At 41.0% G+C, this 72,089-nt stretch overlaps 1 protein-coding gene across 1 annotated transcript; it reads left to right on the top strand.

The window, feature by feature from the left end:
* Positions 1 to 35,167: 35,167 nt before the first annotated feature.
* On the top strand, positions 35,168 to 62,872 carry LOC149297777 (hepatic triacylglycerol lipase-like). The gene is made up of 10 exons (XM_089488219.1): positions 35,168 to 35,494; positions 39,406 to 39,487; positions 41,380 to 41,570; positions 42,171 to 42,350; positions 47,103 to 47,220; positions 48,145 to 48,378; positions 48,848 to 49,090; positions 60,920 to 61,040; positions 61,636 to 61,854; positions 62,755 to 62,872. The coding sequence occupies exons 1-10, from the start codon at positions 35,168 to 35,170 to the stop codon at positions 62,870 to 62,872; spliced, it is 1,833 nt and encodes a 610-aa protein (XP_089344345.1).
* Positions 62,873 to 72,089: the final 9,217 nt, after the last annotated feature.

Here is a 72,089-nt window from a genome sequence, read left to right as displayed (position 1 = left end):
CTGGCTGGCTGGGCCTGAAGCCTTCCTTCATGCAGTTGGATGGAGCATCGGAGTAGGGAGGAAAGTTTAGTTTGTTTCGCCGCTGTATATGGCTTGAATGCACGCCCACCCATGGGGGGGGCTCTTATAGCAGGTAGTTTGTTATGTGCAGGAAAGCTACACAAGGATAAATAATAGCATTGCTTTGCTAGAACAACCATATAAACCAACAATAAAAATATTTACAAATGTTTTAAGGTAAATTAGACACAAAAACAGTGTATGTGCAGGCAAATTACTACTCTTTAGCTATTAACAATTTAAACAACAAATTTATTTGAGTTATGGGAGCTGCCATTTTCCTTTGGGTCTATACGTTTACTAAGAAACCTACAGCAGTAACCAATTAATATTTTGGTTACTACCAGGTACCTCCACAGCTATATTTAGCCAACATGCCCTTAGTCACAAACACACCCAGTGTTCCATATAGGTGGGAAGCTGTGATAGATCTGACCCAGAGCAGAAGCTCCTCATGACCTAAATATCAGTGTGTACTCTCCCTCATGCCATGTGTCTTGCGTGCTAGGTGTCAGGAACTACCACTGACCACATCAGGCTAAAGAAGATCATGCTAAAAAATGACAACTGGAAGAGGACATCATCGAAAGCGGCAAGTGAGGCCAATATGGTGGTGTTTGCAGTGACATCACCACAATCCCTCTCATTTTGCCCTCAAGTTAACTGAGGGCAATATGGGCCCTTGCGGTGCTCTCCCCAATACTCCAATTGTGGGGGGGGGGCATCACCGTAAGTGTCGCCATTTTGTCGGGAGTTCCCCCCCAGAGATGCAGGTGAAGAAAGAAGATAGCAGATTAAGGAATGAAGACTGAAGATAGAATAGAGAAGATAGAGGATGAAGAACGAGAATGAGAGTGCGAGAGAGTAAGAGTGCAAGTGAATGTATACCCAAATTTTTGCTTTGTTTTCGTCTGCGTTGTGGGGGTTTGCAGGAATTGCTGAATTGATCAACATTCCGGTAAATTTGTACAAATCTGAATAAACAAGTCTAGTATGAATAGTTGCCTCGCTGCCTTCAAAAAATACAGTGCCATCATATGGGGCCAAGAAGGAGGAAGCATCAATGCAACAGTCTGTGCTGGAAGTTGTACAGACCTCCAGCTCCAGATTAAAGCCACTGTTAGGTCTCGAAAAGGAAAGCTGTTGTTAGCCCCTAAGGTAAGCATGGGTGCAGGTAGCAGCCCATTTTGCCCAGTATTAAAGAAAGTCCTGACCAAATTTGATAGTTCCTTTAAAGTTTGTTGGAAATTGTTACTTGTGGCACCTATACATATACTAATACTAACAATATATATACTAATGTGTGTTTCTATGACTAAATGTTTACAACTACTAATGTAGCAGTTAAAGTTATGAAGTACACAGGAACATAGCCCAAAAACAGAAGCAGGTTTCACGTTTTTTGTACAATAGTTCAATAAACAAATGAGATCTATATGTTGTTACAAACATAACATTCTCACATTATATATGTATCATACTACTCTCTTATGTCCTGACGAAAGGAATAGTATTCTGGCTTTAATTTTAAATCTGTTGTCAACATACACCAATTTCCCCTTTCCCTTTGTTTGGGTGCAGCTGGGTGTGTTAAATGGCTCTTTGGAAAGTTAAATAACGAAGTCCATGCAAATCAAACAAAATATAGCCATCCTAAAGCCATGGTAATGACTGTTCTTTCCACTAAACAATGATACATTCTTTATGCATATTTGGCATTCAGATTTATGGAACTAGAGGAAGCCAACTGATAAAACAAATTAGCTGAAAGGGTAAAATATAGTACAAGCATTCTGAAATTAAGTGACTAAAATGTTAACTTTAATTACTAGAAGAAGTAAAAACATTTATATAAATGTATATAGGTATATTCAGTAGGTCTTCATTATAACAGACTGTTTCAGACAATATTAAGATGGGGGCAATTTAAATTAGTAAATTGGTTTGAATGGAGAAGAGTTGCATTGTTTAGCTTTATTTAGAAAATTACAAGCATCTACCTACACTGTCTGTCAATGTGATATAATAATCATAATCATATACAAGTCACAGGTGTTGATGATATCGAGTCCTGGTTAACTTTTTCCAGTATAGAGACAGGATCACAGTTATACATGGCTCAGTAATTGTGCATATGCATAATCGTATTGCAACTTGATGGAAAATCTAATTAAGCCATTCAATTCAGCTTACCTTAAAAACTAATTGCATCTGTTGTAACATGAAATTTGGCTATAATTTTGAGTAAAAAAAAAACAAACAAACATAAAACCCTCTAAGAGAATACCTTCTCCCCTCCATTTAATGTTAAAAAGTTATACCTTGTTGTACAAGAATGAAGTCAAATTGCCACATCCTATATGCCATGGGAGAGAAAAATTCAAGAGGGTTAGACACAACCAAATTGTGCTTTGGTGACAATTAAGAATATAAAAACACATAATGTACATCTGAATGCATATTGTCATCAGTAATTCAAGCAGGGTATGTTTTAGATCTCTTGGAATTTCAAGGGTTTATTGTTATGGGTTTGGGCCCTGGCTGACAATAAGGCACATACAATAAAAAAAACAATGGCAAATGTAACAGTCAAGGCTCAGGTCAAGGTTAACATTTCTTACCTGAGTCTCATCATCGAGTGTGCCTGTTGTTGGATGACCGCAGTACAGTTCTCCAGAGGTATATCCACACAGTAAGCAGAGATTAAATGGCCCAAATCATTGCCAAATCATCACCACCACATTGTGAGCTCTACTCCCCAGTCCAAGTGAGCACGGACAATGAGGGTTCGCAACACCTCCACCCACTCTGACAGTTGCCGAGTGATTGGTCTGTTCGGCAGTGGACACCATCTGGGGTTGGACCAAAGTGATTGTGGCCACGGTGTCCCAAAATCCTTGTGCTGGTTGGCCATTGACCCAAACAGCCTGGAGGTGGTGATGGTGGTTATCCTGTGCTGTTTGCATTGGGTCAACGGGGAGAATCCTGTAGTCTTCTCCGACCCATTCCCTGGCTATCAGGGGGTTTGGCAGCCTCCAGGCAATGGACAAATGTTTGGGACATTCCAGGACACTCGGTAGAATTGTAGCGACAATCCCTCTGTATCTCATTTGTTCTCCAGGAAAGTAGGAGCCCACGGCCGGGCTTGGGGGCAGTATGCTGGGCGAGCTGCTGGAGCGGCTCAGGGACGGAGTGTAGCAGTTAGGTTGTCAGAACTCTGGACGTGGTGCAGCCTGGCCAGGGGGGCACATAGCTGCCAGGGCATTGGGATCAGTACAGCTGCCAGTCTTGTACTGCTGCGGTCGCCCAATCATAAAACTGTGCCAACAAGATGAGCTGTAGATTAGCCATCCTTCAGCTGCCGGAGTCATGCGGTTCACCCACTCATTAAAATGTTGTCCATCTTGCCAGTACACGCCACGGAACTTTAACCAGTGTGCCTCCAGTGTGGTGCCATCACGCCAGCAGGGATTCATTCACCCTCCCATAGTCTGCACTGTTCTTGTCAGGGATGGCCTCATTTGCTTCCAACATCCGCCCCGAAAGCCGACTCACCAGGAGTGTTACCCAGCTAGCCTCCTTGACTCATTGTAGACTGCACTTTCTCTCAAGATTTGCAAATAGGGATCAATCTCATCCCTGTTTTCATTGAACTTCACGATGACATCATAGGGCAGTTTCTTACCGGCAAAAGCAGGTGCTCATCCACTGTGTGCACTCTAACTTTGTCCTGTTGTAACTCCGCAACCTTTAGCTGGGTGGCATCCCTAAGCATCTGGGTGATGATCACTTGTGGTGGACCTCCAAAACATCAGTGCCTTCAGACGGGGCAAAGGCACTACTATGATCTCCCTCCATTAGCTCGAAGATCAAGGTCACTTTGGATTTGTTGCTGGTCGTTTGTCCTCTAGTTTCCAGCAAATCCTTGAAGGTACTCCTCTTTAGGCCACTGTATCGCTTGTCCATTCACTGTAATGAGGTACCAGTGGTTGTTTAGATGTCCCCGCAACAAGGAAGCATCCCACTGCTGCCGCCAAGTGTGACAGGACGACCTGTACCCCAACTGGGTACACACGCCAAATCATGCTTCCTAAGATCCAAGACCTTGCGGTTAACTTCAGAGTTGGAAGAGCCTAGTGCTAGCCAGATGAATTGAGACCGCAATTTAATGGAGCTGTGCTGGCGCTGTGGCTAACTGGAGCTTAACTACCCTGTGCTTATATTTTCGTAAAAAGGACAATAAGTTATCATAGCAGCCCAGCCTAAGCATGAGACAGAACTAATGTTGAGGTGAAAACAGGAGGTGAGTTTATTGGAAGTAGTACAGATATTTATGCACACAACATAAAGTCATCAACTATTAGACTGCCCGGGACCTCCATACAGTTCTATGGCCAGCAATACCCACCCGACAAAGGGTCACTATTTCCAGGGGATCCCCAGGGAGCGACGTCAATCCCGGGTTACTGTTGAAGAGCTCAAAGTCCAAGGATGTTGTTTTCCAAAAAGTGACTTGATCTGTCATCAGGACCCCATAGCATCGGAAACGTGCCTGGGAATAGTGAGTGTGGTAGCCGGGCCAGAGTAGACCCCGGTCCTAAAGATGAGTGATAAAACCAGGGTTCCTAATTTATCTCCTCAAAGTGTTGCCCGCCACGAACATAGTATAAAACCAAAAGAGCGACGCGGTGGGACAACGAATGTCTGTACCAACGAAGTTTCGATTGTCGGTGGGCATCGTCTGGATTTGTGGCTAGGTCCCGGTTAGGTGCAGGGCAAGGGAAATGGTGATTCATAACAGAAGGGTGTGATTATACTCTTGTGGAAACAGAGAAAAACAACTCCAAACAATGTAAACATATCCTCTACAGCCCTAGTTTTGTGACATACATACATACATTCTCACTCTAAAAACGGCGCCTCAGAGGGGATATGATAGCATTATATAAAGATATTCGGGGCCAATACAAACCATTGTGTGGAAATCTGTTCATAAACAGGACTATGCATAGGACACGTGGTCATGCGTTCAGACTGGAAGAAAGGAGATTTAGTCTAAGGCAGAGGAAAGGGTTTTTTATAGTAAGGACAATAAGGATGTGGAATTCTCTGCCTGCAGAGGTAGTTTTATCTGTACAGACGTTTAAACCGCAGCTGGATGGATACTTGGAAAAACATAATATTCAGGGATATAATCTTTAATTATGGGGAAACGGCTTATTGATCCAAGGAGAAATCTGAGTGCCATTTTGGGGTCAAGAAGGATTTTTTTTGCTGGTTAGTACAAAATTGGAAAGAGCCAAACTGGGGTTTTTTGCCTTCTTTTGGATCAACAGCAACAAATTAACAGATATAGGAAAGGCTAAACTTGATGGACACATGTCTTTTTTCAGCCTATGTAACTATGTAACATACAGTTGTGTGAAAAAAGAAAGTACACCTTCTTTGAGTTCTATGGCTTTACATCAGGACATAATAGCAGTCATCTGTTACTAACCAGGTCTAAAAAATAGGTAAATACAACCTCAGATGAACAACAACACATGGCATATTACCTTGTGTCATGAGTTATTCATAAAAATAAAGCCAAAATGGAGAAGCCATGTGTAGAAAACTAAGTAAACCCTTACTGCTTCCATAGGAAGGAATTTAGATATGCAATTGTTGCTGCCCATTAATCTGAGAAGTGTTATTTGTGCTATTTCCGAACAAAGTTCATCATGTTACAGTGGGAAATATTTTTTCAAAAGTGGAGAACATTCAAGACTGTTGCCAATCTTTCCAGGAGTGGATGTCCTGGCAAATTCACCCCAAGGTCAGACCATGTGATGCTCAGAGAAATTGAAAAAAAACTCAAGTTACATCTCAGACGCTAAAGTATTTAGTTGGCATTTTAAATGTTAAAGTTCATGACAGTGTTTTTAATTTTTTTAGAAACAGTGGTCCTTTAGTACAAACTGGGTGAAAGTGTAATTTCTCTATAGCACACACAAACATGTTTATGAACCAGTTAAAATAAGTATGTTACAAAAACTATAGCAAAATGAGACTTAGTTTTGGTGTTTCATAACTCTTTCAGACTGAACCATTAGTCACCACACCCTAATGTTAATATGACCATGTGACTAAAGTGAATCTTTTAAAAAGCAATGACACATGTTAGCATTTCTCTGTAACGAAGTTTGCATCCCTCAATATTGTTTAAGGTAGTTAGAGTTTTTAGTTAAATAAAACATTTACATTTATTTATATGATAAATTTATTGTAGAGAAGAAATGGCATTTTCACAAAATCAGAGGCTATTTATTTAAAGGTTAATTGTTAACATGGATTCAGTGTCCTAGCCTATGCAGTTTTCTCTTTTGTAGGTAGATGCAAGTATCTCGTTCTTATTATCAGGCCTGGCTCAACATGGGAAGAATTCAACTGCTCTCACTTTGGTTGATTTTACTGTTTGCTGGACAATTATGGGCACAAAAAACAAAGCAAATATGTAAGTAACCAAATAACTTGTGTATGAATGATATTTTAGGGATCTTGGAGATGTTGGTAGTTCATTTAAAAAATTCCCTTTTTTGTGTTTAAACAAATATGGCATATCATTCTTTATATAATTCTTTATCTATATAAGTGTAGCCTTATTCCAATTAGCTTTCTGAATATAATTAGAATACATGAACATCTTTAATGCTTCATCTTTAACAAGAATGTCTTCAAAGTTTTACATAGCTATAATTTCCATAGGTATATTTCCCACTTATCACTTATAATTATTTTTAGGTTTACATAATGATATATTTTTGCAAGGTTAAATGTACTATGAAGATCTGTCCATTTTGAATATATACTGTGAGAGGCATTCATGTATGGAAGAAATCAGTTTAAACAATGTGTATGCATGATATTTGAACTGCAGATGGTATTCAAAAAGGAATTTTATTTGTGATTATTCTTAAATAAGGATCACAGTTCAACAATTAACCATCATGTATTTAACATTTAGTAGTGTAAGCAAAGAGAATTTAGATTTTCCTGTATCTTTGTAGAAGCAAAGCTGTGGCAATGCCTACTAGAATTTAGAGTAAAAAAGTGCATTCATTATATGTAATCAGCTTGTGTTTACCCATTTTAAATCATTAAAAAAAACTACAATGTTACCCATTCTGGAAACCATACATCTATATATATATATATATAATTTTCCAATGCAACCATCCAAGTACCAGCTTTTCTCCTTCGTACTGATGGCATCAGCTAAGGAAGGATTCCCTTGGCTAATTACATCTCAGAAGTCCAAGAGGCAGGTCACACACCTTATCACTGAACATAGTTAGAGGAGGAACAGGTGCAAGTCAAAATTAAGGAGTGGTATCCGTTTATTTAGAAAATCACCACCAAAAAAGCTGGGTCCTTAAAATCACTTGTATTTATTTTTGAGTAATGTTTTCCAGTGTTTCAAAGTTTAAATAGTATTATTCAGAAACCAATGTGGCCATCCTATTTAGGTTTTTAATATAATACTTATCAGACCTCATTTTATTTTTAAAGTGAAAGAGTGCAATTTCCTCATAATAGCAGATTGATTGGGCAAACATCAATATATATAGTCTGCATCTTCTGACTATTATTTTGCATTTGTGGTCCATAAGTTATTTTAAGAGCTAAAGGCTGGGTCTTGGCAATGTCTAGTCTGCGTACAATATTTACCAGGAATAAGCACAACATATGCATTTTTCTTTAATAATTTTGGCAGCTCTGCTGCTTATCTTACAGTGAGATTATAATAGCATGGGGAAATATATGAAAAGATGAAGACACCTTAATTCCAATCATAAGGGTAAAATATTAGACTTTGACCAACGGTACTAGAGTATAGCTGAAAGATGAGAACAACAAACAAAGAATTTTGCTTACATTATACCCTTGCATAATATAGCGTTATCAGGTTTGCAGAATAAATCCCAGGAATTTAGAAGACTTTAACACATAACAAATGTTTTCTGATATTATGTTTTTTGTTAATTTCACATTTGTTATCTTTCAGTGTTACATTAATGTACATATTTGTAATTTTTTGCAAACTAAAAGTACATATTGGAAATAAAGCACAATTGTGCAAATTACTTACCACTCCTGTAATGATACAGGAAAAACATTTGATTTTATTTAAATGGGAATGTCCACCTTAACAAATTTAGCAAAAATGTATTAAAAGTATGCTTTTCATTTTTGAAATATCAAATAGTAAGGAGTTATTTTACCAGTTAGGAGCTGAGATCCATTGCAAAAGGTAGCAAGATTGGTATAATAGATATCTGTACTGGTATTCATTCACCTGCAGGACAGTTTTTAATGATAATGACATTTTGGGAAAACTTCCTCAATGGGCTTCCCACTGCCCCGATAACACATTAGTTGGATATTTACACAGACTGCCATGGCTGCATCTAGTGAGAGTTGCAGTGTGTGTGCAGAGAACTGCGACCATTGTCTACTCCATGCTGCCCAGGGCTTGATCTCCTAGATTCTAGACCCTCCTTGCTGCCCTCTGAAACCTGTGCTCTGTAAAAACCTAACTTACACTATACATGGCCAGGCTGATCATTACTAGGGATATTTGATTGAGAACAATGAACTGCTGCTGAGTGCCTCTAAAGTAAGAATAACCCCAGGACACAGGGGCTGGCTGGGCCGGGGGGCAATTGCCCCCCAGGCCGCCCTAAATCCGGGCCGGTGGGCCGGACGGACGACCGGCAGATGAGCATTCAATGCGGCTGCGGCCGCAAAGTTAAAACCCCACCTGGCGGGCGGGGGAGGGGGGCGGTCCGCCTCGGCTGCCGCTCATCTGAGGGGTGCCACCATGCCGGCACGCCTTCAGAAACGATGCGCGCGGCAACTGTGGCTGTGCGCCGGGACTTGATGTGAAATCCCGGCGCACAACACTGAAGCCACGCCCACCGTCTTCCGCGCTCAGTACACCGGAAGAACAGGAAGAAGAAGAAGTAGAAGAAGAAGAAGAAGAAGAAGAGGAGGAGGAGGAGGAAAAGTGAGAGTGAAAGAAGAAAAGGTAGGAGAGAGTGGATTAGTAAGTGTGTGAGAGTGATGGGTGTTATGCTGAATGTAAGTGTGTGAGAGTGATGGGTGTTATGCTGAATGTAAGTGTGTGAGAGTGATGGGTGTTATGCTGAATGTAAGTGTGTGAGAGTGATGGGTGTTATGCTGAATGTAAGTGTGTGAGAGTGATGGGTGTTATGCTGAATGTTTGTGAATGAGGGTTCCAGATAGCATGGATGTGTACGTGTTGGGGGATAGCTTGGCATAGGGAGTCCGTAATCACATTCCTTTCATGCCCAGATTCCAGCATGTAGTGGCTGCCTAGGCATGATAGGAGTGTGATTGCTGTTATAAATTATTTTTTGGTCCAACTTCGGTGTGTTAACACTTTTATTGGACAGAATAATTCAATGACAGTATTAATATATATATATATATATAATTGCAAACAGCAATCACACTCCTATCATGCTAAGTCAGCCAGCACATGCTAGAACCTGGGCATGATAGGATTGTGATTGTTGTTATATATGTGTGTATATATATATATATATATATATATATATATATATGTTAATATTGTTGTTGATTTTTTTGTCTAATTTTGGTGTTACTTTTAATAAAGTATTTTAAAGTTTTTTTTTTCAGTTTTGGCCAAGTGAATGCTGAATTTTTAGTTTCAGTCCAGAATTTTCATTTCGGTGCATCCCTACTATATACTATGCCAGTCACTAAAGTGGTAAGCCTACACCACATCAATGTTTGGCTTAGTAAGCCTACACCACATCAATGTTTGGCTTAGTATATAGTGATAGGGGTTGTCAGTGTCTGGCTCAATGTATAGGCACACATTGACGGTGGTACCGCGTAATCCCTAAGCATATAATGATAACAAATATGCTGTACCCCTGTCAATGTTTGCCTAACCATAGAAACTATGCAGTTTTAAAGTGTGTGTGGGGGGTGCCACATACAGGGTCTGCCACAGGTGCCAAATACTCTAGGTACGCCCCTGCATCATGCGGCAGTCAGACCCAACGGCCATGCCTCAGCTCCTCTTCCCACGTCTTAAAAGGGGTGTGATGAAGAGCTGAGGCATGCGGTGTGTGCACACCGGCCACTTTAATTTCATTAGGCGCTGGTGGTGTGACTGCAGCACGACGGCCGCTTTCAATGTCGCTCGCAGCCGCTTTGATGGTGCAATGGGCCAGTTGACTAGACTTGCCCCCCAGGCCTTAGGCTGCCAGCCCTCCCCTGCCAGGACAGCTGTCCACTTTTTTTAAAAAAAGTTTCTAACAGTGGAAAACATATTTAATTGTCTACCTGTCAGTGTTACTTTTATATTTTAACAGTGCATTAATTAAGTTTAGGTTTTAAAATAAATACATTTTACCCATGCTAACATTCCTACAGACCCATTGTCTTGCTGATGTTACTTCTCCTCAAGATTATAAGCTTGCGAGCAGGGCCCTCTCCACCTAATGTATCGGTTTGTCTTAGTCAATTCTCGTCTTGTCATACCCCATGATTATATGTATTGTATGAAGCGCTGTGCAAATTGTTTGCACTATATAAACAAAAATAATAATAAATACTAGACATCAATGTACTATTGCATATAAACGTATCTAAGACTAGATACATTTTTTAAGTAAAGAATTTGTTCTATCAATTATCCATCTAAATGTATCTTATGTTTCTTTAAATGCTTCCAGTCTTTTTGAGAAGGCATACCAAATAGGGTTTATAGATTGTGACAAAGAATATGTATACCAAATTATGTATGTGGTCTCTTTTTGATGATACAATCATATAATATATAATTAAAAAATGTGAACTCTTGCAGGATTTTTAATGTAAAGAAAAAATATTTATAACACACAAAGCATAACTGAACTTTCAGTGCATATATAAGTGTATGTATTTATATATATATATATAGCCCCAAATCTAGTAATTGCTACATGAAACAACCCTTGACATATATTGCCATTACGCTATAATCAAACAGAGTTAAGTGCCAGACTTAAAAGCAAACAATGAAACAGCAGCGATCCCTGGGTCTCAAAAAGTTGGAGAGTTACATGCATAACCATGAAGTGTCATTGTACTGTGCACTCTATGAATAAATGCCAGACACAGCCCCTGTAACCTGAGGTGACAGGTCAAAGGTTCAATACCATGCACTTTCTAGTAAATACATTTGATTTTGCAGGTGCTTTAGTGTGTTACAAAATGTATAGTGTGTGGCCACTTGTATCCAGCAGTCGGCCAGTTCCTGTTATTTACCAGCCCTGGCCTTAAAGTACCAGGGCCATTCTTCATCCCCAGTCCTTTCCTGCTTGCACTGCAGTACCACTGCAAAGCTTAATGAGAATGTTCCTGCTTGTAATTTACATCTTGTGTGGCTGTCTGCATGCAAATCTGACATCATGTTTCTTCTTTTAATTTATGAATGTGACATCATGCCTCCACCATCTCAGAGGTAATTATCATTAAGCACATGCTGCCAGGCATAATAAAGTTTAATGTTATGTATCTCAATAAATTGTTGTTAGCTTTGTGGTAAAACATTTTGCAAATGCTATTAAAATTGCAAGTGCAGTACAAATGAAAGGTATCATATTTTGCTACATGCTTTTGATAAATTATAGACATGTTCTATTATAGGATTTCATTTAACATCTAGATTTGCTCCAGAAATCACACAATAAATAAATGATGACAACAATCAGTCTATAATATGTTGATAAGCACAAACAGTCAGGGCCGGCCCGACAATGGAGCCAAGTGGGGCAACCGCTCCAGGCGGCACTTTTGAAGGGGCGGCACTTTGCCGCCCCAAGCCCCTTTTTTTTAAAAAAAAAGCGAAAGAGAGAAAGGGGCGCCGAGTGGTTTTCGCAGTACCCGCTCGGCGCCCCTCTCTCTCTCCTCTGCAGCGAGTCTCCCTGTTCGGTCTCAGTGCCGGCTTGTAATGCTGAGTTCACTGGTGATGTTCTTTAAGGTAAAGGTGTGCAAGCCGGGTGTATAGTGGCAGATACAGAGCTGGAGCACCGGTCCTGCTCACCAAGACCATGCTCAAGATGAGCTGGCTGTCCTCCAGTGACACAGCATACAATAATCGATGGGGAGGTATTACTTTCAGCCACCTTTCTTGTCCAGCCCTCCAAATGGGGTTACCCAGGGTGAAATCTAAAATAACAGGACTTAAAACTAATTGTACATTATCACAGACACATCACACAAAATAAAGAACTGCTTAGAAATCTTCAAACAGCCTAAATTGTTACTTTTAACAATAATAATAATAAGCCCAGGGTTGAATTTATACTCCAGGCACCCCTAAGCTCCAACTTGCTGTCTGAAAGAAATGAAATGGCTTTCTAGGAAAGACATAGGTCTAACACAGGAAGAGAATGGCTACAAAGTAGACATGGGTAGGTCAAAGTGGATTGAAGCCATCCCTCTTTAGTCTCCAGTGATTCTCCTAAAAAAAATGGTGCTTTGGATAAAGGCCTCGTCTACTTAAAATGGAAACTGGCCGTGACTGAAACATTACGTATGAAAATTCATATGTAGGCAAAATCAGTCAAAGTTGCCTTTTTATTATATTTGCTTATAATTAAGTAATTAAAATGTACCATATAAAATAAGAGGGTGTGTTCTGCTGATACATATGGAATAAACAATATTATCCAGCCTACATATATACATTGATCAGCCATAACATTATTACCACCTGCCTAATATGGTGTTAGTCCCCCTTTTGCAGCCAAAACAGCCATGATCCATTGAGGCATGGACTCAATAGACCACTAGAAGACTGCAGGTGTGTTGTGGTATCTGGTACTTTAGCAGCAGATCCTTTAAGTCCTGTAAGTTGCGAGGTTTGGCCTCCATGGATGGATCTTGGTGCCATGAGTTCTCCATGTGCTCACGTGTACATTGTAGGCGATTTCGGCAGTGAAAAGGGGTCAGAATGGATACCTTGACTGGTCTGCGGCTACACAGCCCCATATGCAATAAACGCTGATGCACTGTGTGTTCTGACACATTTCTATCAGAACCAGCATTAACATTTTCAGCAATGGGCCAGCCTTCGCCCCTCCCCCTCACAAATGAGGCTTGGCTGCCCATGATCCTGTTGCTGGTTTACCAATTTTCCACTTGGACCACTTTACTGACCGCTGCAGACCAGGAACACCCTCAAGAGCTGCAGTTTTGGAGATGCTTTGACCCAGTCGTCTAGCTATCACAATTTTTCCCTTGTCAAAGTCACTCCTTAAGTCAGATCCTGACTTAACAAGATTATCAGTGTTATTCACTTCACCTGTCAGTGGTCATAATGTTATGGCTGATCGGTGTATAGTCATTATGTTCCCTGGAAAACACTGCAAGCATTTTGTGACAAGAATTAACAAGTGCAATGTGAACCACTGACCCCTCATTCACTGGACAATTATGGTAATGATTTTATTGGTAATAAAACATGGGTACAAACTGCTATGGCAATTAAAGTAACAATATTCTGTCTTGATAGGTGTCTGACTCACACTGATAAAATATACTTAGCAAATGGAGGACTACTTGCAAACAAATTGCTTCACTTAAAAATACATTTGTGAAATTCCTATGTATTTGGAAAGGCTGAGCCCCCTTTGGGATATAATTAAAGAAACATTAAGAATTAACACTTACTTAACTTTTTGCAAAAGTAACATTATCCAGATTTCAATTTATACATTCACTGTAATTATTCACATTTCTTAAATTTCTAGTGGTGCTTCAGCACCACGCATAATGCAGCACACCAAAAATATACTATTGTTTTTCTACAATCCCTATATGCATTTATGTATGTGGTTATATAGAATTATTTCATAAACTTGTGTATCAAAATACAGTTAATGTAAAAGTAATTACTCAAATTATCACACATACATAAAATGTCCTGTCCAATGACTGATCACATATATTATTCTGCATGAACATATAGACCAGGGACATCCAACCTGCGGCCCTCCAGCTGCTGCAGGACTACATCTCCCATCCTCCTCAGCCAACCCCTTAGCTGAAAGAGCATTATGTAGTTGATGTAGTCCTGCAGCAGCTGGAGCGACGCAGGTTGGACGCCCCTGATATAGACTGTTTCATGAAGATAGATGTATACATTATATACACTGCACAGTATAGATATAAAGTGTGATCATTATACCTCAGAACTTTATGGCTCCGCCTGCCATGGAGCCCTCTCTTGCGGGCTGTAGACAGGAGGTCCTTCTAACGCCAGTAGGAGGTCCTGCTGATGCCACAGTGGGAGGTCCCGCTGACATCAGTGGGCAGTCTGGTGATGTTGGTGGACAGTCCTGCTGACGTTGGTGGGCAAGTCCCCTGATGTTGAGGGGCACACAGTTGTTTAACTGGGAAATGGGAGGGGAGAGAGGCACTGCTCCAGCGACCTGGAGTTTTCTGGTGGTGACCCAGAGAAGTGACGCTGATCATATTGTCCATACCAGACAGCCACTGCCAGCAGTAGTCCCGTGATCTGTGAGACTGTAGCTGGCACAGATCAGCAGGATTAGCACCCTTGGCCTCTAAGCCTGCTAAGCAGGGACACTGGCATCAAATGTCATATTCTAGATTTCTGGATCACATATAACTTAATCAGATAAAACACAGAAACATTTACTATGCTTTGTCTGTTAAACACAGAAACAGTAAATAGCCGTTGTCTGTTGGTATGGCAGTAAGCTGTCAGTGTCACAGCTGTCAGTGTCACATGACATGAATAGTTTGAGCATTGAACATAACATTGAACATAACAGATATATCATATTCTACAGGCTAGGTGCAGTTGTGTGAAAACGAAAGTACACCCTCTTTGAATTCTTTGGTTTTACATATCAGGACATAATAACAATCATCTGTTCCTTAGCAGGTCTAAAAGTTAGGTAAATACAACGTCAGATGACACATGACATATGTCACCGTGTCATGCTTTAGTCAACAAAAATAAATTAAAAATGGAGAAGCCATGAGTGAAAAACTAAATACACCCTTACTGTTTCCATAGGAATTAGGATGCCAAGTAGCAGACAATTTAAAGCCAAAGTTTTATCATTTTGCTGGTCTCGAGCATTCAGGTGTGTGTTAACACAATGCCAAGGAGGAATGACAACAGCAATGATGTGAGAGAAGCAATTGTAGCAGCCCATCAGTCTGGGAAGTTATAAGGTCATTTCCAAACAATTTAAAGTCCATCATTCTACAGAGAGAAAGATTATTCAAAAGTGGAAAGCATTCAAGACATTTACCAATTTTTCCGGGAGTGCACGTGCCATTGCCTTGCAGTCATTGAGTTGACCATGAACTCCTCAAGGAAGCAATGTAAAAAGTGTGGCCAAAATTTCTCCACAACAATATGAGAGATTGATAAAGTCATATAGAAAGTTATTACTTCAAGTTATTGCTGGTAATGGTGGTTCCACAAGCCATTGAATCATAAGGTGTTTTCCATTTTGGCATTATTTTTGTTGACACAGTGTCATATGTCATCTGACATTGTATTTACCTATTACCTATGTTTGAGTTTGGGAAGGGGGCACTGGTGGATTCCTGGGGAGACTCTTTTCCTGCCTGCCCAGTCCCTTCTTATGTCTAAGTAACCCTGTGCTCATAGGGGAAACAGCGTCTGAGCCGTCCCATGAGCTAGCCTAACTCGGTGGTAGTTACAGAGAGGGAGATCATTTTGGTTTTATTACCAATCTTTAGGACTGGGGTTTACCCAGCCGCTGCTATGGAACTCTTGCCCTGCTACCACGCTGTTGCTCAGGGTCCCGACGTTGGATAATGTCGCTTTTTAGACCATAACATCATCGGGACCTGAGCTATCCATTGATACCCCAGGATTGGTGCCGCTCCCTCGAGATCACCCCAAAATAGTAACTCTTTTTCGGGTGGGCATTGCTGGACATAGAACTGCATGGAGGTGGCAGGCTGTCTGGTAGTTAATGGGATTAAACCCCTAATCCTATAATGTTTGGTTTATAAATATCTGCTCTGTCTTCAAACAGGGGTGACCTGTTTTCCCCCTACAAAGACTCGGCTAGTTCTTGGGGGACTATGAAGGGTTAATCCCGTGAGCAATTGAGCATTCACGGCAAGGAGGGTTTCTACAGCGGAACTACTCTGAGTACAGGTCTCTGTCACAGTCATCTTATTGATAATTAAAAGATGAGCTTGGGCCTAAAAGGGGAGATATGTTATCTTTCTATAGTCTATTTGCCCCTTAGCCAGTGTCTCCACACCTTAATGTACTAGATACCTTTAAATAAAATAAAAAAGCTGTTAATAATTAAAAAAGACAAGATCAGATGGTGTCAGTAGAATAGCTCAGGATGTTACTTTAAATGTAACTTCAAGCCTATATTTCAAAGATGGATGTTCATGTTCTGCCTCTTTCATTAAACTGTAACTGCATCACCTTGTGTGTAAAAGGATTTACATCAGGATTTTATATAGTCTAACAGGAGTTTTATGTGTTTTCTGCTGCATCCCCTTCAGGTAATTATAAAGCTGAGGAAAAGGCCCGCAGCATGTGTTGTTTGCTACATATGAAGGTAGTGGAGCGTTTAATTGGATATTATAAATGCACATTAAGTATGCCCTTTCCTTTAAGACATGCCACAATCAAAGATTTCAAAAGTACAATATCCCCCTCATATTAACCATGGGCTTAATCAGAATTTGCAAAAAGGCTATGAAGTTATGTTAGATTTCTATTAGGCTTATTTCCACGTGCTGTACTATGGTTATTGAAGAAATTATTGTAACAAATCACTTCTGTATTTCCAATTAATTTTCTACCATGTGTGTATTTTTTCATTATTTAGGGACATTTGAATTTTACTGAAAAAATGTTTGGGCAGAAAGTGGATTTAAAGCAGAAGCCACTTCAAGAAACATAATTTGAATTTTATTATTTATGTATTTATTTTCTGATAGAGAAAAGCATATAAACTCTATCTGCAAAATATATTTTTTTTTTAAATGTTCACTCTAATAACATGCCCTGTTTGCAAGACAAGGTGGTTACTTTTGCTTAAAGTATGATCTAGCTTACTTTTTAAGTATGCTATTCAATGTGGCCATTAATCAACAAAGCTTCTTGTATGCAATGCAGCTTCATTACAAACTCAGAAGTAAAAGAAACAATGACCAAATAACATATACATGATAGAAAGCAGCGCTCTTCCCTTGCAAGTCAAGGTGAGTCTCCCCTTGTGTTTCCTAAATCAGTAACCACAACTGTGTTGCACATCAAACATCTTCTGTGCCAGTAGATCTGATTTCTTTATCATTCAAGCATAGCAGGTTGCAGATGGATATTTAGCTTTAATAAATTAAATCATTAAAATTATTCCTTGCTCTGTGTGGGTGTAAATTCTGAAATAACACAATGCTCAGAGAAACCGTTGATCACATATGCAGTTAAGAGCCTATATAAATATTATCACGCTAAAAAGAAGAAATAAATGGTATCTGCACAAGACCCCTCACATTTTTGTAAATGTTTCATTATATCTTTTCATGTGACAACACTCTGCTACAATGTAACGTAGTGAGTGTACAGCCTGTATAACAATGTAAATTGGGTTTTCCCATCAAAATAACTCAAAACACAGCCATTAATGTCTAAACCTTGGTGTCATGCAGAGGGTGTGTTGGGCTAACGCCAGGGTTTGGCATTGGAAGGGTTAACCTAGCCAGATGCGTTTTACAGCCAACAACTTGCCCTCCAAAGCCACTCAGACTGACTGACACCTTTTACATACCAGAGCTCTGCCATAAATTAATTCAGATTCAGCCTCAGTGACCATTGGTGATGCCTCCCCTATGATATGGAATTTGGGGTGATGGTCTTCTATGCTGGGTTTGGGTCATCTTGAGGACACAATGAGATCTGTCAATCTTAACAGATGTTTGTTAAGAGTATATGTGTGTGTGATACTAAGGGGTAGGCCTGTGAGCTCTCTCTGTGATACTGGAGGGGTGGAACATCTCACCAGGGGATACAATTGACAGTTTTTTGGGAAAATCAGCAAACCTCTCCGAGGTTCCCACAGATGACCTATATGGGTCAATTATATGGTAATTAGTTTTTTTCTGTGTTTCTCCTTGTTTTATTTTTACAATCTGTATCATATACTGTGTGTCTAAATTGTTATCACCTTTGTTCATATTTTTTGTACATAAGCACTGTGACATTCGTCAGATTAAACTATATATTAATCCAGTTTCCGCCTGTAAACAAACTCTATCTTCTGAGGAAGCCGGAATAAATCATGTTACTTAATTGTTTTACTTGAATTGGGTTTTATAAATTTTTGATCGGTTCGGTGTGGTACTGGGTATTACCGAAGCGTCCATAAACTGTAGTCAGCTTAAAACATAACTTGGTGGTGGCAGGGTATTAATAGTCTGGTGTGGGTTTTTGTGCTGTGTTTAAGGGTTAAGTGAGTGACCAGAGGGCTGGTATCATTAACCCTTGCACGCCCACACCCTATGTGTCTGGTTATCCGATAGCTAGCCATGACAACAAGTGGAAATGTCCAAATTGGGCCCTAAGTGTCAATATTTTGTGTGGCCACCATCATTTTCCAGCACTGTGTTAACCCTCTTGGGCGTGGAGTTCACCAGAGCTTCACAGGTTGCCACTGGAGTCCTCTTCCACTCCTCCATGATGACATCACAGAGCTGATGAGACCTTGCTCTCCCCCACCTCCCGTTTGAGGATGCCCCACAGATGCTCAATAGGGTTTAGGTCTGGAGACATGCTTGGCCAGTCCATCACCTTTACCCTGAGCTTCTTTAGCAAGGTTGTGGTCATCTTGGAGGTGTGTTTGGGGTCATTGTCATGTTTGTGCCCCTTCCCTGCGGCCCAGTCTCCAAAGGGAGGGGATCATGCTCTGCTTCAGTATGTCACAATACATGTTGGCATTCATAGTTCCCTCAATGAACTGTAGCTCCCCAGTGCCGGCAGCACTCATGCAGGGCCAGACCATGACACTCCCACCACCATTCTTGACTGTAGGCAAGACACACTTGTCTTTGTACTCCACACCTGGTGGCCGCCATACACACTTGACACCATCTGAACCAAATAAGTTTATCTTGGTCTCATAGGACCACAGGACATGGTTCCAGTAATCCATGTCCTCATTCTGCTTGTCCACAGTAAACTGCAGGCTTTCTTGTGCATCATCTATAGAAAAGGCTTCCTTTTGGGACGACAGCCATGCAGACCCCTCCCCAGTGAGGGCAAATGGCTAATTGGGCCCACGACATTAATGCCTGTGTTTTGAGTTATTTTGATGGGAAACCCAAATATACACTCTCATACAGGTTGTACACTCACTACTTTACATTGTAGCAGAGTGTCATTTCTTTAGTGTTGTCACATGAAAATATATAATAAAATATTGACAAAAATGTGAGGGGTGTACTTACTTTTGTGAGATACTGTATTTATGTTAAAAGCAGGGGTGCACAATTTCAACCATTAGGGCCACATGTAAATATCCTAGCTTGAGGGCAGACAACACTAGTCATCAGTTTTTGTTTTCAGGAAAGGGTACACAAGATTCCTGGTCCGTTTGTGTCCCACAAAGGCTGGAGATGTGCAGTCCTGCTTTAAAGTAAGTTTTTTTTAAGCTTGGCTGCTTAGCCATGTCATTTTTCATGATTGCTTACGCCTATAGCATCCATACAGATATCAGTGAAATAGCTGTACTCTTCCACAATAAGACAAATATGTGGGCAAGGGCTTGACTTAAATTAGGAATTAAGAGGATGCGGTAAGAGTAAAACGTCCCTGGAAATAATTGAACCCGATCCACAAATGCAATTATTGTGTACCGCATATTGGTGGGGATCTAGCCCCATATTTGGAATATGTTTAACCAGATTTAATAAATTCCCACAATACCACAATCACATTTCCACCACAAACTCAAGCACAGAGGTGACCATGCAAAATCAGCCTAATGCAGACAGTATTATCAGAAAATTACTCAAAATGAAATATAGTCATCCCATATTTTAGCCACATACATCACACACACAAATGAAAAATCACAAATCTGAATATATACACATCTATTAGCACAACATTTGATAAAACTAGTGTGTATTCAAGTGAGCATGCATTTTAGAGGGATGGGTGTCCAGAAGGGGGGAATTCAAAGAGGCCCAATGGAGCAGAAGCATGGGAGGGAGAAACAGTCGATTGGAGTAGGTTTGCTAGGCATGGAGGTAGAAAAAACACCTGGCAGTCAGCAAAAAAGCTTTGCAACTTTAAAATGTTACTCTGTACACACCTCTGCTGTCAGAGTGGTTTTGTTTGCTCTCCTCTGCTCCCTTTAGCTGGTCTTTTCCTCCTCACTTTGATAGCTGCTTCTTCATAGACACAATTTGCAAGCTGTATACACAATGTAGTTTTATTTCAGTGTATTGCAGCTAGGGATAGTTAATAGTCCCCATGACTCTCAGTCAGTCTGGTATGTTAAGCACCATGAGAAAGTGATTGTCAAAGGTTAGGTTTTTAGTAATACCTCAGTATGTACGTAGCACAACATTAACTTTTTTTTTACTGCAACTCCCAAGATGTTGAGCCAGTAATAGTAGCTGGTAAAATTATCTAAAATCACATGCAATAACAAACTGGTACAAAAGAAGAAGAGGACCCTGCTCTTGCAAGCTTACAATCTAAACTGGGGTATTTGTGGCTAATCTTTACCACCCCAGGTATTATAAACTAAAGTTCTCATATTGTACAGGTACATGCTGGTTAGTTAGCTACTACGATGGCCGTATCATTTTTCCTATTAATGGGTAACTCCAAAATAAAGAAGCAAAGGCTCAGCACTCAAATAATAAGGTGAGTTTATTTCACACAGGCAACGTTTCGACGCACAGGTCTTTCTCAAGCCTTGAGAACCTTAAACCTGTGCGTCGAAACGTTGCCTGTGTGAAATAAACTCACCTTATTATTTGAGTGCTGAGTCTTTGCTTCTTTATTTTGGATTTATTGAGGGACTTGGTGGTACCCTGGCTTGTGCACCATTTTACTGCTGAGTGCTGCATTCCAACCTTTCTTTTTGTGTATTAATGGGTAACTAACATCTGCCATTTAATGACAAAAGTATTTTATTAATTCACTTGGATCTCATAAAAGGCCACGACTTTTAAGAATCTCTCAGTATTTTATCAAGTAAAGCAGGTAAATTTTTCTCAGATATTTCTGTAATTCAATTATTCACCTTTTACTTTTAACCAAAATTATTCACCACGATCTCTGTATTTAATTGAATAAGCACTACACTGGTTTTAAAGGTATTACTACCATCCATGACGGCTTTGGTGTGTTGATAAAAGTGGATATTCATCTTCTGGGAGAAGTTATGATTGAATAATTAGCATACTCATCTACTTATCAGAAAGCCCTTAGTCCTTAATTTAGGAAATATTTAAGGCAGACATGAATGCATGTTAATACAAACATATTTATAAATTCAATGTATAGATTTGCAGGGTATGGGGACGATGGCAACTATTGAATCCTTGATAAATCATTAATAAATCAATGGTTTGTCCACAACTTCACGTAAGGGTGTTGTGAAACATTGTAAAAATAAAAGATCTCAGAAATGGGAAGATGATCAATTTGAACATGAGTATATGAAGGTCACTTGAGAATCATGAGCCAATAGGGTCTGTGTGCATCAGAGCTTGGAGAGAACAAAACACCATATATCATTGGAGTAGGATATTTTTGCCTGAGAAACTGAGGAATGGGAGAAAATTGGTTATGTTCTAGCTTTTGCTTATCTTTATATCACAAGGGTTGTACACATTCCCACGCTGGAGATCTATCAAACATTTTGTATTCTCAGGAGCAGGAATGCAGAGTTGAAAAAAAAATGATGAATGACAAAAAAAACCTGATAAGGAAAAAATATTACCAAGGAAAATATCCTGTTAATGAATAAGACTAAGACCATTGAATTTATTCCAACTGACCCATTAAACAGGATTATTTCTGTGGGTAGCACCTGTGACTCCATAGCATAAAGTGTAACATTATAGAGCAATGTGCTCTCTGTCTGAACTACCACTGGTAACAGATTCATTTTTTAACACTTAGCGAAAATACTGTATATATTTAATTACAAACTAGACATGCAAAATTTGGTTCTTTTTCTGTTATTGCATCTATGTTTCTGTTTTACAGCCAAGTAGCAACATTGAACAGATCTTCTGCAGCTCACAATTTTCAAATGACTCTTGGAGATATTGAATCACAGCAGAATAGTGTTACACCCTGGATGAATTGTTATATATTATAGATACAGTCTTTAGTGGAAGCTCATGTTGTCTATTGGGTCAACAGTGAAAAAATATGTAGAGTCAAATAAACTTTTAGGATCTCATGTGCCTCTTATTTAGATTTGCTTTTATACCAAGCAGCACAGATTATTAAAACAGCTTACCATGTAAGGCCACCAGTCACTCCGCTCCCTCCCAATTAATTCAAGTGGCTCTTTAACATGAAAAAAACATAAACAGCATAACAATATCATCTGTAAATTCTTTATTTTCTGCCCAGAGACAGACATGTTGGTAACACACTGAGCCAGATTTCTTTCTTGGCCAACTACTTCAAAGGTCAACAAAAACATGTATACTAAATATGTATATACTAACATAGTGTTTGTAACGTATGTGTTAACTATCCCAAAAGCTTAAATATCCTGTAAAATAATGGAATATTGTTCAACCGGCTTATGGACAAATGTTTTTCTACTTCCTAAAAATATTGATTCTTTCTTATATAAAATATTATAGATCAAACTAAATATTTCAATATCTGAGCCAATGAAATATAGAAACAGGATTTGATGTCACATAAGAACTGTCATCATGTCTGCTAATTTTTCCTGATGTATAGACTAGGACCTTATTAAATCCTTGGTCTTGTCTCAGATTCCATGCATGTTTACATTTTCTCACTTTATTTGCCACCATGACTTCTGATGGGACACTGTTTAACTTCATTACCTTACATCTAAACCTCTGACCCTCCAGTTTTACACTATTCCTCCAAAATAAAGTACCCTCCTGTACTTTGTTAAATCCTTAAAATAAAAGTTTCTATCACATCTCATTTTTCTTTTGTTACCTCCAAGGTATACATATTAACATCTACTAGTCTTTCCCGGCCTTTTTGTATCCTGCAAACCATTTACTCAGAGCCTAGCTCCTTTTGCACCCGAGGCAAGAATGGAAAATTGTGCCCCCCTAGCTATTTTTTTACAGACGTTATTTTATTGGCACTGCCCTTACACACACCTGTCCATAAACACACATACACATACACACTGCCTTTACACGCACCTGCCCATTAACACACATATATGCATACACTGCCCTTACACACGACTGCCCATAAACACACACATACACTGCCCTTACGTACTGCCTTTACACACCCCTGCTCATAAACACACATATACACTTACACTGCCCTTACACAACCCTGCCTATACACACACCAGCTTACAAACACATACATATATACACATACACTGTCCTTACACACAACTGCTCTTACATACTGCCTTTAAACACACCTGTCCACTAACATGCATATACACATACACTGCCCTTACACACACCTGCCCATACACACTGCCATTACACACATGTGCCCATAAACACACATATACACACACATGCCAGCTTACAAACACACAAATTCCTACACCGCTCTTACACATACACTGCCCATACACACACCATCTTACAAACACACAAATACCTACACTGCTCTTACACACACACTGCCCCCACACACACATATACACAGCCCTTACACCCCTTTCTCTCCATCTCTTACTTTTCTCATCTTCCATCACCCATCCTCTTCTATCTTCCATCATGACGTCATATCCCGGCACTCTGCATCATTTGCCGGCGCGTAGTGATTAGGGAATTGACAGACCTCGTGCTCCCTAATGTTGGGCCAGTTAGAGGGGGATTGTAATCTCCGGAACCAGCCCTGCTCATTGGACACCTCATCCCCAGACCAGCGGTGATGGTGCCTGGGTGCACACTGCCCACGGGGCACCTGATGAGCAGGGTTGGTTGGGGAGAGCACAGTCGTGCAGCTGCCTCTGCAGTCCCCTGAAGACCGGCCCAGGGGAGGTGGTCTCTCTGCTCACCCCCTCCTTTATAGATACGCTACTGTTTTTTTAGGGTCTTCGTGGTCAATCACATTGCTGCTGGCAGCAATGTGATTCACCATGAGGCCCTTTTGAGCTGGTTTGAGAAATCGGTGTTCTTCCCAACTAAGTCTGGAGGCTGCAGCTGCTGATCGGGCAGACTGTGCGCCTGCTTGCAGCTGCGCCCAAGGCGAGTGCCTCTATCACCTCACCCTTCCTACGGCCCTGCATTTACTATTTTAGTAGTAGTCTGCTTACCCAGGGCCGGCCCGACAATGGAGCCAAGTGGGGCAACCGCTCCAGGCGGCACTTTTGAAGGGGCGGCACTTTGCCGCCCCAAGCCCTTTTTTTTTTTTTTAAAAAGCGAAAGAGAGAAAGGGGCGCCGAGTGGTTTTCGCTTACCAAGCTGTCAGTACCCGCTCGGCGCCCCTCTCTCTCTCCTGTGCGGCGAGTCTCCCTGTTCGGTCTCGGTGCCGGCTTGTAATGCTGAGTGCCGGAAGATTTCCGGCGCTCAGCATTACAAGCCGGCACCGAGACCGAACAGGGAGACTCGCCGCAGGACTGCTGAAAGGTAAGTACAAGGGGGGGGACACGGAGGGAGAGGAAGGGTAGATAATGGGGAGGGACGGAGGGAGAGGAAGGGTAGCTAAAGGGGGGGGTGGCATTTTAAAATTTGCCCCAGGCGGCATTTTGCCTTGGGCCGGCCCTGTGCTTACCTTTAAGTTCTCAAAAACTTTTACTCTCAAGTCCCTCACTTCTGCTGTCTCTGACAGAACAGTGCCCCAATGCTATAATCTGCCTTAGGAGTTGAATGCCCCAAGTAAATTACTTTACATTTGCCAATATTAAACTGCAGCTGCCACACTCTTCTAATTGGTTTAAGTTACTTGCCATTTGGCTTGTTCTACCAGAAATGTCTACCTTTTTTCAGGTCTTTGAATTGGTCTAGACTACTATCCAGTACAGTGTTTTCTGAATAATACATTTCTCAATAAATTTTTTAAATTGCGATTAACATGCAAAGTAGGGGCCTATTTTATTACTTCAATCAGCCAGTCAGTGGTGAGAATCATTGGACCACGGAGGAGCAGTGGATTTATTTATTACTCATTACATTACATTATTTATTTATAAAGCACCTATAGATTCCACAACACTGTTACAATCAGTAGAACAATTTATAAACACATACAATAACAAACTGGTGCAAAGGAGAAGATATGCATTTCTTGGTGTTGCTGTCTGAGATATTATATTGTCCCTTTGACACCAACATATACTGAGCCGCCTAACCATCCTAATTTAAATATATTAAGAAGTTTCTGTTAGTGTTTATTAAACCATCGGCATTAAAAGCAGCAAAGCTGATCTTTGTGAGCAAGGCATTTTGTAAATTTTTTACATCTTCCATCCTGCCATTCTGGCAAGTCATGTGTTTATAATTCTGGATAAATCACGTATCAGATGCTAATCCCTGAATGAAGGTAACAAGAGCTTAACTGTAAGAAGCAATTAGCAGGCTGTCAGTAATGAGTCTAAGTAGAAAAACATTTATTTCCAGGTCACTGGAACTATTTGCGTGTGCAACATGAATAAATGTCAAAGCATAATATGTAAAATTTAGTTCAATGACTGCAACTCTTAGACTAATATCAACAAACTATATATATATATATATATATATATATATATATATAAAGAGATAGAGAGATAATTTTGCACAAGGATGCTTACAGCATACCAAATGGAAAAAACACCCCTCACAGACTGCAACAATAAATCTAAAAATAATAATAATAATAATAATAATAATAATAATAATAATATAGATACAAGACATACCGTATTTGCTCGATTATAAGACAAGGTTTTTTTCAGAGCAAATGCTCTGAAAAATACCCCTCTTCTTATAATCAGGGTCGTCTTATAATCAGACCTCAAATAGAGGTCTCACTATGAGACTAAGATCCAGATCCCCCGCTGCAGGGGACCTGGATCCTCCTGTCTTATGCCCCCATTTAACACCCCCCCAAAACTTACTGGTGCTTCTGACTCCCTGGTATGTAGTCGGGGCAGCAGGTACGCGATTTGCGTAGGCAACTTCCGCTGCAGCCGGAAGGAGATGCCGTTAGAAGCGGGGGTTGTCTGCCTCCATCGCACAGACCTTCCCCGTCTGTCAGAGAGGAGAGTTCCCTGCATCGGCTGCAGCGGAAGTTGCCTACGCAAATCGCGTAGACGTCTACCTGCTTCCCCGACTACACACTAGTGCAGGGGTGGGCAATTAATTTTCCCATGGGGCCACATGAGAAATTGGAATGGTTTTAGAGGGCCAGACCTCTACAAACTACAAACTCCGAAGCCTTGTCCATTTTGTTAACTTATGTGCTGTTTAATAAAGTTATTCAAGCCTACGTCATTGGTAGAGGTGCTTGAATAAGTAAGGCCTGAATAACTATTAGCACAGCACAGAAGTGAACAAAATGAACAAGGCTTCGGAGTGCATACCGTATTTTTCGCTCTATAAGACGCACCTGCTGATAAGACGCACCTAGATTTTAGAGGAGAAAAAAAAGGAAAAAATATTTTGAGCTAAAAAATGGGCTAAAATATTTATTACAATAACTGAATAAGCTATGAACACAGTAAGACACACGCAGTAAGACACACACAGACACAGTAAGACACACACAGACACAGTGAGACACACACAGACACAGTAAGACACACACAGACACAGTAAGACACACACAGACACAGTGAGACACACACAGACACAGTGAGACACACACAGACACAGTGAGACACACACAGACACAGTAAGATACACACAGACACAGTGAGACACACACAGACACAGTAAGACACACACAGACACAGTAAGACACACACAGACACAGTGAGACACACACAGACACAGTAAGACACACACAGACACAGTAAGACACACACAGACACAGTAAGACACACAGACACAGTGAGACACACACAGACACAGTGAGACACACACAGACACAGTGAGACACACACAGACACAGTGAGACACACACAGACACAGTAAGACACACACAGACACAGTAAGACACACACAGACACAGTGAGACACACACAGACACAGTAAGATACACACAAACACAGTAAGACACACACACACAGTAAGACCTCCCTCCCTAACCCCCCTTCTCAGTATCTCCCCTCTAACTCCCTAACCCCCCCTTCTCAGTATCTCCCCTCTAACTCCCTAACCCCCCCTTCTCAGGATCTCCCCCCCCGCCCCGGTCACTTACCTTAAACTCCTGTGTTGGAAGCGTGAGGCGTTTGTCTCGGGTGCCGGCGCTTCACTGCTGATCGCCGGCGTCTGACGTCATATGCCGGCGCCCAGCGTAAAGCGCCGGCACCCGAGACAAACGCTTCCAACACAGGAGTTTAAGGTAAGTGACCGGGGCGGGGGGGGACACCGGACTCATTGGTGAGTCACCAGGACACTCTTTGCGGGCCGGTCCGAGCTATTCAGCGGGCCGGATGTGGCCCGCGGGCCGTGCTTTGCCCAGGTCTGCACTAGTGAGTCAGAGTCACCAGTAAGTTTGGGGGGGAGTGTTAAATTAGGGGCATAAGGCATTTCTGTAGGCAGAGTGCTCTATGATATGCCTTTTAAGCCCCTTAATGCCACTCTGCCTCCAGATATGCGTTTTAACCCCCTTAACGCCACTCTGCCTCCTGAAATGCCTTATACCTCACTGTAGGCCACTCTGCCCCACAATATGCCCTTTAACCCCCTAAATGCCAGAGTGGCATGTAGGAGTATAATGCATTTCTGGAGGCAGAGTGGCACATAGGGGGTATAAGGCATTTCTAGGGCAGAGTGGCAAGCCTGGGGGCAGATGTGCATAACTGGGGGGCAGGTTGGAAAATAACATGAATAACATGAATTAACATTTACTAGTTAAACTTTTTTCCTATAGAGTTGTCTTATATTCAGGCCTTTTCTTTTTTTCCTAAATTAATATTCAGATTTTGGGGGGGTCGTCTTATAATTGAGCAAATACGGTACTTTGGGGGGGAAAAAACTGTAGTCTACTTTGGAAGGCAACCCTATAAAATAAAGAAAATGTGAAATTATAGGTACTTTGTTTGACACTATTAACTGTAATTATAATTGAGCTCTTTACTATCATTATAATTACATTTAACATTTTGCTTTGTTTTAGAATGTTCTCTTTACTTTCATTACAACTGTTAGCACGTAACATATAAAATAAAAGTTTTATTAATCACAAAACAGTTCCATTAAAGATTAATTTAAAAAAAAAAGATATGGTGCCTACTTCAAAGTTCCTTTTTTCTCAATTTTTGTTTTCTTTAAAAGTGTGCATAATATTGATTGGAAGTGCCTATTGTGTAAATTGGAATAAATATCAATAGCTGTATTTCATAAGCTGGCACATTTAAGGGATAAGTGTGACTTATTGTAAGTTGATTCCACCTCAAAGCTAAACTACTGATGTAACAACATCACACCAGCATGCAAATTAAAATCGTATAATAGCATTATATTATCAGTACAATGCCAAATATGCATAGTGGGTAGACTATATTGTGTAAACCATTAATGATCATTCTGTGAATTGTGAACAGTATAGTTCTACTATGTATTTAAAGGGGAAGATCAAAACCACTTCTAATATAGACTGCTTTAAGAGGAAGCAACGTTAGTAGTAGGGAAAGTTGAGATATATTTTAAGTTAACCGGCAGGTTATTACAATATTATAATAATATGGTTTGCAACAGGCATCTATAGATATTTGAATGTGCCAAACTTGGTGAACAAACAATTCTGACAAACAGATCTCTAGGGAGCTGGGGCCTCTTATTCTTATGAATATCTACCAGTTGAACCCCCATTATTTTTGTATTATTACCGAATTCATTGCATCTCCCCTTTTATTGTACTGCAAACTGTAAAGTACTACATTCATCTATTGGCTCTATATTAATAAAATTACGTACACTTGTTTATAAACATTTGGGGTCTAAAAACTGGGTATGCCTTATACAGTGGGACCTGCTGCTTACCTCTGTGTTGCTCAGAAGCGTTTCTTGTTCCATCGAGGTGACACAGGAACCCAGTGGAGTCACGTGAATGTACCTCACATGACTCCGCTCCGTTCCTGTTCCTGTTCCTGTTCAAGCAACGCATAGGGAAACAGCTAGCGGCACCAGAAGATCTGCAGTTCAGGTAAGGGTGGGGGAGAAAATGAATGAATATTTGTGTGTGTGATAGCGTGGATGCGTGTGTAAGGGGCACAGGGAGGCTGAAAGTGATGTGCATGTACTGGCTGTCTGAGCATGATAGGAGTGTGATTGCTAACAATTGCTAGCAGCTAACATCACACTCATATCATGCCCAGGCAGCCAGTACAATAACTTTATGTAATATATATATTTTTTAATTTAGGGCCCCAAAATTAAGGAGCATCTTATACATGGGGAAATACGGTATTTACATGTAGTTAATTTTCACTGCCTGTCCTAACATTAACAGGGTTTTCAGAGAAGCAAAACAGACATCATCAACAGGCTAGAATACATTATGGAAAAGGTAGAAGTGGGTGTTACTGCCCCAAATTAGACCTTTAGACACATAGAGATGGTTTTGATCCATAATAGAGAATATAGCCCCCCAATGAGGGTGCTTTGGCCTAATATAGCCTATATGCTATGGCTCAGTGGAAGTTAGTATATAAAGTAGGTGGGAGGTCATGCCGCTATGCAACATCTCCAAAAGCAGTGAATACCTAAAGAGAATGTTAACTGTACAGATCAAATGATACTAGGAATATATCCGTAAACTCGGTCTTATATCCTCCAAGGTGGTTACAATCTTAATTTTATTTATCATGGTTATATATCATTTGACTGGATATGGTGGATATATCTCTCCCATCTGCTAATTTGATGTGATTTCTGTGATCTCCTTTTTCATCTGTTCAGTGTTCCCAGGAGTTCTAATTTACATCTGTTGTCACATATAATCTACTACATTTACTTCTAACGTCTTTGTCTGCCACATGCAAGCTATATGAGGAAGTGATAAAAGTATGCTACTGTTACCTGGATTTGCTATCATTTATATGAGAAGCTTAGGGCTACAACAGCTGTTTCTTAAGTGGCATAACGTCCTTGTTGCCTTTCCTACCAAAACATGTATTTCTCTTTGGACTTCTTGTCTATTACAATTTGGCAGTGACGATGCAAATTACATTTAAATCTTCTGATTTTTACAGATGCCACATACCCTAGTTTGATGCACATGTTGCACACAGAGAAGAGTAGATAATTAAACAAGAGTTGTACCTGATTGTGAAAAGACTTATGTACTAATCCTTCTATAATTGTTACCAGGAGATAAAGGGGTATGCTGATATGAAAGTAGCTTTTCATTTATTTTTAGCTGAAAAGCTTCACGTCTAGGGAAGATGACAAATATGTATTTCCGGTATGATCTGTCATAACAAGTTTTATATGTACTATATGTAAGAGGAAATTTTTATTGCTTGTTTGAACTATAAACATGTCCTCTCCTAACATGTGCATATTTTCGTACTATTAAAATGTGTGTGTGCGTGTGATCACTATCAAATCCGCTTGTATAATATTAGATTTTATATCTTTCACGTCCATTGTTTCAAGGATTAGTGAAGCCATGATTGCTTCATGACCTCTAAGCAGAATTTCAGCACTACTCCTCTGGTGGTAGGTACATGATAGTTAGCAAGTCAAGAGCTGCAGATCTTCTTTGCTCAGAATTTAATCCAATGGCAGCACTTTCTGAAATTTGCTTGGTATAAAGGGCAGACTTGGGTGTCAGGAATGGCAAATGGGAGGGCTATAACACATTTGCAGAACATAACAATCAGCAAAATAATATGCTAACATTTTTTGCTATATATCCTAATCACTTATTATAGTAAATTGCTGGGGGGGGGGTTTGTTGTTTTTTTTTATGTGGGGGGGGGGTCATATTTTCACATCAAAGAAATAATTTTCTTAAGACCTTAAGGAGTTTTTCCAGTCCTAATACAAAATTATTGAAATACAGCCACTGTGGCTTCTAAACCAACGAAGCATGCCCGCTTCTGAAAAGATAACATTTCTAGCATACTTATAATTAATTGATAAAACTTGGAAGGTTTCTCAGAACATATCTTCCTTGGAACAAAAGATAAGAGAGATCTAGTATAATGAGTTACCATGAGAAAAAAAGAAGTAAAATCACATTAAAAGAAACACTATAGAAGTTAATTTTTCAGCAGCATTTCCATTTATTAACATCTGATTCAAAAATTCTGCATAGCTTTTATGTTATTATAATATACACATTCAAATGGATCAATATTGTGAAGATCTGCGATCCAGGCCTTTTCATTCAACATCAGTGCCTAACTTTACAAATGCTCTTTTGGCTAAATGAGTGTAACGTACCTGGCTGCCGGTTCCTCCGGGTCCGCGGATCTTCAGCCGCTACGGAGAAGGGGGAGACCGCCGGCTTCACCACAGCGGCATCAGCCGCCACGGAGGAGAGGGAGACCCCCCTCCTTGCCACTACAGCCGCCGAGGAGAAGGGGGAGACCCCCCGCCCTGCCACAGCAGCTTCAACCGCTGCGGAGGAGAGGAAGACCTCCCTCCTCCGCGAGACAGCCTCTGCAGCCGCGTGGTCGGGGAAGACCCCGCAACTCCACACGGCAGCCGCCGCCTACTGGAACCTGGTCCGGTCCTGCCGCGTGTACACGTTCCGCATGCCACCTAGTGGCGCCTGGCGGTACTACCGGTTCTTTTATGAATCTGAGATCTCGCCAATCCCAAAATGGCCGCGGACCGGAAGTGACGTAACGGCAGTTTGGAAATTTTGGCGGGAAAACGCTGATTGATGTCTGCACTTCCTCTTCCTATTTAAGAGCCTCAGAACGGCAACTTTATTGACTCCAAATTCTGTAACCGGTTCCTGGTTCCCACCCTTCCCCTACCCAACCCGTTATCTGTGGAGGCTATCGACAGGAGACCGCTCCTTCAGGAGCACATCATTCTTCACACGTCGCCTCTTACCCTCTCGGTGGGAGTGGTCCACAGCGAATCAGTACAGTTGTTGGTCATCCGCTCTCCCTCTGTTCCGATCATTTTGGGGTTTCCATGGGTGCGCAATCACAACCCTACGATTGATTGGTTTACAAACCAAATTACGGCTTGGAGCAGCGCTTGTATGGACCACTGCCTCTCACCTGTTAAGACTGTTCCTGTGACTCTAAGCTCCATCGGAACCTCACTGCTGCCAGATCAGTATCATTGTTTCGCGGACGTCTTCAACAAGAAGGAGGCGGAGAAACTACCTCCACATCGATCGTATGACTGTCTTATTGACCTACTCCCTGGTACCATGCCACCCAGGGGTCGGACCTATCCGCTTTCGGTTCCAGAGACTAAAGCTATGGAGGCGTATATTGAGGAGAACCTTCGTCGGGGATTTATTCGCCACTCCACGTCACCCGCTGGAGCGGGGTGTTTTTTTTTTGTTAAGAAGAAGGATGGGGAACTTCGCCCTTGCATTGATTATAAAGGGTTGAACAAGATCACCAGACGCAACACGTACCCCATTCCATTGATTTCCGAGCTCTTCGACAGACTGCGCGGAGCTACAATCTATACTAAGCTGGATCTTCGGGGTGCTTACAACCTTGTTCGAATTCGCGAGGATGATGAATGGAAGACTGCATTAAACACACGATCGGGACATTACGAATATACGGTTATGCCGTTCGGGCTATGCAATGCCCCAGCTGTCTTCCAGGAGTTCATTAACGATTGCCTCAGGGATTTTCTTCAGCAGTTCGTCGTAGTATACCTGGATGACATCTTGATCTACTCCTCAGACCTTTCCACCCATCGCACACAGGTCGCTCAAGTACTAGATGACGGCAACACGGGCTCTACGCCAAGCTGGAGAAGTGTGAGTTCGAGGTTTGCAAGGTGCTATTCTTAGGGTATGTCATCACCCCGGAGGGGTTTGAGATGGACCCTTCTAAAGTACGTGCTATCAGAGACTGGCCGCAACCTGTGGGTCTGAAACCACTACAACGCTTTTTGGGGTTTGCCAATTACTACAGACGTTTTATCAGAGACTATTCTAAGATCGCGGCGCCCTTAACGGCTCTCACTAAGAAGGGGGCCGACACGATTGTATGGCCGTCGGCCGCTGTTTCCGCTTTTGATCAGTTGAGGGAGAGGTTTACCACAGCTCCGGTGCGCCGACATCCGGATCCCCTACTACCTTTTGTCCTGGAGGTAGATGCATCTGAGACTGGGGTGGGGGCTATTCTCTCTCAACGAGCCTCTTACAGTGGGCCACTACACCCGTGTGGTTACTTTTCTAGAAGATTTTCTCCGGCGGAGAGAAATTATGATATCGGCAACAAGGAACTTTTGGCTGTCATTTTGGCCTTAGAGGAGTGGCGACATCTTCTGGAGGGTGTACAAGTTCCAACCTTGATCCTGACTGACCATAAGAACTTACAATATATAGAATCCGCGAAATGTCTCAATCCTCGACAAGCCAGGTGGTCCCTGTTCCTGTTCCGGTTTCCCTTTGTGTTGACCTACCGTCCGGGGTCCAAGAATGCCAAAGCTGACGCTCTCTCACGGATGCACACCTTTCCTGACGAGGAGAATCACGAACCCGAGAATATTGTACCGGCAACAAAGGTCTTAGCTGCTACCCACCTTACCTGTCTTACTCCTCTCGTGGATCGTATTGCTAGGTTGCAGTCACAAGCTCCGGGGACCTCTACCTACGGGCAAGCTGTTCGTTCCGCTTCGTTTCAGGCCTCGAGTTCTCCGTTTATCCCATGGCTCCAGAACGGCAGGACACCCGGGGGTTACACGCACAAGGGATCTCGTTTCCAGAACTTTTTGGTGGCCAGGTTGGGCCAAGGACATTGTTTCGTTTGTCCAATCCTGTACTAGGTGCGCGGCTAACAAGTCCTCCAGGAGGGCGCCCGCCGGGTTGCTCCACCCTCTGCCGCTTCCCTCAGCACCATGGACACACATAGCTATGGATTTCATTGTTGACTTACCTAACTCCAGAGGGCATACAGTCATACTCATGGTGGTGGATCGTTTTTCCAAGATGGCTCACATGATTCCGTTAAGGAAATTACCTTCTGCTGCTACACTGGCTGATGTCTTCATACGCGAGATCGTCCAGCTCCACGGAATACCTACCGAGATTGTGTCCGACCGAGGCTCACAGTTCATAGCACGCTTCTGGCGTGAATTCACCAAAGCCTTGGGCATTACTCTGGCCTTCTCGTCCACGTATCATCCCCAATCAAACGGGGCAGCTGAAAGGGCTAACCAGCATTTGGAGCAATATCTACGCCTGTTCATTAACAACCACCAGGACAACTGGGTTGATCTACTACCCTTTGCTGAATTTTCCCGTAACAACTCCGTGCAGGAGTCTACAGGGGTATCTTCCTTCTACTGCCTATACGGTTTACATCCTCAGCCTTTCCCTGGGGCATTTCCCGTCTCTACGGTTCTGGCCTTACAAGAAAGGCTGGTTGCCATCCGGGCTACTTGGTCGTCTGTACAGGAGACACTACGACTCCCGGGCAGGTGACAAGAACGTCAAGCTAATAAGAAACGTTCTCACGCCCCTGCTTATCTGCCAGGAGAAAGGGTTTGGTTATCCACCAGATACCTCAAGCTAAGGGTACCATCTATGAAGTTGGCTCCACGTTTCATTGGTCCCTTCGCTATAATTCGCCGGGTCAACCCGGTAGCCTATGAACTCTCGTTACCCCGAACCCTCCGGATTCCTCAAGTTTTCCACGTCTCCCTTCTGAAACCTCTGGTGTGCAATCGCTTTACTACCACAAGACCACCTCCGGCGGGCACCTCTGGCGCAGATTCCCTTCGGCGTTGTCCTCAAATGATTTTGGCTACTCGCAAACAACAAGGGAGTGTGCAGTATCTGATTCACTGGAGAGGACTTGGTCCAGAGAGTCCTTCCTGGGTTCCCGCTGCTCGTCTCAACGCCCCCTGTCTGGTACGTGCCTTCCTCGCCAGGAGACGTGTGGGTCTTGCCAGGGGTCGCCCGGTGGTCGCCCCTTCGAGGGGGGGTACTGTAACGTACCTGACTGCCGGTTCCTCCGGGTCCGTGGATCTTCAGCCGCCACGGAGAAGGGGGAGACCGCCGGCTTCACCACAGCGGCATCAGCCGCCATGGAGGAGAGGGAGACCCCCCACCTTGTCACAGCAGCCTCTACCGCCACGGAGAAGGGGGAGACCCCCCGCCTTGCCGCTACAGCCGCAGCCGCCGAGGAGAAGGGGGGGACCCCCCGCCCTGCCACAGCAGCTTCAACCGCTGCGGAGGAGAGGAAGACCTCCCTCCTCCGCGAGACAGCCTCTGCAGCCGCGTGGTCGGGGAAGACCCCGCAACTCCACACGGCAGCCGCCGCCTACTGGAACCTGGTCCGGTCCTGCCGCGTGTACACGTTCCGCACCTAGTGGCGCCTGGCGGTACTACCGGTTCTTTTATGAATCTGAGATCTCGCCAATCCCAAAGTGGCCGCGGACCGGAAGTGACGTAACGGCAGTTTGGAAATTTTGGCGGGAAAACGCTGATTGATGTCTGCACTTCCTCTTCCTATTTAAGAGCCTCAGAAACCTTCCAGCTTTGCCTCCTGATGGTTGTACCTATCTTGCATAGTGTCTTCTCAGTACGCGTTCCTGTTGATTTCCCGTTACCGACCCGGCTTGTTCCTGTTACCGATTTCCTGGCGTTTGACTCTGGCTTTCCTCACGACGATTCTGACTTCCAGCTTCCTGACCTCGGCTTACCCTGCAACGATCCTGACTTCTGGCTTCCTGACCTTGGCTTGCTCATCGGCTATTCTGTAGTGGACTCTGGTGTTCTGTCTATTGGACTTGCACACGCTGTTCTACCTGATTACAGGTTCTACTATACGCTGTGCGTGACAATGAGTACATATTCCCACAGACACACTCCAAAATGTGTGGACGTTGTATAGCCGCAAAAGGAGCCCATTCTTTATTAATGCCCATGATTTGGGATCGGGATGTCAAGCAGGGTCATACAGGTGTGATGGTCTACATACTTTTGGTCATATAGAGTATTTACCAAAGTGTTTGTTTTCCCTAAACAAATTTATAGCATTTTTTGGAGTTCTAGGTGTATTTTTGTTTCTTGCACCAACCAGGGTTAAAATGCCTGGATTTCCCTGTTCATTCTACTAGTTTATTCAATTTATCTGCATAAGGAGTAAACAGCTGTTCAGCTATAGTGTGTGACTGGCTGTTTGTTCATGTGGGAAGGAAAGAATTTTAGACACAGACCAGGTTGTTTTATGTTTTAAACTTGCAATATGCGGCATAGCAATTAAACAAGCAGTCTCATGAAGTGTTTAATGCATGGTTAATCATTTGAAATTAATGAAAATTAACGTAGGACTACACTACTAAGGAGCTGGGTTTGTGTTTATGATGGAAAGCCACATGTGCTATATATTTGCAATATAGGTTGTATTAGTGGGAGACAGAATTTAAATCACTAACACTCTTATGTCCCTAATCAATAAGAACACCAGACAGAAGACTGGACAATAAAATACATTTTACTTAATATTATACATTTCAAACATTTTGGTTGAATTTCTTCCACCATACAACATGGCCTCTATTCTTACCGGATTCTTCATTTTATTCAATAAGTAATGTAATATCTGTTTTGTAATAAATGTAATAGTGTATAATTTTAGTTGTAGCATTTCATATTAAGGTATTAAGATTTATGGTAGGTAGAATACCATAATTCACTATTCTCTGACTAATTATGACTGTCCCTGTAACACCCTGATATTGACAAACGATGATTACCTTATATTGGTGAGATATTTTGGTTACTGATGGGCATAAAAATTTCACCAGTTTGTCCTAATCATCTAGTTTACTACTCAGACAAGGAGGTCTGTGTTTTTTTCTTGCTTATTTCATTTCTCCATATATACATCTCATGTGTGTTTTGATTGTGTTAGAGGGGCTTTGGATGCAACCTAAAGATTGCATCCAAAGCAGACATTCTTCTGTCCCATACAATAGGTGCTCTGGCCAGGAGCTGGGATAGATCACTTTGGATCAAATTGGGTGGCTTTTCTTCAAGAAACTACTGGGAAAATCTGCTATTGCTGTTAAGATCACTAATGTTATTCAAGAAACTACTGGGAAAATCTGCTATTGCTGTTAAGATCACTAATGTTATTTCTGCTTAGCAATTAACTTAACAGAAAAATTATTATTTGTATTTTCTAACTTCTGAAGAAACAATGAAATCTCCTAAACAATGGGTTTTTATTGACATGAATAATTGAATACTATCAGTTAAAAAACTGAGAATTAAGCAAAAAAAAACTTTTTTATTTTCTTACCATGCACCTATTGAACGGATGATCCAAATATGCACACAATATTATTATACTAAGCACTAGATTAGTCTTATAGGCCAATTATATGAATGACAGTAAACAAAATTACAATTTCATTATCACCCAAGTAGTATCTGGGGGGGTTTTCAGAAGCGTAAATTACTGCAAAAATAGTTCTTTACCTTTGCTGAGTAGAATCTATGTATTTAAATTGATCTACTTTCCATTATCCATTACAGATCGTACCCCTACTTATTCACTGTATGATGAAAGTTGGTCAAATGCTCAGCTGAGGGTATTTTTTATTGAGTTTTCAAATAGAAACAAGTAAACCAAGGTACAGCGGAATAAAGAACAGATTGCATTTCATATTGACCTTTTTCCCCAGTAACATCTCCCTAGATACAACAATCATAGGAAAAACACTGTGATACAAGCGGGCAAGTAGGACAATGCAAAACTTCACATTCCCCCTATACATACCCCCAAACAAACTGCAGTAACATTGTTATGCAATAAAAATAAAATCAGTCATACAGCAACTGATGGTATTTTTAAGAAATAAAACAAAACGCTTGGGTAGGACGCCCCTAATATTTGGATTATAACTTGGATTACCTATATTATATAAAAAAAATAATGGAATGGATCTTGATATGGGAACCCTATGTTAGACTAACAATTCTTCCCCACTATTCTCTTCCAAACCTGTTTCAGAAATAGCCTGTATTCCACTGTATTCCACTAAACGTGCCTGGAAAATACTCTAATTAAGAATGGGCCTTTAGTTGCAGTTTTCAATATATCTCAATATATGAAGGAAATTTTAATAAGGACACATTCAGGTCAAGCATGTCAGAAGATAGAATCTGTTAAAAAATGGGTAATAATAGTGTTGTAAGAGCATACATACTTTTTGATTAAAGAACAAGAATAGAATTTTAAGATTAGTACAATAACTCAATAAAACAAGCTAAGATCAGTATGTGTGTCTGGAATGTGAAAATCATTTTCTTTTCAGTTGTAATCCTTGAAGTGTAGTCAAACAAGCCTTTAATTATATCAGGCATTGAAACTACATATACAGTGGAAATTGGAAAACTTTTTGATTATAGGAAAGGTGAGTTATTAGCAAAATACAAGTTATATGAATTGAATATGAGTATATAGATTGTATTTAAAAGCATGAATTAAACAAAAGCACATAGTCTACTGACAATTGAGATCCTTTTCCAGGAAACTTCAATTAAAAATTAATAAAGATTTCAAGTACACGGTTTTCTGGGAAGAAACAGGGAAGCATTTTCATTAACTATTCATTAGTAAAATGAAATTTCTAGTTTTAGCACAATTACAGCAACTACTCGAAAAAAAACCCCATTGTTTTGTTAACATTAACTATTTGATTTCAAAGGAAAATGGTGTGAACATGTTCTATGGCAGGATGTACTTTGGTCTGATGACCATCAACTTTTCAGCTTAATGAATATAGGGAGACATTTTTACTGTTTTTAAGTTGAATGGCATAGTCATTGATTACACAAGATGTGCTTCTTCTGGTATTGTTATATTCTTAACACCTCCACCAGCTGTAAACTGTGAGTTTGTTACTTTAGATTGAAATTCAGAATGAAGGGTTTTTCGCTTCATTTTTATTAATTAAACACCAACATTCACCATATACACCTCCTCCCACAGCACTCACACAGGATAGAGTATATAAATAGAATAACATTAATATTTCAGAGCTTCTTGATCCAAGGAGAAATCCGATTGCCTCTTGGAGTCAAGAAGGAATTTTTTTCCCCTGATGGCAGAATTCGAAGTAGCTTAATTAGGAGTTTTTGCCTTCTTTTGGATCAATAATAGGAAGGTTAGGTAGAAGGGTTGAACTTGATGGACTTAGGTCTTTTTTCAACCTTATGAACTATGAACTATGTAAGTACAACTTTGCTGCGGACTCTATGTTACAAATATCTACCCTTAAAACAATCCATAGGTATTTGAGGTAGGGGGCTGCAATAGTATAACAGTGTTAGACTGAGGGGTGACAAGGGCATCACGGGGAGTCTGGATACCATGCAGCTATTCTGGCTGTATGCCCTGATATATGCCCCTTGCATGAAATGCCCAAACTGTGTTGGGAGCATATGCAGCATAAGTGTTATAAAATATAAATTAACCTTTTGAGGGTTATTTGGTTATGCCTTGGTTTTGTCCAAAGGAAGCAGCACTTTGCTTGGAGAGTCTACGTCAAACCTGGAAAGTTTCAGTGAATAAATTGTGTAATATATAGTAAAAATAGCGAATGGACTGAAGTTTATATATGTATCAGCCAAAGTAAATGTATAAAATGAGGAACTTAAATGCAGTAATATATAAATAAAGAGCAGTAGACTTTCAAATGTAAAGAAACAATGAAACAAGTCAATCATGTTTGGTTAGTATAATTTATAGCGAAGAATGTTAATCAAAGTGTGTTTGTTAGGGAGGAGAGAGGAAAGGAATTCCACAGCAGATGGTAACTGTGCATGTGAATTTCAAAATTAGCTTTAACTCAAATAAAGAAGATGGATGAAACCCATTTATTTCCAAATGTGTAACATAAATAAATACATTTCCCGCAGGATTGATAGACCATGAAACATGGGGAATAATAGTGTATTGGCTAATTTATGCAGTTTTACTCATATAGGGCTTACTTGGAGGATTAACAGGCAGAGCAATTAACCTTAATTGCTATGTTACATATTTAGGAAAAGAGTTCAAAGCAAATCTGGCATTATTGTTTTATTTTTAAAAATAATTGTTAAATCATTTTTATAATAATAAAAAAGAAATATAATGTTTAAGATCGTTTTTAGATTGTGTGCAGAATGTTTTCATATATTCTCAATGTTTAGGCTCTCTAAAAAAATATTTATTATGTGCATGTAGTATGCCATTCTTTAAGGTTCCTAGAAAGAGCATTAAATAATGCTACATAATGTTTTTTTTCAATAAATAGTGATCATTAGACAAACCCATAATGTCACCAGCTATGCATTTTGAATGGCTAGCCCGATTGCAAAAAAGACCTGTGTCCATAAACTAAGGGACAAGGAAAATATGTATCTCAGACTGTGCTTCAGTAACTAGTCCAACTAGGGCAGCGGCCAAGATGTCTTCGGTTCTCTGCAATAGCTATTGGTCCCTAAAGTGCAGGAGAAAATGAACCAAGGCAACTGACATGGTATTCTGTCCAACTGGAGCATCTAGGGATCTAGGGGAGCTTTAAAGTGCCTAAACATTTTTGAACATTTATCAATCAGGCCATGAAGAAAAAAGGGAAACATGAATAATGTTGAATTAATAGTTGGCTTGCAATCATTCACGTTCATCTCTTCTTACTGCCCTGTCTATTTCTCTCTCTTATTTTAATATGATGTAATATCTTGTGCGTATAAATAAGTTAAGACAAATGTATATTAAGGTTGCAAAATTATTACAGGCATCACAGTGGAAAATCATGAAGTATTAAGACTGAGAGAAAATCGGGAAGACGTACAGACGAAGTTCAAACTATATGGAGATGGGAAAGGTGAAGATTTATGTGAAATTCAAACACTTAAACCAGAGACCCTAAAAAAATGCTCCTTCAATGCCTCACTACCTTTAGTGATGATAGTTCATGGATGGTCGGTATGTACCATGAGTTTTCCTGTGCTAGTAATTATGTTTTAGTTATGACATCGCAATGTACCAAATAACTCCTTTTATCCCTATGTCTTATTTCTTTAGCTAAACATGTGCATTGTGAGAGCAAGATTTAGATGCTGCTATACTCAAATATTACTGGTCTTCATAATGCCCTAAAAATAATTAATTGGACTAGATGCAAGAATTGAGAGGAACATGTGCTCAGAAAGCTATGCGTGTTGTCACCAGGTGCGGTTCTGAATGCAAAATTCAGAACATTGAGCCCAATGTTCCAATAATATAAACTTTAAATGGGGTCTCCAGAACTGTATACAGTACTCTAGAAGAGGTCTGACCGGAGTTCAGTATAGTGGCAAATCCACCTCCCTCTCGCTGCTACCAATGCCTCTCCCTATACAGCCCAGCACCCTGCTTGCTTTTTTTGCAATGCTTTGACCGCAACCTGCACATATTTGCAAACATTTCTAACTGAATTTGCTCTTGTAGTAGCTAAAAAATATGTTGAGCTTGTATATTGAATATAATAACTATGTTAACCAGTTATTCTTTTATGTGGCTGTCTTTTTAAATTTCATGGTTTAGCTCGATGGCATATTGGAAAGTTGGATATGGAAAATGGCTTCAGTTTTCAAATCAAGAGGAAAGATGATCAATGTCATCATTGTTGATTGGTTGTCCCATGCACAACAATACTATGCCATAGCAGCACAAAACACTCGTCTCATTGGTCTAGAAATAGCAGAATTTCTGGAATGGCTGGAGGTAAAAATTCAGATTTATAAATTAACCTGAAAAAGTTCATTTTGAGATCTATTCACATTTGGTAGCCTTTATCGTCGCTATAGGCACATACCCCCTCAAAAAATGGACATAGGTTTTAGGGTGGCTAGAAGTGTGGCTAAAGACTTTGTGACTTGATAGATCTTTATGTAACTGTGTCATATAGAAAATCAATGTAATGTACACTATGTAATTTATAATCACATCCCCTGCTTAATATACAGTATGCACTTGATTCTCTATTCCCCAACTAGCACCCGCCTCTGACCGAGGCCAGTTGAGCACAATTTTTCCCAGTTATGTTAATCCATTTTCTCAGACTAGCACTAGAATAAACCATTATTCCATAAGCAGTGAGAGCAATATTAAAAAAGAAATGTATTTAAATTCTAGATAGAGATGTGTACACAGTGACTAGGGAAAGATTTATGTATAGACACATACAGTACATACTATAGGAAAGGTTAAAGGTTATTGTTTAATAGTAGTAAACAGTAACTAAAACAGAATGCTAATACCAACTACATATGGCAATGTTTGTACGGAAACAAATTTGTAAAAATTCTCGTTATGTTGTTTTGTTTTTTTGCATGTGCATAGCGTATTTGCAATTTTTTTATATAGACAGTTGACATCTTACTTTGTTTCATAAGCAAACTAAACCTGTGCTAACACCATAATCAACCTTACAGTGACACACACCTTAGCTTGGACCATGGTCAGGAGCAGGGGAGGGCTGGCAGCCTAAGGCCTGGGGTGCAAGTCTAGTCAACTGGCCCATTGCACCATCAAAGCGGCTGCGAGCGACATTGAAAGCGGCCGTCGTGCGGCAGTCACTCCACCAGCGCCTAATGAAATTAAAGTGGCCGGCGTGCACGCACCGCATGCCTCAGCTCTTCATCACACCCCTTTTAAGACGTGGGAAGAGGAGCTGAGGCATGGCCGTTGGGTCTGACAGCCGCATGATGCAGGGGCGTACCTAGAGTATTTGGCACCTGTGGCAGATTCTGTATGTGGCACCCCCCACACACACACACACACACACTTTAAAACTCCATAGTTTCTATGGTTTGGCAAACATTGACAGGGGTACAGCAAAATTGTTATCATTATATACTTAGGGATTATGCGGTACCACCGTCAATGTGTGCCTATACATTGAGCCAGACACTGACAACCCCTATCACTATATACTAAGCCAAACATTGATATGGTGTAGGCTTACCACTTTAGTGACTGGCATAGTATATAGTAGGGATGCACCGAAATGAAAATTTATTAAAAGTAACACCAAAATTAGACAAAAAAATCAATAACAATATTAACATATATATATATATATATATATATATATATATATATACACACACACACACATATATAACAACAATCACGATCCTATCATGCCCAGGTTCTAGCATGTGCTGGCTGACTTAGCATGATAGGAGTATGATTGCTGTTTGCAAATATATATATATATATATATATATATATATATATATATATATATATATATATTAATACTGTCATTGAATTATTCTGTCCAATAAAAGTGTTAACACACCAAAGTTGGACCAAAAAATAATTTATAACAGCAATCACACTCCTATCATGCCTAGGCAGCCACTACATGCTGGAATCTGGGCATGAAAGGAATGTGATTATGGACTCCCTATGCCAAGCTATCCCCCAACACGTACACATCCATGCTATCTGAAACCCTCGTTCACAAACATTCAGTATAACACCCATCACTCTCACACACTTCTTCTTCTTCTTCCTTCCTGTCCTTCCGGTGTACTGAGCGCGGAAGACGGTGGGCGTGGCTTCAGACGGTGGGCGAAGCCCCCCTGCCCAGCCCGCCCCTGGTCAGGAGGCTACAGACAAACCTCTGGGCTTTGAAGCTACCCCACCTTAAGGCTAGAGGCCTACGTTTTCCCTCTCTCACAGGTACTCACTTGATCTTAGCCAAAAGGCTGAGAACCCTGGGAGTTCCAAGGTATGCCCATAGATCAAGAGATCTAGTCGAGATCTCTGCTTCCATCAATACGATTTTTAGTTAACTGTAGCTCACCCTCAATTAACATCTTGCTTTGGACCACCAGGCACCAGGTTCTCTAACAAGATCAGGAAGAAGCAGAACACCCATAGTTATATTGCGCAAGCTGGAAAAGATGTTTTCTATGGGCAGGACTCTCCATAACCATACCTGAAAAGTCTCTGGGTTTGACCCAGCATCTATAAGTCACTTTCCTTTTTCTCTGGTCAGGGGAGCCAGTTAATTTAAGGGTATCTGGGACTAGCCCCAACAATTTACGTTGTTAGTCCTGCCTTCATTTGTGGTTAACCCCATCCCCACACAAAGCAACAATCCCAGAAGAGGAAGAGCTCCAGGTGGTCTACCATGGGAAGTGCTCAGGTATGCCCATACCTACATAACTTCCTCCATGCACTCTAATAGGGACATTGTGCAAAAATCAAACAAGGGGAAATGTCAACAATTTATCTAAACTAGATATAACGTGTGCTTTTTGTTGGTTTACCAGAGGAGTTGTTACATAAGGAAAAGGATAACTGCATGGAAGCAGAGACTGGAGACAGCAAATGGAAGAACCAACATTATCTGATCAATCTCCTGTAGTTATCCCCTGTGCTTGTACCCTTACTAAGTCTTCATCAACAATGATTTTAATGCAGATCCTTAGAAAAATAAGTTGATACGCTCCTCTGTGATACAACAATAGGTGGGGTTGTAATACACATGTATTGTTTATTTATGATATAGAACTATAATACATAATATTTGGGAAAGTGACAGATCAGCTTTAAGTCAGTGTTAACGCGCTTAATGACAAGAGAGGAAGCGAAAAATAAAATCCTGCATTAATTAAAAAAGGAAGCAGGTACACACAACCTCTTTCACTCTGCTATGGAATGTTTAGTAGGCCCACAACAGGAAGATGTGGATATAATATTTACGGGGTTCTCTAAACCAGAATAATATTCCCTTATTTAAAAAAAAACGTGCCACCTGCCAGATTTATTTGTCTTTTCTAACTTTTATGGCATTGTTAATGCAGGAGTTCAGCAACCATATAATCAGGCTCAAGATGTTCAGTACTCTGCAGTGTGTGTGTTTTTTGCCAGCACAAACATTTGCATTGTAAAATATTACAGTTATATTTATTTACCTAAGCTTCTAGTTTCTCATTTACATTAGCGGCTTGTCATTTCCAGTTGCTGTTAAGCAGTTCACTCACAGAGGAGCCAAGATGCATAAACACAGCACAATTATGTGGAATGGATTACTTTTGCTTACATTTGTGTAATAAAGAGTGATTGTTGTGTAGCCCTGTTCTGACCAGGGGTGTCATCACCACTACCAGTCACTGCGCTGACTACCTCCGGGCCTCGTACAGCTAAATCCTCAACCTCCGCTTTGGGGGAGTTGGGGTACATATACATGACAGTGCCTCCACCTCAACGAGTATCCAGTGTATAGATGGCTTCCCAGGCAGGAACCCGATAAAACAGGCTTCGAGAGATGATAAACATATTGGTTAATGGCGTATGTAAGCAGATCGCGGATCACAAGACTTCATTGTAGTGTTTTTATCTAAACATTTTTGGATTAGGGTTTCGGTTTTGATCTTTTTTTCGTATTCTACCATATTTTCTCTCTCTTTTTATTATTACAAATTGTAAATCATACTACAAATCTGTTCTGTAGTACATGATACAATGTGAGCTGTAGATACAGATAATAAAGATTCACCTAATTGACCGTAAGAGTTCATTTTGCTACACTGCGTGCTTTAGTATTTCTCCGTGATTATGATGACTGTTTATCATTTGTGAATCATGTCATAATTCGCTGTGCATGTTATTACCACGTTTGTATCTTACTGTGTGCCATATTGCATACTGCGACTTTATTATTGTACTTTGATGTTTTATGCACTAATACGCCTACACAAACTAACACACACATGATACACATACTTATATTAAGACACACTTACATATATAAACTCATGCTAAGACATACAGAATCATGTTACATAATGTTGTGTGACTTCGTAAGTGGGACTGGTCCTTTTTTTTGCCTCCTTGAGTCTTGCAATCCTCGACTCCATTTCTCCCAACATTTTAAGTTGTTAAAAGAAGGTTGTTTTGGTATAGGCAAAGAATATAAATATGTATCATGTTGCCTTTTACATTTTTTGCCAACATTCCAAATTTGGTTGATTTGCACCGCCACCTGTTTTGCTCAAAATAAGCAATCTTGATGGAAAGGCAATTAAAATTGGGAAGGATATATGATAAATAATATAAAACATTGTGTATGTGTGTTCAAGGTTTTAAATTATATAGACCTTACCTTTCATGCAGTGTTTTCACTTTGTATGAGATCTGGTGGAGCCATAAGTTCATTGATTCAGGGAGAGAGATTTTGCTCATATGTATTAGGGCATTACAAATGGCTTAAGTGAAAAAGAGTGCCATGAGAAAAACTGTATATCTTAAACTCAATTTATTTTTGCCGTATATTAACCCCTTACCATAGTTCTAAAATATATATTTTTTTCTCCTGAGTTTAAATATTATTTTAATGATCATTTTGCACACTACGTTCCAGCTTTCTATCAAGCAGTGTACGTTCCATACTCTTTGCAGCACTATCCTTTTCATAACTTTGTGATAATTAAACATGTAAATCATACTGTTTTGCAGTCTTCTGTTCAATTTCAAAGAAGTAATGTTCATTTGATTGGGTACAGCCTTGGAGCTCATGTCTCAGGATTTGCTGGCAGTTATGTTAATGGCACAAACAAGATTGGAAGAATTACAGGTAATATCTAGGTATTTATACCCCTGCCACAACGCAATGTTGTGAGTTACAGCATTGAGTAAATTAATGCATTCTGGTCTTAATCATTAGTTAATATAATGACCCGTTCTGTCATTTTCTAGGCAATTTGTTACTTCTTTTGTTCTCACAGAGAAACAGTTAATACATTTGTTATTGTATTCAGAGAAGGTCTTCTTGCCATCTTCATTTTTTATCCTCTGCCTGTGTTTTATAGGAGCACCTTGGTTTTCATGCCATATTAACACGTTTAACCACAACTTTTTTATGTTTCCTTGTAATCACACACACAATGTTATGCAGGGTCAATGCAGAATGTTGATAAAGTTACGATTCATTGTGATATTGGTGAAATGCTTCAGCTAAAGTACAAATTCACATTTCAGTGAACAAACTCCTTTTGTCGGTTTTAAAAGAGGATCCAGCAGGGACACCAGAAAACAGTTTATGGAGAAAGAGAGGAAGACCTTGTACAATTTTCCCTAATCCAGATTTGCTGGATTTTAAACATTTACTCTTCATAACTATCATATTACCAATCAGTGTTCTTGTCACTTCACTTAACTGCCAATCTGGCGAGGTTACCATAAAGGCTAGGTTACCATAAAGGCTAGGTTACCATAAAGGCTAGGTTACCATAGACAATCTGGTGGCTATATGTGGAACTATAAGTAAAACATACAAAAACATGTCCAGGTATGCACTGACAAATGCAGTGTTAGAAAACAGAAATGCGACTGTCCACTATGGTGATTTAGCTACTTTGCAAAATCATTTCTTCTAATGTTAACCACTTTTGTACTTACAATGAATGGCTGGCTTGTCACTGACATGGGTATACCCACATAAATGTATTTGTTCTTTCAACTTATATATCAAATTAACATGGATTCATTTGTATTGAAGGACTTGACCCAGCAGGTCCATTGTTTGAAGGAATGTCGCCCATGGACCGGCTATCCTCAGACGATGCAGATTTTGTTGATGCCATTCATACTTTCACACAGAAGCACCTGGGTTTTAGTGTTGGGATTAATCAGCCTGTAGCTCATTATGATTTTTACCCCAATGGCGGACATTTTCAGCCTGGCTGTCATTTTCGTGACATATATTCCCACCTTGCTGAGCATGGGATCTATGGTAAGAAACTGTTAAAACTTACTCTGCACTATGCTTGAACTAAGAATCTCCACAAGAGTAGATTGGCACAAATTAACTTGACAATGACAAACACTGCAACACACACTGTAGTAAACATCTGAGTTAATGGATGTAGATCTTTCTACAGGGTTCCAACAGAAACAGTCAAATATTTTGATTTCTAACCTACCTCAGTATAAAGGCTATTTTGCCAAGTTCTACTTATTTCAGTGGCTAAAAAAGTGAGATCACTAATATGCCTTATGAAAGGAAACCCTTGACAAGTTTGCTCATTCAGAGATGACGTTTTGGCTGTGACCAGTCTCCTAGATGAAAGTGCTACTGTAATTTCACAGACAGGACTGTCTAACTATGTGCTAAGTGGATGTTTGCTGTATAATTAAGTCACATAACAAAAACATTATATAATCCAAGCATAAAAGTCTAAAACTACTCACTTGACCCTCAGGTTTTAGAGAATCAGTGAAATGTGCCCATGAGAGGTCAGTCCATCTGTTTATTGATTCTCTCTTGAATGATGACAAGCCGAGCATGGCCTACTGGTGTAAGGACATCAATACCTTTAACAAAGGTGTCTGTCTGAACTGTCGAAAAAACCGCTGCAACACATTAGGATACAACATCAAGAAAAGGGATCTTCATAGAGGCAGAAGGCTTTTCCTGAAAACGCGGTCACAAATGCCATTCAAAGGTAAGTGTTAATGAGATAAAGCATTGAGCATCAAGCATTGAGCATCAATGAAGCATATTAAACTTAGCTTTTTAGCAGTGCTGGTTGTTCATAGCGCCAGTCCAACCACAATGGAAAACTAGGAGGCTGTCTCGGACACTAAGCTGGTAGGGAGCACTAAGTGATTGGTTCCTATATTATCTAGAAAAAGTATTCAGGAGAGAGGCTCCCCCAGCCCTGTGGGGCAAATTATGTCTAAATACACATCAGAAATGTAATTGGGGATTAAAGCAGTTTTGTTCTGTAGTATGCAGAATTCAGTTCAATTGTACATGTAATACATATATGTGATATATGTATAGCTATAGGGTTGGACAAATGTAGCGGCAGTTGCACATATTATAATAAAAGTAGCACAAATGGAGCTCTGATTTATCTCCTTGACTCAATATATTAAAATGTAAATGGAATAAAAGCACATTAGCAAACACAAGTTAAAACACAAGATAAAATGTTTCTCTCCGGATAATTACTTGATAGATGAACACTAGGAACCAAGTTATTCCAATAAGCTTTGAATATAATGCATTAAGTCTTTGAATGCAGATGAGCAAATGTTATTTTATAATTTAAAAAACAGTTTCATTGCTAACCTTTAAAAAGTACGATAGACTGCCTTGCACATGGTATTTCTGGTCTGACCATCAAAACATCTGCCTTGATGCACCAAGATTTCTTTATTTCTTTTTTAATGTCACTGACAACATGTCACATGTCCAAGACAGAATGTGGTAGAGCGCCAGCTGCCTTGTGCATCTGGGATTACAAATTATTGGCTGAAATGGTAACCTTTAGAGAGATTTTCAACATATGCTTTAGTGAATAGATTTCAGATTCTATTTTCCACAGCCAATTTGGCAGCTTGCAGAAGCATAGAGGTCCATTGTGGGATATTGCAGACCTATTCAGTTTTGACTGCTTTTAAGTTCAGAAATTTGAGCTACACTGAAAACCACATTGGTTATTACAGTTTCATTCTTCTACAAGAACACTAAATCAAAATAGGATCAGATGGGATAAAGATGAGAGCTACATTGTACAAGGTTATTTTTTATTCAGAAATGATTATGAAAAAATGAATGTAACATCTACTCATTTCCTACATGCACAATGTTGCACTCTAAGACAGCTATTTAGATCCCAAACAGGATACATTTATGGATGTGGGAGTCCAAAACACAGCTTGCAGTGGGAATGGACATCCACAGGGTGGGGGGGATTGGGGCAAAATAGTAGCCCTGCACAAGTTATAAGGCATAGATAACATAAGGCATTTCACAGGGTGGGGCTTATTTGCTGAATCATGAGATTCTGCCTGTGTGGTCATGGGACACCAGACCTGATTTGTTGGGGGGTTTTTTTTACTGAATTTGGAAGAGAGACTTTGAAATAGATGTATCCATTGTGCAGGTTGTCCAGGACCACCCCTTTGGTAGAATAGACAATTGAATTATTCAAAATGCCCCTGACCTTTTTCGATCAATTGGAAAAAAGTTTTTCCGGAGGGTGGGAGTTTGCCCATGGCCTGGGGTCCCAGCTACAGTCTGAAAACGGAAATTTTTACTCACCGTAAATTCCTTTTTCCTTAATACAGTGGCAGTACGATGGGTACTGTTCTTTTCTCGGGACAAGATGCATCTAAAGATAAAAAAACAATTAAGTGCCCCGGGACCCCTCCTCCTTACCCATAAAAACCGGGGCCGAACCGGAGGTAGACAGTAAGTAACAAGACAGACACCAAATAGCTTGCCAAACATAATTTATTACATAAGGGAGGGAAACTGGTACTGCCACTGTATTAAGGAAAAAGGAATTTACGGTGAGTAAAAATTTCTGTTTTTCCCAACATACAGTGGCAGTACGATGGGATGTAGCAAGATCCCAGAAATGGGGGGGCCATATCAGGAGACCACCGCCTGGAGCACCTTACGCCCAAAATCAGCCGCAGAGGAGGAAAAGATGCCTAGCCGATAATGGTGCACGAAAGTGGAAAATGAGGACCAGGTAGCAGCCGTACAAATGTCCTCAGGAGAAGCTGCAGCTTTTTCAGCCCAGGAGGCCGCCATAGCCCGAGTGGAATGTGCCCTGATGGGCCATTGTAGAGTGAGACCACTAGAGTGGTAAGCCATGCGGATGGCGTCCACCAGCCAACGAGAAATGGAAGCTTTGGAAACTCCCGTCCCGGCCGACCGCCCAAAAAATTTGATAAAGAGCTGGTCTGAAGAACGGATGGAGGAGGTACGAGCAATATAAATCTCCAAAGCCCTCTTGACATCTAACGTGTGCCAAATCAATTCATCAGGAGACCGGACTGGACCGGGAAATGACCTTAGGGAGAAAAGAAGGTTTAACATGGAGAACAACTTTATCGTCATGAAAAATCGTGAACGCCGGAGAGGACGACAGCGCCTGGATTTCCCCAACTCTCCTAGCCGAGGTAATAGCCACTAAAAAAACTGTTTTCAGAAACTTCATGGAAACCTCCTCCAGAGGTTCAAAAGGAGCTGAACACAAGGCTTGAAGCACAATGGCAAGATCCCATGATGGAAACAAGGACCTCCTAGGAGGACGGCGAATAGTAGCGGCCTTGAAAAAACGTCTAATAAGTACGTGAGAGGCCAGATCTAAAAGAAAAAAATGACTAAGGGCCGAGATCTGCCCTTTAAGGGTCGAGACACTAAGGCCCAAAGTCAGACCTTCCCGTAAGAAACAAATGACGGAATTGATGGCAGGAGGAAAAATGGGAAGGTGCCTAGCGGTGCACCATCGGAGGAACTTGGTCCATACCCGAAAATAAATTTTGGACGTTGAACTCCTGACTGAAGTCAACAGAAAGTCTGCGACATCTTCGTTCAAACCCCGGTCACTCAAGATCAGCCTTGCAACAGCCAGGCTGTCAAACGGAACATCTTGAGAAGTTCCAGACGAAGGTCGATGTTCTCGAGAAGATGTGGAGAAATAGGAAGCTCCCAAAAGGTGACGGTCAACTGCCGGAGGAGGACAAACCAACCCCTGTTGGGCCAGTATGGAAGGATGGCCAAGACCCTGGCCTTGTCGTTTCGGATTTTCAGCAGAACGCGAGGAATCAATGCCACTGGCGGGAAGATGTAGGCCAACCGGAAATTCCACACCATGGAAAGACCGTCCAAAAATCGAGGAAGATCCCATCGGTTGAGGGACGCAAACACCGGGACCTTGCGGTTCTTGCGAGTCGCCATCAAATCCACTTCCGGAAGACCGAAGAGTGACACCAGAGTGGAGAAGGTTTGCAGGGTCAAAGACCATTCTGTCTGTGACCATTTCGCTCTGCTTAAATCGTCCGCGATTAAATTGTAGCGGCCTCTGATGTGCGTTGCTGAAATATCCGTCAAATGAAGTTGGGACCACTCCATAATAACTGCGCACAGGATCTGAAGACTCCGGATCCGCGTACCGCCCTGCTTGTTGATATATGCGACGGCCGCTGCGTTGTCTGATTGGATCTTGACAGCTTGACCCTCTATCAATGACCTGAAGGCCAGGAGAGCCCGAAGAATTGCTTTTAGCTCTAGGAAATTGGACGAGCGGACAGCATCTACTGGAGCCCAATCTCCCCTTCGAAAAAGGGAGCCCAAATGGGCTCCCCATCCTCGGCCGGAGGCATCCGTGGTGATAACAATCCAACTTCTGGGACGGAAAGAGAGTCCTCTGGCGAGATGGGACGACTGCTTCCACCAATTCAACTGGGAGAGAACCTGGCCACTTATAGCGAAGGACGTTTCCAGATCTTCTTCTTGCCTGGACCAGTTCGAGAGGATCTGCCATTGCAAGGGACGAAGCTGACACCTTGCCCAAGGAACCGCCGGGATGGCAGCGGTGAGAAGACCCAGAATGCTCATAGCCTTCCTGACCGAGCAAATCGGATTTCTTTGCAGCGACGAGATCTCTTGTTTTATCTTGAGGCGTTTGGAACGCGGAAGATAAACGCAAAGGGACATTGAGTCCACAAAAAACCCCAGAAAAAGAGTCCTGGAAGCGGGAATGAGGCAAGATTTTTTCTTGTTGATTAACCAGCCGTGGAGTTCTAGGAACTTCATAGTTGCGGAAAGGTCTGACAAAAGTTTCTCCCGGGAGGCCGCCATGATCAGCCAATCGTCCAGGTAAGGAATTATCGAGATATCTCGTTCTCTGAGATGAGCTGTCAAAGGACAAAGGATCTTTGTAAAAACCCTTGGGGCTGATGCCAGACCGAATGGAAGGGCCTCGAACTGGAAATGATGCACCCTGTGATTGATGCGCAAAGCAAACCTCAGAAACTTTCTGGACGCTTCGGCTATCGGTACATGAAGATAAGCGTCTTTCAGGTCTAAGGTGACCATCAAATCTCGCTTTTTTAGCACCTGAGTGACTGAGGTGATACTCTCCATCCGGAAATGCTGGTAGGGGATACAGCGGTTTACTGACTTCAGGTCCAGAACCGGACGCAAGGAGCCATCCGGCTTTGGTACCAGAAACAACCGGGAATATACTCCTTGAAATCTTTGGCGAACAGGAACCTTCTCTATCACCGCTTTTCCCAGAAGCTTCATGCTTTCGGAAAAAAGAGTCCAATTTTTCCTTTCCAAAGGGTAGGACGAAATCAGGAACTGGCGGACCGGAGGCTGAACGAACTCTATCCTGTAACCCTCCGAAATAATCTGACGAACCAACGGATCTTGTGTGGTCTGTTCCCAGGATAGGCTGAAGTGTCGTAGGCGTCCTCCCACCTTGCAGTCAGAACTTTCTTTTATTCTGCTTTTTCGGCCGATCTTGGAATTTTTTATCTCCAAATGGCCCACGAAAATTCTGAGATCTGGAGGATTGGAAAACGGGTCTCGGGTTCCTATAAGGATATCTGCGGTTCCACCTTGGCCTTCGATCCTGAGGCAAAGCTCTTTTTGTATCCGAAATCTGCTTAATAAGATCCTCAAACGGAGCACCAAACAACTTCTTACTCTCTAAAGGTAAGTCACAAAGAGCAGATTTAGAAGCAGAATCCGCCGTCCAGGAACGTAACCAAAGGGCTCTGCGTGACACAGACGACAAGGCCATGTTCTTGGCCGAGAGCTTAAGGGACTCCTGAGCTGAATCCACAAAAAAATCATTGGAAAGCTTTAAATTCTTCAACAGTCTATTAATCTCAGAATCAGCATCATCCGCAAGACGATCTTGCAAAAGTTGAAGCCACATGTGCTGGGCCCTAGCCACTGCCGCACTAGACACCGCCACCTTGCATTGAGCTCCTGCCGCTTGGAACACACGCCTGCATGAAGTCTCTGCTCTCATGTCCATAGGGTCTTTGAGCCCGGACACTTCACCGATAGGGAGAGTAGTCTTTTTGGAGAGCTGGGCCACTTGTATGTCCACTTTGGGGGGATCTTCCCAAGAATATTCCCCCTGAAGCCTGAACAACTGCTTAAAGCGTTTAGAAATGAAGGCTCTTTTTTCAGGGTGCTTCCATTCCCTGGCGATAAGGTCATCCACTTTAGGGAGTACAGGAAAACCTTTAACCTTCCCCACATCACCCACTAGGAGCATACGAGTCACCTCCTTGGTGAATTTACGGAGATCCTGGGAGGGGAAAACCATCTCTTCCTCCGAACTATCACTAGAAGAACTAGAGGACCGGGAGACCTCACCCGAGGAAAGGTCTGAATGAGAGGAAGACCTGGATCTCTTGCGCTTGTGTGTGGAATCCAACTTGACTCTCTCCTGAGATTGAGCTGCCGAAAATTGAAATGCTTCAAAAGTTTGCGCCAAATTTTCCTGGAACCACCCAAGGAAAGATTGAAGGTCTTTGCGCTTCTCAGCAGCAAGCTGGGCAGCAGAGCAGGCGTTGCACACCTTTTTCCTGCAGCCATCCGGCAGTGGAGTAGCACATTCAGCACATGAAAAATGCTTAGCTTTGGATGTGGCCTTTTTGGGAGCGGAAGCAGGTCTTTTATCCTTATCCGGATTCTCTGATGGTAACGGAGTAGACATCTAATAAAAAGAAAAAAATGTATATTAAAAGAAAACTTTTTTTTTTTTTTTTTTTTTTTTTTTAGGAGGGAAGAGGATAGGAGAGAGCCAAGATAAAGAAAATATCTTACCCTAACCTCCTCTGAACCGTGTGGGGGGGCTGGTGACACGGCTGCACTGTACTGACGAAAGCTCCAGCAGTCAGACAGGCAAAGCGCTTAAATGCAATTTTTAAAATTGCCGCCCTCCGGAAGATCCGATTCGCGCATGCTCAGTAGCGCGATCGGATCTTCAGTGGAACGCAACGCCACCCGGGCGTGCGTTCCACCTAAACTGCGCATGCTCCCACTTCCTTGCTCAGAAAAGGAAGAACACCATTACATCCTCCGTAACGAGGACCGCTACGGAGGGAAGCCTCTCTCTGCTCACCACCCGGGGAGCAATCGGAGGCAACGAAGACCCCCAGGCAGCAACCCGTGCGCCTCACCAGCTGACGAGATGCCGAACTCCTGTCCGGACCGACGATACACCCTGTCCGTCCCTGAAAGGGACAAGAAAAGAACTGTCTGCCACCGGTTCGGCCCGGGTTTTTATGGGTAAGGAGGAGGGGTCCCGGGGCACTTAATTGTTTTTTTATCTTTAGATGCATCTTGTCCCGAGAAAAGAACAGTACCCATCGTACTGCCACTGTATGTTGGGAAAATAACATATTTACAATGGTCCATAAACATGTCCTAACTAGCAGGGGCATTGCTTGTCCTTGGATGTAGAAAATATCCACTCTTATGGCTGAACAATGAATCTAGATAACATCAAAGACTAGATAAAGCCTGCGGGACTGCAGGCATTGTGGATGGGATGATAATTCTTTAAAATCAAAAGTCTCTTTATAAACAACATTTGGGGTATAAACTGTTTTACTTGAGGGTACCAAGCAACCCTAATTGAAAGTTTGAAGAATTTTTACCTTGACTGCCTTTTCAGCTGTAGTTCTAGAAAAACTGACATACAATTGTGCATGACTATCTATGGATTGGGAGAAATATATTACAACCTTACTTAACCCCTTTCATGACAGTGGCTGATTTTATTTTTTGTACCTTTTGTGACAATGGCTGTTTTAACATTTTTGCTGTGTTCGTGTTTAGCCGTAATTTTCCTCTCTCTCAGTTATATATTGGTTTTTTTTCAGGACAAGATTCTATTTACTATAAAAAAATAAATAAAATATTGTGAAAAATTTTAAAAAAATACTCTCACTTTTATTTGAAAAAATATTTTACTCATCTACAAACAATGTTAAAACCTGCTAACTACATTCTACTATTTGTCCTGAGTTTAGAAATACCCAATGATTTCATTTTTTTGCAAGTTTTTTTTTCAAAACTGGTCATTCTGCCCCATGTGCCATTTAGGACATTTTTGAACCTGGTCAGTTCAATTTACCCCCATCCAACCCCCATTCAAATGCTAGTATTTTCACTCTTTCCATGCACTAAATCAACCACCAGCCTTTGTCAAACTTTGTAGTAATAGTTTTTTTGCTGTCTTTTCACGTACATTTTATTTTAGGTATAAATTTATAGCTCCTGGTAAATGTCACTTCCAAGCAATACCCCAATATGGGCTCAGCAACATCTCTCGAGTACAGTGATACCCCCCATGCATGAGTTTGTTGGGTTGTTTTGGTGCTAACAGGTCACATTTTTGAAGTGTACATTTTTCAAATTGGAATTTTGGTATGTGGTCATCCAGCTCCATGTCTTATTTGGGACATCTTTGAAGCTGGCAAATTCAAGTTACCCCATCAAATTATATATTTTTGAAAACTAGCCACCCCATGGTTTTTCAAATGCTGGCATTTTAATTCTTTCAATGCATGTATTTACCACCAGCCTTTGTCAAAATTAGCTGTAGTATTTTTTGTGATTTTTATGAATTTACAGCTCCTGGTATATGTTACTGTCAATCAACACCCTAATAGGTGTTCAGCAACATCTCACTAGTACAGTGAGACCCCCATGCATGGGTTTGTCGGGTTATTCGGGAGGGAAAAGGCCACATTTGTGAGGTGTGCATTTTTTTTGGAATTTCGACATCCGGTCAGTAGGTGCCCATGTCCTATTTTGGGACATCTTTGAACCCAGCCAATTCAATTTACCCCATCAAATTGTACATGTTTTAAAAATGGCAACCCCATGGGCATTGAAAATGCCAGTATTTTAACTTTTTCCATGCAAGAATTTTTGTGAAGATATAGCGCTAATTTTAGGACTTACGCATAATTTTATATATATATTGTAACAAGGTGCGGGGTGTTGTCGTGGAAGGGGTATACATTCCCCCTCGATTTTGCAGGGTTTTATACGACATATAGGGCAGGCTGGTGCTCCACCCCGCAGTTTACATGCACCTGGACTGACACGGGTTCCAGGCCAGGAGTTTAAGCTGATTCCAATGCACTGGTCAGCTGCAAGTAATTAGCTGCACTGACTGCAATATAACCTGACCTGTTGGACAGAGGGGGAGAGAGAGTTTGTTTGGAAGCAGCAGAGCTTGCTATGCACAAAAGAGACCATCAAAGAGGTTGGTGGGATTATGTTTTGTTTTAGTTTAAACGCTTAGTAGTGAGGGAGTTATATGTTAGTAAGCGCTCAGACGAGCTAGGCTTTTGTTTGTAGGGAATTTGTGTTCTATGTAATCCTGTAAATAACTTCATACGTGGACTACAAATAAATCGTGGGTGATTACCTAACTGAGATGTGGCGTTAATACCCTAGAGGACCGTGCTGTTTGGTACCCTGTGTGGGTGCAGGATCACAATATACACACACTCACTGGCCACTTTATTAGGTACACCTTGCTAGTCCTGTGTTGGACCCCCTTTTGCCTTCAGAACTGCCTTCATTCTTTGTGGCATACTTTCCACAAGGTGCTAGAAACATTCCTCAGAGATTTTGATCCATATAGGCATGATGTCATCACGCAGTTGCTGCAGATTTGTTGGTTGCACATCCATGATGCAAATCTGCTGTTCCACCACATCCCAAAGGTGCTTTATTGGACTGAGATCTGGTGACTGTGGAGGCCATTGGAGTATAGTGAACTCATTGTCATGTTCAAGAAACCAGTGTGAGATGTGAGCTTTGTGACATGGTGCATTATCCTGCTGGAAGTAGCCATCAGAAGATGGGTACACTGTGGTCATAAAGGGATGGACATGGTCAGCAATAATATTCAAGCAGGCTGTTGCATTAAACAATGCTCAATTGGTACTAAGGGGCCCAAAGTGTGCCAAGAAAATGTCCCCCACACCACTACATCACCACCACCAGCGCAGATTCTTAATGTTGGTGAAGTGAACACAATTCCAGCTCAGAGTGTGTCTGAATAAGGAGGGGGTAAGTCTCCGGTATGGGGCAAGAGAAGGATAAGGATTGGTAACGGGGACTCAGGTACCGCGTAAGGTATTGTAAGGCTCCTGGACAGGGAAGATAAAGTCTGCTATGGGACAGTGTGGTTATTCTGTGGGCTGAGGAATAGCGCAGTTCACTGTCTCTGCATAGTGCCAGGCGTACAATGCACCCCGCAAAATCACCAGGCTCCAGCTGCTTCTCACTCGCTGTAATCCATGACCACCGAAGTTTTGATCTGTATGTCTGTCGGCCCCTCAGGCCACACCTCAAGCCAGTCTCTTTCGGTGGGTAAGGAAGCCACTCTTACTATGGATTATCCTACTTCTCTCTCCAGGACACTGGCAGTGATGATGGAGTCCCCGTCCCTTTATTGGCTCTGCCTCACACTAGCCCCACCCCTCCTTGGCTCCACCTCATGTTACTCTGTTACCCAACTCTGTCTTATTATAGAGATAATTTTAAATGTCGGACCTTCACTTAGCATATTCTTGCAGTTCCTTTGCAGCAACTTTGAAGTTTCAAAACCTTTGTTCAAATTTGTTCAAAGACTGAAAATGCTCAAACCTTAAGATTCTTCTAGGTTTCAACTCATTGTACCTGTAAATTAAACTATATAATTTAGTTTGTACGTTGCCAGTTCCACATACAATAAAATATAATTATATCTAAGAAAATTCAGATGCAGTTTTTAAAATCCAGAGTTTGAAGTTTGATCTGCTATTTTCTGGCGATGATCAAAATGTAGCACATTGCTCAACGTGTTTGGGTTATGACCTAGTTATAAACCCTGGTGGGACTTAGCATTTGCAAGACCTGTTTCTTTTTCCCTAATTATGAAAAAGAACGTATACAATATTCTTGCTTCTTATAAAAATATGCACATATGGAACCACTACCTGGATTAGAAATGTAAAAGAAACTTTGCAGGCTCTTATCTTGGTAACATAGTAAATTAAGGAACCAGACTGTATGTAGAACATAGAGTCATGTTCAGCCACAAGCATCCTCAACAAAGAAAGACGGTGAGAGAGGACATTTGCATCACAGGACAATTGCTTCCACTCCCCTTTAGTTATCTGTCTTGTCACAGTTGGTGGCTTGCCATTGACACTTGATGATATTCAGCTTCTTCGGAGCTTTATTTTATTTTCCTTTTTGGTATCTTTATATGTAAATCATATCTCAAGTCTGTAATATCCCACAATAGACCTCAAGCATTCATGTATTATATGTATAGACTTTTATCTAATATGTTGCCAGCTATATGGGGAAAGTTGATTGCTTAACCAGCATTATTTCCTAAAATCATGTCCTTTTAGTCTGTATGTTATTTGACTAGTTTTGTCTCCCACAAATTCATTTTAATACAACTTACAGATCTCTCTAAATAATTGCTTGGTAGGTAATGTAATCTGTGTGTCTTTTGGCAAAGTATATTTAGTGCACAACCTTTGACACATATATAAAGGTTACTAGGTAATGAAAAAAAACTTGGGAAATTCATGACTTCAATATTTAGGTCAAAGGCAAAATAAATAAAGCATGCGTCAGTCCACATCTAAATGGATCTGGATGTAGACACATTAATTTCACAATCCCTTAAACATTATTTTGTAATAAGATGAAAATACAGAAATAACACTTAAAAACACAATTATACAAGACTAAAAAATAAATTGACCTTTACAAAAAGGACAATTTAACATTCTATAGAGATAGCAGAAGAATACCCACAAAATGGTTCATGAACAAATCAGACCTAATTATTTGAACTATGTATTAGCCGGCAGTCTGGCCGTTTTAGCAGAAAATTATAACTTTTTGCATTTAAAGTAAAGTGAATTGAAACTACAGCTATCCTGCAAATTCTTGTTATAGTGATTAAAGCAAATAAGAATGTGCTTAGAATACTTTGGGGACCAGTATTCACAGCACAGCAAAGCTAAGACAATTAGGTAACTGAAGGGGTAATTCAGAGGTTTACTTGCAGGGAGAACTTGGGGCTTGAGTTGCCACATGTTGCTCAAGAGTTGTACAGTTAACTAAAGTCCAACATCATTTTTAATGGAACTTCATGAGTTTTAAGACATTAAGTTCCTATGTATAGTTTATAAAGTAAAACATTCATAGTGGCATGTTTCGTTCTCTCCAATTACCATAATTTATAGGTTATCTGATTACATTAGTAAACAAATGGACCACTTTTAAAAGCATGTTAGCCCTCACCCAAAGGATCCTCCCTTTGAAAATGGAAAAAATGTCACAGCAGTTAATGTGGAAAATCCTTTTGTATCCTGCCAGATGCTGGAGACTGTATATGCAGCTGAAGCTTAATGTTAAACGCATCACTAGATTGCATACTATATTAACTAATAAATACATTTTATTAATGCAGTTTATCATTACCAAATCAAGATCCGCTTCATCAATCAACTTGAGGACAGGCAACTTGATCCGACATTCACAGTATCCCTTATAGGGACATTAGAAGACGCATTAAACCTGGACATCACACCGTAAGTTACAAAAAATAATCTCTTTAATTTAAGAAATGTCCAGGGAAGCTGAGTGCTAGTTGACTGGATACAGGCAATACATAATACATTATTGTGACCCTAACAAGAAAACAATGGAAGCAATGGTTCGAAAAGAAAGAAAAATTGTCTTGTTGCATAAAGGCATTTTATAGTAGATATTTTGGTAGCCACAAACATTGAAGAACACTGAGCATTAGTAGGCTATCCAGATAGATAATGGGAAGCTTTGTGTACTTGTTAACAAGGACAAAGAAATGATGAAGCCTTCATGGTCTGATTTGGAAAAATGTCCATGGCTGTGGGGAAACCTGACCTTCCCTAGATATGCAGGTACAGTTTTACAGATTTCTTAAACACTGAAATAATGGTAAGGTTTATCTCATACTTCCAATACTATATACAAAAATACCCCATTTAAAACAAAACATAATAGTAGTGTAAGTCACACTACTTTTGGGTTTCATTACCCAAATATGGTCAGTGAACCCACCAACCTTTCATACTCTGCACCAGTTTATTTGTACAGTTTGCTCCATTTACCAAATTATGTGATTTCTTCTTATTCTTCATCCAGACTCGATGGAATCAAAGGAAATAAAACTCATTCATTTCTTATTACACTGGACAAAGACATTGGTGATCTCATGATGGTGAAGTTAAAGTGGGAAGGAATAGATGTCTGGTCTAACATTTTGGACACAGTTCAAACAATTATACCTTGGGTTACAGAGGGAGAACGACCAGGAATCCTAGTGAAGGAAATCGGAGTCAAGGCAGGAGAAACCCAACAGAGGTAAGGAGACAAAAACAGGCATTTTATCTGGATGGGGAACATTACTCCAGGTTAATTATGAGTGTGAATGCAAGTCTGGACATTTCAAGGTACCAAGTTCTTGCCCATGCAACAAAGTAACATATAATGTGTATGTTTATATATATATATATATATATATATATATATATATATATATATATATATATATATATATTTAAATTAATATATATACAATGTATCATAAAAGTGAGTACACCCTTCACATTTTTGTAAATATTTTATATGTTGTTATTTTGAGGGGACAGCTAATTTACACTGTTATACAGGCTCAGTACTTTACATTGTCATTTCTTCATTGTTGCCACATGAAAAGATATAATAAAATATTTACAAAAATGTGGGGGGGTGTACTCATTTTTATGAGATACTGTCTATATATAACCAAAAACATTATGACCACTGACAGGTGAAGTGAATAACACCGATAATCTTGTTATCATGACACATGTTAGGGGTTGGGATATATTAGGCAGCAAGGGAACATTTCATCTTCAAAGTTAATTTGTCAGAAGCAGGAAAAATGGTCAAGCTTAAGGATATGAGTGACTTTGACAAGTGTTAAATTGTGATGGCTAGATGACTGGGTCAGAGCATCTCCAAAACTGCAGCTCTAGTGGAGTCCATGCCTCGATGGGTCAGGGCTGTTTTAGCAGCTATAGGGGGACCTACACAATATTAGGCAGATGGTCATAATGTTATGGCTGATCGGTGTGTGTGTGTGCGTGTGTATATATACATTCCCACATATATGAAAGTACTGTTAGTAAACTAGATGGTTCTTTATAGTGGGTTCAGCATTTAAATGAATATTTTCTTCATTTCTTCAAAATCTATTTGGTTTTGCTTTTTTTTCCCCAGAATGAAATTTTGTGCTGAAAATGGTGTCAACTACAAACTTCTACCAAGCCAAGAAAACACCTATGTTAAATGCATGAGCAGACAAGGAAAACAGGAAAGAAAACTACTGATGAACTGAATCAAGATTTCACCTAATGATAGTAGATTATAACTGTTCTTTATAACATAATTAAAATATATTAAAATATATATATATATATATATATTAAAATACAAATCTCTGTGTTGATAATTTGCAAAAACTGCTCATTAATGTTTTTCCACAGCCTTTGTAACACATAGCTTTGTTGGAAATCCAGCATTGGTTATACACTATGCGATCAAATGCTGACCATCACACTTATAGTTAAGACGAAAAGTTTACATCATGGTTAGAGATATTCAAACTTATGTTTTCACAACTCCACACATTTCATGTTACCATACATTTCTTATGACAAGTCAATTAGGGCATCTACTCTGTTCACATCAGATGTAGTTGTAAAACTGTGGATTACAGACAGAATTCTTTCAAGCTTTAATTTATATCATAAGTCTAGTGGGTCAAAAGTTTACATGCCAAGTTGTGTCTTACATCAACTTCTGGAATCATCCAGACTGTTTTAATACATTTTATGTTCTGAAAAGTGTGTCCATGTAAAGAGGCCCACAAACCTGACTTAGTTACACCAGTTCTGTCAGGAGGAATGGACTACAATTCCAGCTGAGTGTTGTGAGAAGCTTGTGGAAGGCTTTCCCAAGGGTACTTAAAGTGTTGGTAAACTTTTGACATATAGCGAGAAAATCTGTCTGTAATCAGTCATTTTAAAACTACCTCTGATGTGAACAAAGTAGATGCCTCCACTGACTTAGCAAATGAAATGTATGGTAACATGAAATATGTGGAGTTGAGAAAACTTGAATTTGAATGTCTCTAGGCTAGCTGTATGTCAACATTCTGCCTCAATTGTATTTGAGCTTGTTGAGCATACAATTCTCAAACCATGGCCATAAATATGGAGTTATCCCCCTCTTTGAGGCTATAAAAGCTTCCATTCATCCAGGAAGTGTTTCTGTTGGAATATGTGCCCATTCAGCCAAAACAACATTTGTGAAGTCAGGCAGGCTCCCAACTAGTTATCTAATTCATCCAAAAGATATTTAGTGGCGTTAAGGTCAAGGCACTGTGCAGATCACTTGAGTTCCTTCACACCAAACTTGTCAAACCATGTCCTTATGGACCTTGCTTTGTGTACAGAGACACTGCCACACTGGAGCAGGAAAAAGTCTTCCCCTAAACTGCTTTCACAAAGTTGGAAGCATACAATTATCTAAAATATCTGTGTGCTGTAGCAGTAACATTACCCTTCCCTGGAACTAAGTAGCCCAAACTCTTAAAAAACAGCCCGGGGAGACACGAACTGCACATCCCTGTGCAAAACCCTGAATATAGGCGGCACCCCCACTTTAAAGACCTAAAAAAGGGCGGCCTATATTAGGGTCAATACGGTAGATATGTTGGAGAAAGTTCAGAAAAGGGCTACTAAAATGGCTCATGGATTACAGGATAAAACTTACCAGGAAGGTTTAAAGGATCTTAACACATATAGCCCTGGAGAAAGACGTGACAGGGGGGATATGAAGTTTATTTAAAAGGAGAAATACTACCACAACAAGAGGACATAGTCATAAGCTAGAGGGGCAAAGGTTTAAGGGTAACATCAGGAAATATTACTTTACAGGAAGGATAGTGGACGCATGGAATAGCCTTCCAGCAGAAGTGGTAGATGTTAATACCGTAAAGGCATTTAAGCAAGCATGAGATAAGGCCAAGCTAGCTATAGGATAAGGCCAGGTACTAAGGAAAGTATTCAGAGGTTGGGCTGACTGGATGGGCCTAATGGTTCTTATCTACTGTCACTTTCTATGTAGATGCATAAGGTCACCATAATGTATTTAGAATAGTTGTTATTACGAAGGTAAGAGGCGGTTGAAAAAATATAGCGCAGGTTGATCAGTTCCGACATTATGAGCATTAATGTTGATTATCAGCTACAGGGTCAACATCTTTAAACTGTTCCATGAACTCACATACTGTTTTATGTTGGCGTAATGTTTGTTCTTCCAAAGGTCAGAGATTAGACGTAATTTGTAAGAGTGGGTAAACCATCCACTGCCCAAGGGTGCTAAAAAATGACAAGCCCAACCTGCCCTATGTTGGGAGTAGGAAGTATCCAAGGGTCCTTTACAGTATTCTGAACACCCTCTGGCATCTTGATGCCTTTGCATTGACCCTTTCAGTCATAACATACAGTCATGTGAAAAAGAAAGTACACCCTATGGTACACTCTATGGTTTCACCGGGGAATTCTCTCTGACAGCCGGGGAAGGTCTGCACGATGGACGCAGACAACCCCCACTGCTAAACGCACCTCCTTCCAGCTGCTGCGGAAGTTGCCTACGCGAATCGCGTAGACGTCTGCACGCTGCCCGGACAACACACCGGGAGTCAGAAGCACCGGCAAGATTTTTTTTGGGGGGTGGGGTGCTAAATCGGGGGCATAAGGCATTTCTGTAGGCAGAGTTCTCTATGATATGCCTTTAACCCCCTTAATGCCACTCTGCCTGCAGAAATGCCTTTTAACCCTCTATACACCACTCTGCCTCCTGAAATGCCTTATACCTCCTTATAATATGCCTTTTAATCTCCTAAATGCCAGAGTGGCATATAGGGGTATAAGGCATTTCTGGAGGCAGAGTGGCACATAGGGGGTCAAAAGGCATATCATGGGGCACAGTGGCATTTAGAGGGTAAAAAGGCATATCATGGGGCACAGTGGCATTTAGAGGGTTAAAAGGCATATCAAGGGGCACAGTGGCATATAGGGGGTTTAAGGCATTTATGGGGCAGAGTGACAAGCCTAGGGGCAGATGTGCATAACTGGGGGGCAGGTTGGAAAATAAAAGGAATTAAAAACAAAATATTTTTCTCAATCATAGATTTTTTTTAAAAAATAGTTTACATGAATTAACATTTACTGGTAAAACTTTTTTCCTATAGGGTCGTCTTATATTCAGGCTTTTTCTTTTTTTCCTAAATTAATATTCAGATTTGGGGGGGGTCATTTTATAATCAGGGTCGTCTTATAATCGAGCAAATACGGTAAGATGCTAGGTAGCAGAAAGGTGTTGCTAATAAAATCCCCTTAATTAATTGATCATCAGCAAGTGTGACCACCTCTATAAAAGATGTTTTAATTTGCTGGTCTGGAGCATTCAGCTGTGTGTTACCACAATGCCAAGAAGGAAAGACATCAGCAATGATCTTAGAGAAGCAATTGTTGTTGCCAATCAATCTAGGATTTCCAAGTTCATCATTTTACAGTGAGAAAGATTATTCAAAAGTGGAAGTTCACAATCTTCCCAGGAGTGGACATCCTGCAATGCTCAGAGAAATGGCAAAAAACCCCCAAGTTACATTTCAGACTCTACAGGCCTTAGTTTGTAAGGGTTGCCAGGAGAAAGCCTCTTCTCTCTAAAAAGAACATGGCAGCACAGCTGTCAGGGACTGGGTTCATACAGACGACTGTAATGACCTAGAGAGCCCAATGATGGAATTCAGGAGATATTGCGCAGTGGCGTAGTTGGACAGGGCCTGGTGCAGGGTGACTGCACTCTCCAGGGTGTTGAGCACCTAGGGTTGTGCGGCCACATACCAGGGCCCCGACATAGCAGCGGATGTTGTCCAGAGCAAAACAAAGTTATATCCTGCAGGCACCCTGAAGCAAGCATGAGACATAGAGTGGATATTTAAATAAAAAATCTTCAAAAAAGGAGGTTTAAATATGGAGCTTGACATCTTAGCTTTTGTCTAAATAGGATAACCTGAAACTAAGAAGAATAAACGGCTAAATTAAAACACACATTTCCCCTACCATCTCTGTCTCTGAGCTTCACATGTAGTTCAAATTTTCCACTGTTTCATTTTTTATTTTCCTCTTTATTATTTATTTTATTTTTTATTATTTATATTTTATTCTTCACTCTATACTATGAGTGCTTCCATCTATAGTTTTCTTTAAAAATACTATACCTGATCTACACTGGAATTATTATCTATTCTTTATTCATGACCATGGTCTTATATATATATATAACCATGTTTCTTATTGTTGTGCCGATCACTACATCACCCAGTAATACAGGATAACGTTATACCCCATTAGTGCGCACACACAGAGTGCGATACATTTGATGGTTACCTCTCCGGAAATAATATTACTAACGTATTCTTTCTTCTATGATATTGGCGATTAGCTGCAAGCCTCCCAGTAAAGTTCCACGCGACTATGGCGCGGTCTGCACCCTGGACGTTGATGGACATGAGGGAGGAGACTCAGACCTCAGAACATCCTGTACGACGATGGATACGAAGGAGGAGATCCAGACGTTATCACATAAAGAGGAGGGACAGACGAAAGAAGACAAGAAACGGGAGATGGCGCCAAACACATATAAGAGATGAACGGACTACAAGAAAACACACTCTTGAGGAAGCCAAGTTGGCGAAATGTGTAGAGGAAGCTTGTACCAGTATCTACTGACTTTTTAACAGACTGGTTTTTATCTATTTATATATATATACATATATATATATATACACACACACCACTCAAAATAATAAAGGGAACACTAAGATTACACATCCTAGATCTAAATGAATGAACTAATCGTATGACATACTTTCGTCTTTATATAGTTGAGAATGTGCTGACAACAAAATCATACAAAAATTCTCAATGGAAATCAAATGTATTAACCCATGGAGGTTTGGATATGGAGTCACACTCAAAATCAAAAAGGAAAACCACACTACAGGCTGATCCAACTTTGATGTAATGTCCTTAAAACAAGTCACAATGAGGCTCAGTAGTGTGTGTGGCCTCCACATGCCCGTATGACCTCCCTACAACGCCTGGGCATGCTCCTGATGAGGTTGCTCCTGATGGTCTCCTGAGGGATTACCTCCCAGACCTGGACTAAAGCATCCGCCAACTCCTGGACAGTCTGTGATGTCCCAGATGTGCTCAATCGGATTCAGGTCTGGGGAACGGGCGGGCCAGTCCATAGCATCAAAGCCTTCCTCTTGCAGGAACTGCTGACACACTCCAGCCACATGAGGTCTAGCATTGTCTTGCATTAGGTGGAACCCAGGGCCAACCGCACCAGCATATGGTCTCACAAGGGGTACCTAATGGCAGTCAGGCTACCTCTGGCAAGCACATGGAGGGCTGTGCGGCCCCCCAAAGAAATGCCACCCCACACCATTACTGACCCACCGCCAAACCGGTCATGCTGGAGGATGTTGCAGGCAGCAGAACGTTCTCCACGGCGTCTCCAGACTCTGTCACGTGTACTCAGTGTGAACCTGCTTTCATCTGTGAAGAGCACAGGGCGCCAGCGGCGAATATGCCAATCTTGGTGTTCTCTAGCAAATGCCAAACGTCCTGCACGGTGTTGGGCTGTAAGCACAACCCCCACCTGTGGATGTCGGGCCCTCATACCGTCTGTTTCTGACCGTTTGAGTGGACACATGCACATTTGTGGCTTGCTGGAGGTCATTTTGCAGGGCTCTGGCAGTGCTCCTCCTGCTAACCCTTGCACAAAGGCGGAGCTAGGGGTCCTGCTGCTGGGTTGTTGCCCTCCTACGGCCTCCTCCACGTCCCCTGATGTACTGGCCTGTCTCCTGGTAGCGCCTCCATGCTCTGGACACTACGCTGACAGACACAGCAAACCTTGCCACAGCTCGCATTGATGTGCCATTCTGGATGAGCTGCACTACCTTAGCCACTTGTGTGGGTTGTAGACCCTAAGGAATCCTATTCTGAATATCACGCAAATTTTGTGAGTTCATTTAGTGAATTAATTGGTTAATAATTATGCATTTTTGACATCTGCACTATTACGGTTTTTGTTTTCATTTGTTTCATGGTCGGTTTACACAAGCGCCCCTAAGTGGAATTTGCACGAGGCATAGTTCAACAGAGAAATGTGCAGGATGCTGCAGGCTAAGAGTAGGGAAGCTAAGCAGAGTAACGGCAGAAACAGAGCGAGCAAGGAGGACAGAGCAAGGAACATAGCCAGACAAGACATACATGTACAGGACACAACAAAGGACAGTGAAACAAGACAAGGAACAAGGAACACAAGGGATGGATATCTTAAACTGGGATGTGGGGAGAGGAGAGAGGAACGAGCTCCTCAGATGATTCAGGGAAAAGAGGGCAAAAGCACATAAAAGACAGACACACATAAATACAGGAACAAGCCTAGGACTATATGATAACAATTAGAGATTTAGTCACATCTTGTGAGCATAGTATGCTCATCCCACCACTACGCCAAAGTACTCCAATATTCAGTGGAGTCCTAGCGCTAAACCCTGCCTACTGAATTTCTAAAGCTGAAACTAAACATTAAATCTAAACACAGAAAAGAGAATAAACATACCTACAGACTGCAGAGTGAGACAAACATAACAAACGGGTGGGGCACACCTTATGCAAGAAACAGAAGCTGAAGCTAAAAGCACGACTGAAACAAAGTATCAGAAGTAAACGGCAGAGCACAAGGAAATCCAGGAATGGATTACAGCAAAGGGGGAACTGTAGCGAGACAGGGGGAACCGTAGCGAGACAGGGGAAACTAGAGATAAGCAGCTCCGCAGCCTAAATGGGGCCTGACAACGGCTTACATTTGCAAAGTTGCACCTGAACAAACCAGATGACTTCTGGAACAATCTGGCCATAATGCACAGTGCCACATTTGGCAAAAACCAAACAGAGCATTTCAGCAAACATCTCATACCAAATGTCAAGCATGGTGGTGGAGGGGTGATCATTTAGGCTAGTTTTGCAGCCATAGGACCTGGGAACCTTGCAGTCATTGAGTCAACCATTAACTCCTCCATGTAAGTATTTGGTGAATTTAGTTTTCCCACACATGGCTTATCCATTTTGGCTTTATTTTTATTGACTAACTCATGACACGGTGTAATATATCATGCGTTGTTCATCTGAGGATGTAGTTGCCTAATTTGATATGTAAAATCATAGAATTCAAAGAGGGTGTACTTTTTTCACATGGCTGTATATAAAACTGTTGACCCCACTTGTGAACTGTCATGCTGAAGGTTTCCTGGATCACAAACTAGGGGCCAGAAGCCAAACCACGTGTACAATAGTTGTGATTTAAATGTAAATAAATGAAAACATTAACCTGGAGCTTCGAGAACCAATAACATATATTCTGACTCACTTCGCAAGGTAGAATGCAAATTTAGTTCCAATGTCATTTGTTCATATTAAATAAGGTTCTAATTTAGTTAAAGTTGATTTTGTTCAAATAGAAAAGGGAACCAGAAGACATTGTTTTTATAATACAATAGTAAGTGTCTCCATGGGAGTTAGTCTGGGAAACATTTTGCAGTACAGACTGTACTTAAAACATTTTCTCTACCTGGCTGTCAATAAATGTTATGTTTGGCACACTATTAAAGCTTAGGTAGCTCTTTTTCTGACCAGTAAATAATTTAATGTTATTTAATGTTACACTATATGGACAAAAGTATTGGGACAGTTTCCACTCCTCTGAGAAGGCTTTCCACAAGATTTTGAAGTGCTTCTGATGCAATTTTTGCCCCTTCATTCAGTAGAGCAGGGATGTCCAACCTGCAGCCCTCCAGCTGCTGCAGGACTACATCTCCCATACTCCTCAGCCAGCCCCTTAGCTGAAAGAGCATTTTGGGAGATGTAGTCCTGCAGCAGCTGGAGGGCCACAGGTTGGACGCCCCTGCAGTAGAGCATCCGTGAGGTCAGGCACTAATGTCAGACAAGAAGGCCTGGCTCGCAATCTCCATTCCAGTTCATCCCAAAGATCTTCGGTGGGGTTAAGGTCAGGGCCCTGTGTGGGCCAGTCAAGTTCTTCCACACCATACTTATTCATATTGTTAAGGACCTTGCTTTGTACACTAGGGCACAGTCATGCTGGAATAAAAAAAGGACCTTCTCCAAACTGTTCCCAGCATAGCATTGTCCAAAATGTCTTGGTATGCTGGTAGGCTATGTAGACATCTAGGCCAAATGTTTACATACACCTAGAGATTCAAACTCAAGTTTTCACAAATCCACATATTTAACACCATACCATACATTTCTTTTGGCAAGTCACATGTCTACTCTGTTCATATCACAGAAATTGATATAATGACTTTTTAGGATCTTCTGAGTGGCCATTTTCATATTTAGGACTTAATTGGTACCAGTAGCTGTATTTAAGGGCCTACCTGTACAGCCAGGGCCCATGTGCCCTTTATACCATAGGAAAACCAAAGCAACTCAGCCAAGTTAAAAATTCATGGGACCATACAGACAATGCATTGTTCAGGAATGAGGCACAAATTAATTTCTGAAGAATGGCCAAAAAGTATTGTGAAAAGCTTGTGGAAGCCTTCCCCAAGCATTCAATTCAAGTTAAGCTATTAAAAGACAATGCCACTAAATACTGTATGTAAACTTTTGTCCATTTAAATCCTGGAATAAAGAATTAGAACTGAAAGACTGCTGTCCATAATCGATTATTTTAAAATTAACCTGATGTAAACAGAGATGATGTCATTGAATGTCTTTTGTCTAGGTGTATGTAAACTTTCAGCCTCAGCTGTACATCCGGTCCTGCCAACAATGGTCATTTGGAATAACATTTTGGCATAGGCAAAGTACAAGTTTGCTTAACCTTTATTTTCAGATATTTAAAGTTCTATCTTTCCACAATGGAGCACACAGACTGGCCACGCTCTACATAGAGGACAGATGGATCTGTATATTGTAGCCGACAACTTTGTTTTTAAGAAGTGCAGCCGTGTGAGAGAGTGGACAAGGTTTGCTAGATGATACCCTCAAAAAGATGAACATACCAGCTGTAAATAAAGATACACCATATGGACAAAAGTATTGGAACATACCTTTTAATTAATGAATTCAGGTGTTTCAATCAGATCAATTGCCACAGGTGTATAAAATCAAGCACCTAGCCATGCAGTATTTCTGAAAAGCTCAGTGAAGTGTGGTACTGTCATACGATGCCAACTTTACAATAAGTCATGAAATATCATCCCTGCTAGATATTTCACCGACAACTAAGTAGTATTATTGGAAAGTGGAAGCGTTTTGGAACAGCAGTAACTTCCATGAAGAGGAAGACCACGTAAAGTCACAAAACAGGGTCAGAGTGCTAGGGTGCATGGTGTGTAAAAGTCACCAGTTTTAAACTTCCACTGGCATTAATATCAGCACAAA

Source organism: Sceloporus occidentalis, unplaced genomic scaffold (assembly GCF_023333645.1).
Source record: "Sceloporus occidentalis isolate IW3139 unplaced genomic scaffold, rSceOcc1.0.p SCAF_37, whole genome shotgun sequence".
Classification (NCBI taxonomy): Eukaryota; Metazoa; Chordata; class Lepidosauria; order Squamata; family Phrynosomatidae; genus Sceloporus; species Sceloporus occidentalis.
This window is presented reverse-complemented; position numbering and strand designations above follow the sequence as displayed.

What these genes read in the sequence shown, in the direction of transcription:
- LOC149297777 (XM_089488219.1), top strand. Translation starts at nt 35,168, where the DNA reads ATGAAGTTGGCTCCACGTTTCATTGGTCCCTTCGCTATAATTCGCCGG. An exon ending in GTCTCAACGCCCCCTGTCTG is followed by an intron (nt 35,495 to 39,405) that starts GTACGTGCCTTC and finishes ACTGTTTTTAAG; the next exon opens with TTGAATGGCATAGTCATTGA. An exon ending in GCAGGAGAAACCCAACAGAG is followed by an intron (nt 61,855 to 62,754) that starts GTAAGGAGACAA and finishes TTTTTTCCCCAG; the next exon opens with AATGAAATTTTGTGCTGAAA.